Here is a 72,089-nt window from a genome sequence, read left to right on the forward strand (position 1 = left end):
GCTGTTAATATGATTTTTTGTAGCCTATTATGCGGCACAATGCAACTCTCACTCCCCAAAACTTCCAATGACAATGTGATATTTGTAAGGGTACTGTAGCATGGCTATTTGGGAGCCTATGGTATGTTCCCCGGGTTCAATGTTCCCCACTTACCCCCGCAAAAATATCCAATCCACTTTATTTATAGAGCACATTTAAAACAACAGCGTTGAACTAAAGTGATGTACAGTACACTCAGTAAAACAAATAACAAAATAATACTGTGAGTAAAACGATAAACAGGGGAACATCAAATAAACCCTAAACCTAAGCCTAACCTTTTTGGGGGGGTAAGCGTTGAACCTAGAACCCGGGATGACTCTGGCTATTTGTGGTGGATGGATCCTCCACGTTCCACCTACAGGAATATAATTAAACTTTGTGGCAGTCAATGATAGCCTACAGTCCATTGCACATTATTATATTTTGCATGCAATCATCACTCATATGCCTAATGTCAATTTAATGACTTTTGTTTGTGGCCTGATCCACACCACTGAAATGACTGGTTTGTGTTATACATGCTATAACCCCTTAGCCTGTAACCCAAGAATATACACTTTTCAATGAACTGTCCATTAGTTTAACTAACTTTATTTGATCAAACATAAAAATATCTCTGTTAACATTTTCTGTTACTGTACATGAATGCTGATTCATGATGTGCTGTAAATGTTTATTTCGCCCTTGCGGTAATAGGCCTACATTGTATGGTTCCACAGATAAACTGTCTTTACTCTGATACATAGGACTGCTATGATATTTTGATCAATCAATGGGACAGTGACATTTTGTACTTTCATTCTTGTCTACAGTACAGCCATCGGAGCCTTTCATCAAAGCATCCAACCAAAAGCCCATCAGAGTTTGGGCGCTGACATAAGTCAGACCTAACCCCAGACCACAGCTCCATCATGGTGTATGGAGAGATCCTTTACAGGCACGGACGGGACGACTGCTCCATGAACCTCAACGTCGGAGGCTTCAAGCAGCGCGTGGAACTCGACGTTCTCAAACGCTTTCCACAGACACGTCTTGGACGCCTGGTCTGCTGCAGCTCCAAAGAGGCGATCCTGGAGCTCTGCGACGACTTCAGCTCCTCTGAAATGGAGTACTACTTCGACCGCAACCCCAGTTTCTTCTGTTACGTCCTGAACTTCTATCTCACTGGGAAAATGCACCTGATGGACGGGTTGTGTGTCGCCTCCTTTAGTCAAGAGATTGAGTATTGGGGCATCAAGGAACGGCACCTGGACTCGTGCTGCAGTGAAGTTTTTCAAGAACTGAACTTTGCTAACTCAGAGGAATGGGAACAACTCCAGGGCTCCTATTCTTCTATTGGGGAAACGTCAGAGTCGGAGAACGAGTTGGAGATGTTTGAGGGCACCTGGTGCGCAGGTGTTCGGAAGAATATATGGCTCAGGCTGGAGAACCCAGGTTACTCCCGTTCCGCCAAGATGATGGCCATAGCCTCAATGAGTGTGGTTGTTGTCTCCATTTTGGCCATGTGCATCCACAGTATGCCTGAATTCCATCAAGTGGATATCAATAACAAGGAGATTGAGAACCCAGGGCTAGCCTTAGTTGAAATAATCTGCGTCATCTTTTTCTCCGTGGAGTTTGTCGTTCGTTTGGCCGTGGCACCTTCGGCCAAGAAATTCCTATGCAGCCCCCTCAACATCATCGACTTTATCTCCGTCATGCCTTTCTTTATCACTTTGGCATTGGATTTAATGGACAAAGAGGAGACCGCAGATCTGGAGAATGTTGGCAAAGTGGTGCAGATCTTGCGATTGATGCGCATGTTCCGCATCTTAAAACTGGCCCGCCATTCAGCTGGGCTTCAGTCCCTCGGGGCCACTTTCAGAGACAGCTACCGAGAGGTAGGGCTGCTAGTACTCTTCCTGTCCGTGGGCACTTCCATCTTTGCCGTTCTCATCTACTTTGTGGAGCATGAGGATTTGGAGTCCCAGTTCCAGAACATTCCTATTGGCTGGTGGTGGGCCACCATTAGCATGACGACAGTGGGCTATGGGGACATGTGCCCTGTGACACCAGTTGGGAAGCTGACAGCAACCTTGTGCATCCTCAGCGGGATGCTTGTGGTGGCTCTGCCCATTACTCTCATCTTCAACAAGTTTGCCAAGTTCTACTCGAAACAAAAATAAGCAATTACGGACACATCCAAAATGAGATGTTTCTCTGTGGGACAAATCAGGGTTTGCCTTGTCTGAACATCGGGGTTCTGCATACGTAACAGAAGAACACGTTCATCAGTGATCAATCAGTGCAGCAGCTAAGCAACTGAATAGGCAGCTGTGAACATAGAGGCATGAATGTTTCCGTACACATTTCCAGGAACAAGCTATTTTCACCAGCTTCATATAATGTGCAAGTTGAAATGGCCTTGTCACAAAGTGGTCAAATGGTGATTTGGAAAGATGAAGATGTTTAGGTAGCAGTAACATTAGTACTTTTGTGGCTTAAAGCAAAATGGTACTTTGGTAGAGGTTTGGGTTGCCATAATGTAACTCCAAATATTGGTGAGATGTGGTTGCTCTGTTGATTTAAAAAAAAATCATATTCCATTGACACAGTGAAACCGGCCTCAAAGTCACTTTTAGCACACAAATGAATGCAAACAAAATGCATGAATTAATTATTAATACATTAAATTAATATAATATATTTATTTTACTATTTGAAATCAGAAGAAGTCCCTGACTGGATCCGCAGATCTGGGTCCGGATTTTTAAATAGCAAAATCAATAGAAAGTTGGCATTTTTATTTAAAACAAAAATGCTGTATTGTGTGTTTTGTGTTGTTACATATTGGCTGAATTGGCTTTGTTTGCATTCATTTATGTACTAAAATTGTGACTTTGAGAACTGTTACTGTGCAATGTAAGTTAGTGATCAATGGAGCGACTATTGAAGATATGTCACCAATATGTGGAGTTACATCATGGTATTGGTAAGGTAATTACACAACCCAATCCTCTACCAAAGTGTCATATTGCTTTGAACTCCACTTGACTCCACTGAGAGATTCCCCATGAGATGATAGGCTACCTTGTTTACTGAATTATCACCTGTTGGACCACATCACTTTCCCCTAATGTCCACATTGCCCACGATACAGCCACCATAGGACACATAACGCTGTCAAGACAATGTCATTGTCCATTCACAGCTTTGGCCATAATATGGCTTAAGCTATGAATAGACATATTATATCCTACATAAATGCAGATCATTTACTGTTATTTTTAGATATCGCGCTTGTTTAAAAGTTTTCCATAGTCATTAAAAACATGACAAATATTTGAGCCTAAATGAATGACTAAACATCATTATGTGCGCTTAATAATTTACAGACATTTGAATTTAATTTGTAAACCAATCTTTTCTCCAGGGACTATTATTTCTGGGTAGGTTTTTCAAAGTAATCTGAATTTCCAAATGCAACAATATGACTTTGACAAAAGATAAAGGCAAAATGAAGTTCACTGTTTTGGATTACCTAGCTCAAGCAAGTTGATTGTCATACCCTACTGAAAAGAATGAAATCCAATTGCTTCCTCAAAAATCATTGGCAGTGCTCAGGGCTCTTTGTTAGTATATTTTCTGATGCTGGGGTTTAAGTGGTTAAAATCAATCCTTAAAAATCAATCAGTGGTGCCATGGGGAATTTTTTTTGGGTCACCAACTAACAATAACTTTTTATCGTTAGGCCGGAATGTCCGGGTGCGGGGATCATGTTTTTCCCCGCATGAGTCTGTCAGTCAAGCTGGCTGGCTGGCTGTGAGAAGTTAATATCGGACACCACTGGACTGATCTGCATGTCATTTTGCACGCACACTCCAGAACAAGGAAGAACCTCCGCCCCAAATCTTTCAAATCGGCCTCATGCTGATGTTATAGGCTAACAGGCTGCTTCACGTTTTGGCCTTTGACTCTTAAAGGGATAGTTCACCCCCAAAACGACTTTTTCTCTATCGTTTACCTGAAGCCTTGAATTCATGGAGATTGTTTTGTTTTCATCGCCAATAATTTGATGACTGGCGGCGGCTCCGGTAGGAGGCTCAAAGTGTCAACTTTGAGTCTCCTACCGGAGACATTAGCATCTTTCCGGCGGTCATCAAATTATTGGCTCAGAAATGCGACAAAAACAAAAAAATCTCCATGAATTCAATGCTTCATGGGGTGTGTAATTGATAGAAAATAAGGCATTTTTTGGGTGAACTATTCCAAACCAGGCCTGGCGGAGATCTGTGCTCTGAGCAGCACACTTCTAGTTGCTTGTGCTGTTGAGGCTTATCATGTTTGGTGGTGAATAATGTATATGGTGCAAGTTTAAATATACATGTGTCTGTATAGGTTGTACAGTAGGTCTTATTTACCCCACAGCCAGTGAAAAAAGTTGTACTGTAACTGCAAGTGAAAATTATCCTGCCATTTAGCTACTTTTAAAGACGAGTGTAGGCTATTTGAAGTCACCATATAGATAGCTTAAGAAACTGAAGGTCATAGCTCAACAAGTTCAACATTTCACAAACTTCCCTGCTGAAGTGACATAATTATTATGTCTGTAGTTTCCTATTACCTGTTGTGTAATGTCGCAAGACTTTTTTTTGCAGATGGGCTCCCAGATTGCCTGTAATGTACTCCTCACATGCTATTGATCTGCATGTCCTGTTATCACATCTCTTTGTTGGTCTCTGCCAGGTCTTCTGCCATTAGAAATGTAAAAAAAATATATAATACTGTATGCCACGCAATGATGTACCTGGATAAGCAAAGTTTACTGTAAATAAAAATATGTTTTTAAAAATCCTCATGGCCTGCTTGCTGGTTCACACAAGCTGATGTCACGACTCGTAAGTATTGAAAGGTGCAGGACTCATTCGGCAAATAATGGTTATTGCATATTCAATGTAAGTATAATTACATTAGTTTTAGATGATTAGCATTACAAAGATTGGTAATCCTTTAACAAAACACAGCCTGAATTTTACATAACTGCTAACACCCTACCTCTGAGCTTCAATACTCTCCTGCTTGCTAACATATTGTGCCACACAATCACTTGGATGCAGTCACTGTCTGCTATCTCTCTTCCTCAGATAAGAATGTGCCGACCAACAAGAAAAGGTCATCTGGGCTGTCCTCCAACAAATATATATATAGCTCAGATAAAAGTGTTTTCTAAAAGTCAGCACGATTATCCAATTGATTTTTACATCAACTGGACACTTTATATAGCCTATCTATAAGAGAGCAACATCTCAGGGAAAGGGAACAGAGGCTATTTTTCGGTCAAATGAATATTGCTTACTGTCGATGTAAAAGTATTTGAAGTGAAATGAATCCGTTTTCACTATCAGGGAAATAGCCTGTGACTTGAGACACGTTTCAGTCTTTCCTGCTAGTTGAGGGTCACACAATATCGCACAGTGGATTTAGTTCTCCCCTTTTGTCTTCATCACGGAAAGCCACAATATCTCTGGTCATCTAAAAAATATAGGACGTCTACTGTCTGTGTTCCTCTCCTTCACCTCTCTATAGAGGATAGATGTGATTCTGCCAGTAATTCTGGGTGGGCTCTGATCTCCAAACTAATCAGATAACTGAATCTGATTACAGTTTAGACTCGAGGATAATGTGCATCCAGTCTGAGAACTGCTGACGGTCGCTTTGAAAAACAGAATGAGCACAGTATTGCATGAAGAACAATGATGTACTGTATGTATGTAGCCTACTGTATGTATGTATGTATGTAAATGTATATACTGTGTGTGTGTGTACAGTATGTATATGTATATATATATATATTTCTATATGTGTATATGCATATATATATATGCATAGACATTCAGTATATATATATATATATATATACTGAATACACTATGCCTGAGCCATAGTGACATGCTTACATACGGGAATATTGGGTTTGTTTATGGTTATGTCAGAGTGACGTGGCCGTGATCCACCCGTCGCCCGGCCAGTCGGCACTCCTATTAACCAATTCTAATAATATAGGATGGCTGAGGCGATAGTCTCAACTCGCAACAGGTTATCTTGAATTAATGACAGGTCTCCCTGCTCTATACGCGCCACGGACGGAGCCTGTAATTTAATTTCAACACCTGAGGTGTTGAGGCCTGTTAAGGCAGAAATTCCTTCCACCCTGTGGAAGAGAATTTCCTTCCCATCAAAAACATCAGTTGCTGATGCTCAGTTACTGTCTATATCACTAAGGCAATGAGAGCGCAACAAGTTTTTTCGTCCCCAAAAGTTAGTTGAATAAGGAGGTGACGTCATTATCACACTATAATGCATTTTAACAGGGATTTCTGTTTGTATTATTGGTTTTATGTACCTTTATGTATTGATTTAAATACATAAAGGTGCAGCTATTACAGCTATTATAATGTATTAGGAAATTATTATAATGTATTACAGCTATGAGAATTATAATACACTATGAACCTGGCCAAAAGAAAGTCATTGAGTTGACAATGATACTTTACCTTATGAGTCATGCTTTGTAGTGTGTTATGATTATTGGTATACGGTATTATGAGTATAGGCTGAGGTAGCATAGGCAGAGACTTGGAATAATAATAATGAAGTTGGTTCAGTCAGTGTAAAGAATATATAAAAATAAAACTTTGGTGTAGTGTTGCTGTAGTCGCTTAGCTTATTACATTTAGTAGTTTGCCCAACACTGTCCATTAGGGATAAGTTTGGGGGTACATATCAGTTTGGGGGTCCTTGAGAACCACTGTCCTATGAGATGTAGTATAGTGATTCTATTTGTCAGAAAACTTGCTATGAGATTGAGTTTGAGTATTAAGCCCTTGTTCAATAAAACTAGATTATTGTACTACATATTTTAGTCCACACAATGCTGGATCTATATGAATGTTGTTGCAAGCGAAGCAAAACTATTTAATACTATTAAATTACAATATCTCCTTTGACAAGCCTCCTGACTCCTGGCATCTGAGCAGGATATTTCTTACAATGTTACAATGATCCCAGTGTCAAATGTCTTGAAAAATGCACATGCTCGGATTTACGGTATCGATCTATGAGGCACACAAGCTGATGGAATAATTATATTACACTAGTGCAGTGCGCATTATATGGACAAGGCAGCATTTTGTGTCTGCCAAATTCACACAGTTTCAAGTTTCGTCCCTTCACTCATTGGATGGAAGTTGGTATGGACCTCTAGGGGAAAAGAAATTACCTCTGGGGAAAGAAAATGCTTGCTATAGAGCGTCCCTTCTAAAGTTCTTTTGGAGATGCACTTCTGCACCTCCACAAATGTGAAACGCTGCACTGTATGTCGTAGACACATCCAGGCTACATTAGAGCCTAAGTGCCCGGACCGCTATTAGAGCCTAAGTGCCCGGACCGCTAGGCCAGCGGTCCGCGCCCCCCTGATGCACATTTAACCACAATCTATTCTATACAAAGGCTGCCTTACAGGGGTAGGTGACATACCTATAGGGTTGACACAGGAGAGCCATTTTCACGAACGTGCAGTTTGTTTTAGAGGCTATCTGCTCGACCTGTGGGTCCGTTGCCGCCTTCCAGAGGGCATACATGTCCTGGCCGTGATGACCATGCGAGTTCATCATCTGCCTGTAAATGCATGGGTGGTAGGGCGCCTTGTTCTCCCCTCCAAAGAAGGCATGATCCTGTGGCGTGACGGCCACGACGTTGGCACAGATACCCACAAACACGTCGTCCGTATGGATGGAGGCATTGAGGGTTAGAGTGGCTTGGTAGATCTTCTCCACTACGTCCCACTTGGTGCCCAGTTATCCGTAGTGCCCAGATGGTTTTGGTGCCCACCTGACTGGTTACCGGCCAGGATGACGGCTTGCGTTGGTAACCGGAATACTCGCCCCCAAAACACGCTCGCTCCCATTTTTGTTTCGCAGACCAGCGGTTCTTGTATTCTTGTATTTGTTTTACTGAGGATAAGGTTAGAAATAAGTTTAGGATTAGCCATAGTTTTACTGAGGTTAAGTTTAGGAATAAGGTTAGGTTTTGGCACCATTTTACTTAGGTTACGTCTAGGAATAAGGTTAGGTTAGTACCAGATGAATACCGCCGGATTTGCCCCGGGGCGACTGCCGTGTTTTGGGGCGAGCGTTTTGGTATTCCATGCGCGCCGCCTACAGGCAACAATGTAGGGAAAATTGGCAAACATTTTGTGATTATTAGAAGTGGAGACACATGTGAAGGTGGAAAAGTAGATGATTGCCTAGCCAGAGCCATGAGCGATTTTTGTAGCAAGTTGGGAGAGAATTGGACAACAGACTGGCCGGACCGGGCTTCAATTAGGTAGCAAGATGTGTATGTGTAGATAATTGGAATCAGATGTTTTGTAGGCCTATCAAAGGTGTATGCACGTCACATTACATATAAGGCATAAAAGACAAAGACACAAAAGGCATTTAAAAGCATAAAATACAGAAATTAACTAGAAAGGGGCCTTCCATCGTGGAGAGCATATATCCACCAGGCCAGGTGGCCTTCCCAGGGCTGTGTTAAAGTCATGGGTTGCAGTCTCCAGAACCTGAGGAAGCTGCGGGGGGAATAGTTGTTCTACGACATAGGGTAGTTAGTTAGTTACTTTATTGACACAATTGTATAAAACATTGGGTCCAAACAATAATCGAAAACCCATAAATACAAAACTTTTAAAGGGTACAATACATTAAAATATACAATACACAACACAAAATCCCTTTACTCATACACCAGGAGATTTCTGTTGCTCCAAAATTGACAGGCAGGCATGTAGCGTACGCAAAGTTCCTCTGTTAGTGCCCACAAAGAGTGAGCTCAGATCAGTAAACTCATCGCTCTGATGTCTTGTGTGAGGGGACACACCAGTATGTGCTGTTCGTTTGGTATACCAGTCTCACATTGACAAATACGCTGCTCAGGTGGTACTGCATGCGACTCCACCTCCCCATTTCCACACGCAGCCCTTGAGAGGGCAATCTAAACCATGTAAAGGTTATCCTCAAATAGTCCTCAATGTATGGTGTACTGCTGGTATAGAGTGGATGAACAGATACATCTGGGTTGATGGCTTGGTAAGTCTTATATCTTGTTCCCTCTTTGGATTGCAGTTTATGAATCATGTCCCTTCGGTCACTCTCAATATGATCTTGTTTCTCCATTATCTCAGATAAATGAGAATACATGACTTGGTTGTCCTTCTTTAGCAATTGAAGAACATACCACAAGGGGTCATCAAGCATGCCATTTCGCTGCTGTACTTTGATGAAGGACCTGGCTTGCTTTTCTCTCACTAAAGCTTGCAATGAAGGCAGTCCTGCTTCCAACAGGCAGGTTAAGTTAGGATTTCTTTTAATTTACCACAGCAGCAGTCCCCGACAAACGGACGCGCCCCGGCCACTCAGGCCCCCACCAACGCTGTTGAAGGCCTGAGTAGCCGAAACTTCTCCATCCGCCAGAAACCGCTGCGACGGCAAACCAAAAAAATCCTGGGCTGTGTGGACTGTTTCTATAGACTGTTTTCTGAGTCAGTCTACACACGTCTGTCCTTCTGACAGTAGAGCACAAGAGCACACTCAGCTCTGGATTTCTGTCCCATAGTGTAGTAGTGGTCAGAAAAGAAAAGAGGAAAAAAAGTTAGAAAACAATAATTAAAGTGCTGCCTGAGAAATTGTGTCAAGCCTAATTTATGATTTGTAGTTTCTATTGCGAGGACAGGCGAAAACCAGGCACAACACTTTGTGATGTTTTATCACTGTTGGTGCTCGGAAAGCTCCTCCAGCCTATGCCAACGCATTTAAAGTATTACTTAGGCTTGTGAGGACTTTCCAGTGCAAGAATAAAGTGGGTCCGATTTTCACATCATCCTCACAACTTGAATTATGGTAAATAAGTTCCCCTTTAAGATCTAAACACGTGAATTATGGTTGTGCACTGTGCAGCAAGCAAAAAGAGTATGTCACTTAAGTAAAAAAGGAAAGAAAGAAATTAAGGAAACCTCAAGCATGGCCTGAGAGACACGCATGTCTCTCACGCCGAATGTATGAATACAACCAAGTTGGTCTTCAAAAATTGCTGTTTTGTAGCAAGAGACAGTCAAGCAGTATGACAATTAGGGTAGACAACTAGACATCCATTCAATTAAAAAAAAAGATGAATTGCCATCACAGGGCTGTCGCAGGTAAATGAAAGACAGCTTCAATTCAAGCATAATGGAAGTGAAAGCCATAACATTTACAGGGTGATATTAAAACGAAAGCATATCCATAAATCGTTTTCTTACTGCTCTCCTCAGGCTCATACACTACAATGTACAGTATTTCGTTGTACAAAAACATACATGTATCTGAACATACTAACCACCTTTGTACAGATTGACAGCTCAACAAATTGGAGAGGCTGAGCTGGTATCCAAGCTGTCAAACAGAATATTATGTCAAATCGAGAACATACTCCCATCTTCGTATTTTGTTTTACTTAAGTTGGGAGCACACCATTATCAATATTCATTAGGACAGAATTTCATGCAAAGTGGGCTTCAAAGACTGACAGTTCTAAATGACCAATCCTTGTTGGATTGAGCCGTTTTGTTATGACTATATATAATGAATAGTATTCTCATCTCATATCCAACAACACAAGAGATGCAGTGGCCATCTAGTTGTCGTGAACTTGTGTTACTGAGGGAACACAAGGTGCTGAAATACCTCCTGACAGGTGTTTGGAATCAAGTGCATAGCTTCCCATCTAGCACAAAACAATGACATTAGTTGCAATAACAATGCCTTCCCTTCATCTCAGGTTGATAAAGGGACAACAAAGCACTGTTGTGATTTCAAGGTAGGTAAAACCCTCCTTTCCTTTGAGCGAGCAATATCCTGGTTTTACATCTCGTCCAGACCAAAATCCTCCTCAGGGAAGTCTCCCACAGTCACAGTCACGGGCTTCACAAATGCACCATATTTGTTCTGACATTCAAAGTACTGCTTCCCACTGACACTTCCATCATGTTTTCCAAGGGGCTCATCATACTTCACACCCACCCAATAGCCTGGCTTGAAATCTGTTGTACCAACATACATAACTGTGCCAATCTTGGTGGGCTGCCCTGAGACCTGCACTTGGCAGCGGTTGCCAACATCGATGTTATCTGCAGCGGTCTTCTCCTCAGCTTCTCTAGCAGCAAGCGCTGCTTCCTTCTTTGCCGTCTCTTCATCGTTGAAGCGTCCAATCTTGTGTTTCTTTAAGAATGACCTTGCAGAATCTTGTCTCATCCCATAAGCATCGTCTGATATTTCAAATTTCTCCACTTGGGACAGGTCACTGAACTCCCCTGTCTGAGCTCCACTGCGGTCAGTAACATGTATTCTGCAGTCATTGTCGACATGGTAGGAACCTAGCAAGGCTTCATTGTCATCAAGTTTCTGCAGGAACGTGTCGCTGATGCTGAACAGCTCAAGGTCCATATAGGAGGCAGGTGTACCCACAATCATTTCCAACTTACCCTTTAATTCTGCTATGCTGATACCTCTGTTAAATTTGCGATTCTGCTCGAACCTGGAGAGGGTAGATGTCAGGCGCACAGCCACCGTGGGGTTGGAAATTACTGTCACGCCACCGTCCATTATTAAATGCGTATGCAGATATCCAATAAGTCTGCAAAAGAAAACTGTGTATGTCTTCCTGTCTTCCTTTGAAAGAAGAACTTTGTCAAAAAGCAGTAATGGACAGATGTTGAAAATAATCAGTGATCAGACCATGGATGTTGGTCTCGATAAAATTGTAGAACAAGTGGGGAATGGTGAGGGGTTGTATGGTTACAGTGGAAAGGAAAAAAGGGGGCCTCCCTCCCTTTAATTTTGGGAGCAAATTACAGGCAAACAGCCTGTTCCCTCTTCAAATTAAACCTCTTCCCTCCTTTGTCCCTTTTGCATTCGCTGTTACCCTTGTTGACCCGTCACTCGAAGCCCGACACAAACGTCTTACAAAGCCCTACCTATCACGCAAGGAGTCTGACAGACCTTACAAGAGAAGCCTAGAAACGATGCTTCCACCCCTGACCACAGGTTTCAAAATTCCCTAGGCCCGCTTTTGATTTTTTCAAATTCTCTGGATCCGTAAGCCCCTCCTCGCAGTTGCCGTTTGCCAAGTACTATCAAGGGGTCATCTGAAGCTCACACCCCAAATCTGGGATCATTTGGTCTATCGCTCCCCAAGTTATTCCCGGGTAACTTTTTTGCGGACAGAGATCTCGTGACTTATAGTATCATCCAGAGTCATATAAGGAGAGTTGCGTCACCCCTCTTCACTTCATCGGGCCAGTCTTCTACAGAGTCTTCTATTGGCAAACAGTGACAAAGCCCTGAACCAGAAGTTTACGGAATGCACTGGAGTCTTGATAATATTATCTCGTGACCAGTGACGACGCTGTGATGTCATATTGCAGTGACATCATATTGACTTAAATGTAGTTCTCAACGTTGGGTCCGTGGACCACCAGGGGTCCAAATGGACCCTTACTGGTCTGCAAGTCTAGAGTGTACAGATGGAACCATACACAGGAGTTTACTATGTAAAGATTGGGGTTCCAGTATAGTTCATTTCAGTGATTCAACCTTTGTTCATTTAGGGACCCCCAGTTTGATATGCACTGGACCCCCAATTGATACCAGTCTTTATCTCTCGCACACCTGGTGGTCCCGGGACCCGACGTTGAGAACCAGTGATGTATATCATGTATCTATGACATATCTATGACGTATCTATGACTCCAACTGTGGGCAAGCTTTCAGCCTGATCTAACCCTTTTGACCTCCATAATAAAATGAAAGTCACAGGTCGTGTGTAAGTCCATGGCCAGAGGCAGACAATGTCACCTTGAAACACAACAGTGTGTCATTTCACTAATGACCCTTGAGAAACTACAATACTGAACAGAAAACAAGATCCGATCACAACAACTGCTGCCCCATGTTCTACTGAGCTTGAACCTTTAATATTCTCAAATTGGATATATTGTGGATCGCTGTCAACCCTCAGCGTAACTGAGAAATGAGGTTGAAAATACTTAAGGGGTCACAGAAACAAAACCCTAGCCCGGCAGCACGCCCATCCTGGACCAAGCGGAGACATTCAGAGGTAGAAGAGGACAGTCTTAGTAGTGGTGGCCTCAGCTTACTGTCCTCCATCAAGAAGTTCATCGGAGGAAATACTGTCACGGTGGAACTGGAGAACCCAGCCAAGAGGAAGCGCCTCCACTCTGACGTGGAAAACTTGATCACCTCTACACCCCGGAGCACCGAGGTTCACAGGATGGGCTCCGTCAATGGACAGGAAACAAAACATGACAGGAGTATGGAGAAGCCCAACGGACAGGCTGTTGAGGTGCCCACCAGCCCTCCCAGAACCACCCTTCTGAGAATGCATAAGACCCCCCAGCAACCAAACCCTAACCTGGCAGCCCGCCCATCCCGGACCAAGCGGAGGCATTCAGAGGTAGAAGAGGACAGCCCTATTCGTGGTGGCCTCATCGGCTTATGGTCCACCATCAAGAAGGTCATCAGCGGAAATGCTGTCAAGGTGCAACAGGAGAACCCAGCCAGGAGTACCCACCTCCACCCTGACGAGGACAGGGTGGTTGATAACAACTTGATCACCTCTACACCCCGTAGCTCCGGGGTTAGCATGAGGGGCTCCGTCGATGGACAGGAAATAAACCATGACAGGAGTAAGAACACGAAGAACGGGCGCCAGAAGGAGACAAAGGCTGTCGGGGGGCCCGCCAGCCCTCCCAGGAAGACCCCTCTGAGGACCATCTTCTCCCCCGTCTGTAACTTTTCCTCGCCAGTTAAAAAAATCTATTCTGGCTCAGATTCAGCAGACACCACTACCACCACCGACAACAACCTCTACTCTAGCATGCCCCAGGTTCCACTGCTGCGAGCTCACCACATCCCAGAGGCGCCCCCTGAGGCAGAGGAAGGCTCCAGTCCTGAGATGGCCTATTTGGATGCTCCTCCAAACAAGGTGCCAGCAGAGGCCACCTATGAGGAGGACTGGGATGTCTTTGACCCATATTTTTTCATCAAGCACATCCCTCCACTGACAGAGGAGCAGCTTACTCGTAAGTCAGCCTTGCCACCGAAGGCACGCACCGCGCCTGAATTCTCCCTGGTCCTAGACCTGGACGAGACATTGGTGCATTGCAGTTTAAACGAGCTGGAGGACGCAGCACTTACATTTCCCGTCCTTTTTCAGGATGTCATTTATCAGGTTTATGTGCGCTTGAGGCCGTTCTTCAGAGAGTTCTTGGAGCGTATGTCTCAAATCTACGAGATCATCCTCTTCACAGCCTCAAAAAGGGTGTATGCAGACAAACTCCTCACCATCTTAGACCCTAAGAAGAAGCTAGTAAAACATAGGTTATTCCGTGAGCATTGTGTCTGCGTCCAAGGAAATTACATCAAGGACCTCAACATCTTAGGCAGAGACCTTTCCAAGACCATCATCATTGACAATTCACCACAAGCCTTCGCATATCAGCTTTCCAATGGAATCCCAATAAAGAGCTGGTTCATGGACAAGAACGACAATGAACTTCTGAAGCTTGTTCCTTTCTTGGAGAAGTTGGTTGAGATGAATGAGGATGTGCGTCCACACGTTCAAGAGCAATTCCACCTGCAAGACCTGTTGCCCCCTGATTGAGCGCTGACATGAAATAGACTGAGAACAATTAGGACAGATTTAGGACAGATTTAGGAAAAACAACAACTTGGATTATAAACTATAATACCGAATTGTCATTTGGCAACGCACACCTCTGGGCTTTCTGAGTTACGCCGGGGACAAATCTCTGTGTGACAGACACACGCACGCACACGCACACACACACGCACGCACACACACACACACACACACACACACACACACACACACACACACACACACACACACACACACACACACACACACACACACACACACACACACACACACACGCACAGATTCTGTAAATTATAATTTAGATAGATAACACTACATTACTGTTAGCCTTTTTTCAAAGCTTTTTTTTTTCCACCTTGCTCTAAAGTAAAACATCAAAAGAAAGATCTTTAAAGCCAGATCTGGGTGGAATTCTTGGAAATATCCAAGTGTAGATAAACTTGCCATTTACAAACAGGTAACAGGTAAATTCCTGTTTTTGACTGACTCTGGGGCTGGCTTATGTCTCCATGCTAGTAGAGGTCACGATGCTTTCTGAATGTATTGAACATAGAACAGAGCCAACCGTACCCAGTCCCAAATTGTATCCAACCCCTGGTGCTCACTTTGTTTTTGTCTGATAATGACACTCTTTGGCTACAGTACGGAACACTTTCAATGGGAATGACAGGCCTGTTGGAGGAAATGTGTGTCTGTGTATATGTATGTTTAAAAAACATGGATTTCCCATCCCAGCCGTTTTGTCATACTTTTAGCCTGTAGCCTTAGAAATGTATAATTATGCATTCCTCTGTAGCAGAATTGAGTTTGTTGATTTCTATTTATAACATTGTTCGTTTCATTTAGTTTTTGAACCCGTTTGTTCTGTTAAGAATATGTAATGTTAATGGTTCAACTCATATAGGCCTTTGGCTCAGGAAGATTTTATGGGGATATTCCACTATACATCGAAACTATGTTTGTTCTTTTTCATATGAATTGGTGGCTTCACTCTGGATTATACTGTATATGGCCTCTGTAGCATGGTTATGTGTCAAAGTTTTATTAGGAGTAAAGACGTCAGTTCTAAATATTCTGGCTGAACTCTTTCCTTTAGCCTACATGTGTTGCGTCATTTAATGGCTATGTCGGTAGTATTGAACTATTGTAACACATCTCTGCCAGTGTGTCACAATGCCATGTGAGAGTGCGGACTAGCCAACGTCAACTCGGGACTCCTGAGTCGCTGCCCTCTACACCCTCCTGCGTCAGGGTCTTGAGCTCTGCAGTATTGTTAGCGCCACTGTCATGCCACAGTGTATCTATGCAGGTATCCCACACAGTGTTGCCAGATTCTGTGAGAGAAAGCAACCAGGTCTAGGAAAACCAGCCCAAAAGAAGCGACTATGGGCCACGACTATGGATGCCCTTTAACATATACATCAGCTATTTGAAAATAGCAGATCTACAAGCTCACAACACGTCGCGATGCGACGCGTTGTGAGCTTGTAGATCGGCTATTTTCAAATAAAACCTTGCAGGGAAATTATAATAAGCAGATCTGGCAACCCTGATCCCACAGTGTCAGTTTGCTTGCCACCAGTTCCAGGTCCCTGATGCAGTGCCCAGCCAGTCTCATTCTCTAGTGTCTCACAAAGTCTACCCAGGGTACAAATCTATGGCCAGACTTTTTTTCAGCCATATCTAGCACAAGCAACACACATATTGTTGAAAAACAATTAGCCTCACTCGCCTGACAGGTCCACTACTTACTTGTCAAGTGGTTTTTGTGTTTTATCAACATTTTATCGAATTTTTATTTTTACATTTATTTTATTTGCCTTTTTTATTGCAGTTGAAGGTGTTGCATTTGAGAATGCTATAGGTTGACAGATATTCATATATACGTGTTTGTCCTATTTCCGCATGGAGACCAGGGGCATAACCAGGACTTGACAAGATCAGGAGCTTAGCCCAGAGTACTTCTTGGGGGTGGCCATAGCTGAATGGATAGAGGCCACCTAGGCAACAGAAGGTCCCAGGTTCCGGCCCCGGCATTGTGTCGAGATGTCCCTGAGTAAGCTCCTAGATGCTCCCCCCTTGTGCTCAGGTCTGACCACTTAGGCAGCAATCAACTGGGTGAAGATGAAAACTGAATTTCCCCTGCTGGATCAAATAGGTCTAATAAAAAAATATTTTGATAATAATGATTTATAGGCCTATAGTAATTCAGATGATAGATTCAATAGGCTACATAAATAAATAAATAAAAAAATGTTTAACTGATAGTATTAATCGACTACAACTCATATCGATTACTGGTTAAACGGTTCATTAATATCCCTAGATGGAATGCACTGAAGTCAATGAGATTTGTCAATTAGTGTCAGCCTAATTGACTCGTGAAGCAGGGGAACCTAATTTCGAACAGTTAATTTAAATGGGACATTCTAGCAGAAACGTACATTATCTGTCCTGGAACTGTTACAGTGAATAAAACTTGTATAATCCCAAAACGTATAAAATGTATTAGATGGTTGATTTCAGTGATTTTTTCTGTAAAGGAATGAACCATTCGTTAGGTTTTCAGATATTTGTATCTTCATTAAAAACAGTTTTGAAAATTACATAATACAAATCCTGAAAAATGGACCTACCTATCTCTCAGTCATTCTAAATACTGTTATTTAGGGAATAAATATGATTATTGACAAGTTTAAGTTGTTATCATTCACATCAATTGATTAAAAACATGAAATTATACGTATCTATTGGAGGAGCAGATTTGTTTTTCTCGCCTCTGTCTTTCAGCAGCTAGCCTGGGCAAGAGCCCCATTGGCTGGGCCAAGGCCCGAGCAAAAACGTTCTAAGGGAGGCGAGATCGCATAGGTGGCGGCGGCCACCCTAAAGGCCCTACGGTGAATGCGCCTCTGATTGAAATGTTCTTGAGTCGAGTTTAATGAATTAAAATGATGTTTGTCAGTCATATTCTAATGAATTAGCTCCTTTTTATATGTCCTTGGCTGAACCATATGAATCTAATATTACATTAACATTGATTAAACTTATACATTTAAATATTAATGCTTGCCAAAATTACTTGTCCTACATCAATGAAATCCATAAAGTCAATCCTGTCACAACACTGTCAGCCCTGTCACAACACTGTCAGTCCTGTCACAACACTGTCAGTCCTGTCAAAACACTGTCTTGTCCTGTCACACAGGATATTACATGGAGCATTTGAGAAACTATTGGTGAATTAATCTGTTGAACTGTGTAGATAAAGGTGGGTTTATATATGTTAATATATAATTTTGTAAAAATATCTTATGTAATGGTAGTTTTTTCACAACTATGTGAGTGCTTGGTGTTTATTTTGTGCTTACCATCCACTACATGATTGAAAAGTTGATTATATTTCTTATAGGAATTATAAAACCATGTTAGATACATGATGAACTAGAAAATGTGCTCCTCGGAGCACAGGTCTCCGCCAGGTCAGGCAGGTATGATATGAGTGATGTCATCATGTCATCATGTGTCTCGCTAGCCAATCACAGCTGGTGACAGATGGACACACACACACACACACACACACACACACACACACACACACACACACGGACGGACGGAGGGTAAAACATACTCTCCTCCATGCCTTCGGCCTGGCGGAGACAATAAGAACATTAGGCTATATTTGTTTCAGAGAAATTTATTAGCAAACGATTCTAACACATACACATTTGTTTGTGACAGGGCTTGAAATTTAAGGGGGTGAATGTGCATAAAAATTAGTTTTATTCAACTGTAAAAAAAACATGCTGAGATATGGCATGATAATGTATTTCTCATAGATCAACATGTTCTCCATATGACTTCATTTTCAGATTCAAGAATATGTTTTAGAAGTGGAAAGTACGTTTCTGGTAGAATGTCTGCATGAATTAAGTCAACATCCATACTGAGGTACAGACAGCATGTTTTATAACCGCAGCGGCTTCACATGATCCACCATGTGGAGCCACAGCGACATTTAGTGGCCAACGGTCAGTATTGCATTTACATGCTGAGTTTTTCAAACAAACCCTGAGGAAAATTAAGAACATTTAAATTAAGGCTAACGCTAACCTGACACGCAGCTCGAACCAAAGTGGACTAGAACAGGGGGTCAACGTCTTTCAGACCAAGGACCCCCTAGCCCTAGCTGAGAGAGAGATGGAGCAGGGAGGGACCCCCTCTATATTGTATAAAATTGTGTTTCAGATTGTTTTTACTTAATTGGTCTGCTCTTTTTTCCCTCTACACCACCTATACCTCTTTGCTAAAAATAGCCGATCTACAAGCTCACAATGCCTGTAGCTGAGCTTGTAGATCTGTTACTTTTGGCTAAAGTTAATTCTCCTCAGAAAGGGGATGCTAGGGTTCAAGTGGTTAATATGAAAAAATAAAAAATCATATCACACAAAGATTTGGCGGCCCCCCTGTAGTAACTCTGAGGAGCCCCTAGGGGTCCCGGACCCCCTGTTGAAGACCCCTGGACTAGAAGAAAGGCCAATCAGGAGAGAGTAGGCCTACCCATTTATCATCTTCTTTTTTTAAATAAAATGTACCAGTTCCAAATCTGTCTGTTCATTTAATTTGTGTCATCACTTCCAATTCCACAAAAGAGAAATTTGATGTCTCCCCGGAATCATACGAGGAAGTAAAATGTATAATAAGCAAGAAAGGAAACACGGCCGCAATAAATGGATCCAGGGAGAAAGCCTGGCAAAGTATTGCCGACAAATTAAATGCACAAGTCGTCCAAAAATATATACAATTTATATACAAGTCCATAAATACATAATTCAGTAAGGCTTAAACATAAGGAATGTATAGTGAATATTGGAATTATCGCCTACTAATCTACAATGCCATAGCCTATTACTGTATATGCGCCATGCATCCAACCAATATGTCTGAGTCTGTGCTCAGGAATGTGTCATAAACAAAAGAAATCTCCATGAATTCAAGGCTTCATGGAGTGTGTAATTGATAGAAAATAAGTATTTTTGGGGTGAACTATTCTTTTAAGTGTCTTGTTCAGGGACACTTTGACACATTGCTAAGGCCTGGGATCGAACCTGGGATTTGTGGCTTGACAGGCAGGCTCTCTAACCATTCAGCTATGGCCACATCATCAACAGTGATTCTAAGGCAGTTGAACTCTGTAACAGTAAAGGGGTTTCAGGGTAAACCAGCAAAATGAGGAATAATATAATAAAAGACTGTCTTGCTAATAAAGCGTCATGTCTCTCATTTTCTACAATGTATTTGATATTACCTTTATATTATTTAATGAAGTATGCATTTCATCCTCTATATTGTCCAGCAACCTTTATGATAAAGGTGAAAAAAGATAGTAGACCTGTAGGAGCCAGATTGCTCAGATGCCAAGGAACCTGTGCTGAGATTCGATCCCATGACCTTGTGGTCTGAAGTCAAGAGCTCTTCCAACAGAGTTAACCAAGCACACTGACCTTTGTACATTGACATTACATGAACGTGATGGGTCATTCCACCAAATTAATTAAAGGCATTTGGCTCATGCACTTTACAAGTGGGCTTATTGTCAGCAACAGCCAAGAACACAGGAGTCTATCCCTATTACAGCACTAGACCCCAGGGAGACAGACACATGCTGATTTGCCATTTCCAGGATTTGATTTCCAGGATTTGAGTCTTGAGACCCAAGACTCAAGACCCAAAAGAGTCTTGAGTCGAACCAATTACTCCTGCGGAGACATCAAATTTCTCTTTTGGGCCTTGAGTCTTGGGACTCAAGGCCCAAAAGAGAAATTTGATGTCTCCGCGGGAGTAATTGGTTCGACTCAAGACCTTGAGTCTTGGGACTCAAGGCCCAAAAGAGAAATGTGATGTCTCCGCGGGAGCCTCTGTCTTGACTCAAGACCCAAAAGAGAAATTTGATGTCTCCCTGGAATCATACGAGGAAGTAAAATGTATAATAAGCAAGAAAGGAAACATGGCCGCAATAAATGGATCCAGGGAGAAAGCGTGGCAAAGTATTGTCGACAAATTAAATGCACAAGTCGTCCAAAAATATATACAATTTATATGCAAGTTCATAAATATATAAATCAGTTAGGCTTAAACATGAGGAATCTATAGTGAATATTGGAATTATCGCCTACTAATCTACAATGCGATAGCCTATTATATGTGCCATGCATCCAACCAATATGTCTGAGTCTGTGCTCTTTTTTGGCTGAACAATTCTTTTAAGTGTCTTGTTCAGGGACACTTTGACACATTGCTGAGGCCTGGGATTGAACCTGGGATTTATTGCTTGACAGGCTCACCATTCAGCTATGGCCACATCATCAACAGTGATTCTAAGGCAGTTGAACTCTGTAACAGTAAAGGGGTTTCAGGGGAAACCAGCAAAACGAGGAATATTATAATAAAAGACTGTCTTGCTAATAAAGCGTCATGTCTCTCATTTTTTACAATGTATTTGATATTACCTTTATATTATTTAATAAATTATGCATTTCATCCTCTATATATTGTCCAGCAACCTTTATGATAAAGGCGAAAAAAGATAGTAAACCCGTGGGAGCCAGATTGCTCTGGACGTTGTATGGACGTCATACGAACTTTTTTGATAGTGTTTTTGTGCAACGCAGCTGACTTTAATCAAAAACAGCTGATTCAGCAGAAATAGTGCAAAAAACCAAGACTCTCCCCGTCCCCACCAAAATCGGCAAGACACACTACCTCCCGTTTACTTCCCGTATCTGCACAGTCTCGCGTCTCGCGTAGCTTTCTGCGTGAAGTGGGCGGACGCCAACCTGCTTCCGGTCTCCTAAAAAGGCATTCGCCCACTTCACGCAGATAGCTACGCTAGACGCGAGACTATGCAGATACGGGAAGTAAACGGGAGATGGTGTGTCTGGCCAATTTTGGTGGGGAGAGTCTTGTTTTTTTGCACTATTTCTGCTGAATCAGCTGTTTTTGATTAAAGTCAGCTGCGTTGCAAAAACACCATCAAAAAAGTCCGTATGACGTCCATACAACGTCCAAGAAGAGGTAGACCTCGTTGCTTTAGAATGTTTATGCTGAAAAGTAACAGTTTTGGCCATAATGAGGTTTCCGCCCGACAGACAATATATTTATATTGTACATGCAAAATTGCTGCTATACGAAAACGTATTGTTACTGCACTGTTTCTTATTTTTATTTTCATTTGTAATAAAATGTCACTGACATCACAAGGTATTCTTCATTTTACGTATGGTCCAGTATATTATTAATTCATATCAGTCACTGTATTCCAGTGGGGCAAGGCAGCTATAGGAAGGGGGGAAACAATAATTGACAATAATGAATTATGAATTCCACTTAATAAACTTACAATATCACTGGTGTTCACCGTTCACTTAGGCTACAGGGTCGGGAAAAGCCATCTAAAACTTAAAATGCAATCAAAAATCCATAATTCAAGTTGCACAAAGACGTCTTTTCAACAGTCTCTACCCACTGGGCACACAATACAACAACGCCCAAACGCCGTGCATACGCTGTCCATACGACGTCCGAGTCAGATGTGTGTCGACGTCGTTTCAACGTATTTTTTGCAAAACAGCTGCTGACTGAGGTCTGACTCGGACGGCGTATTGGCGGCGTATGCACGGCGTATGGGCGTTGTATTGTGTGTGCCCAGTGAGTACAGAGATATCTTTTACAACGTCGAAACGACGTCGTCGCAAAACGCTGATAGGACTCCACCATGATTCATGCTTTCTCTGGTCTCTTGCACGCTCTTCAGTAAAAGATTATATAAAGGTGCAAGAGTCAGGTAAAACTTAGAAAAATGTCATGCTTAAATTTTAACCGGGAACCTTCTGTTTACAAGTCCTGTAACTAAACCACTGTACCACAGAGGTTCTTACCTACCATGTTATCTTGCGTGGTATTCACTAAAAGATTAGATAAAGGTAAAAGCCCCAGGTAAAATTTGGAAAAATTACTGTATTGTATGATTTGTATCTGTTGTGCACCACTTCTTTTGCACTCAAACCTACTCTTTCTGGCCTATATAGCTGTTACTCACCAGCAGTCACCAGCCAAGTGCTGATATTAGCAGTGACTTGCAGTCTGTCAATTCCACTTGCTACTATGAAAGGTGATTGACTGTTTGTTTATTAATCAAATTAAATAATGATATTGCAATAAATATTATGGACTTGAAAACCTTGAAAAGTTGAAATACATCTACCTATATCATCTAATATTTCACATACTGTGCATGTGCTGTGCAGTAGAATTAAGAATTAGCATGAGCAAAACAGATAGAATTTTTGAAAATTTTCGTTTTATTATCATTATTGATTTAAATTAACAAACACTACTATACATATTGCTGTTTTTATTCATTTTGAATCATTTTAGACAATTAAAGCATTTGGAAAAAGAAATAATTGATGAAAACAGGCGACAGACAGTAGATGACATGTACAGTAGAAGATCTACAGTCAATGGCTTTCCTATGTGTTTCTAGGGGTCCAGAAATTTTAAACAGACAGACATATATCACACTCTCCCACAACAACGTCTTTTTGGTATCACATTATGTCTTTTTATGTAGACAATGCAGGATAAGAGATTCCCTGTTGCATCTGCATGATACCGTAACCAGTGAAGTTGATCATCAAAAGATAAATAGGTGACACACGTTCCTTCGAAACAAGTTAACAAAGACTACAGCAGCGTTTTCATGCATTGCAAGTCCATTTGCTGCATCCAGCACAACAAAAGTCTTTCGGGCCCATTCTTCTACTCCATGGATAAAAAAAAAAAGTTATAGCAAAGATTTTGACACCCCTTGACCCCTGACCTTATATTGATAAGGAATGTTTGAAGTTAACAAAGTCTGAAATATCATAGTTCTAGCCTTCTCAGTGCTTGGTATTCAAAACCCACATCCCTTTAAGATAACCACAACAAAATGCTATATAAAAAAAAAGAAGTGCTTCATAGAACTTCTTCAGAAATATTGAGTCTTCTCCTCGAGGTGTTACCTCTTAAAATCTCAGGCCAGCTGTAGATACGGTACTCCTTTAATCCCTACCTATTGGTCAAACATGTATTAGTTGGTGCGTGTACTTTGTGAAACCAATAAGGCTTTGCACTAGTGACAAGGTTTCCACCCAGTACCTAGGAGGCTGGCATATGCTCATGCACCTATAAAACAGCACGTTTTGTCGGAACCTTCCTCTAAAATTGACAGATCTACAAACAAAAGTGTAATCAGGGTTGACATCATTGTCTGCTGACATTACTCTCTAGACCACAGTGGCTTTTTTCAAAGATTGAACAAAACAGCTCATTCACATCAAAATGTGTGTAAACCAAAACAACCTTTTTGACTTTTGAAATTTAGGGTTAGGGACCCTATTTGGAAAATATGGAGTTCGCAAAAACAAAGAATGGTATTAGTAGAGAATCCAGCAGGAGTGTTTGGTTCAAATTACACATTTGAACACATCATAATTCCATTGAAATGTTGCAGCAAAAAGATCGCTCTTTCTGGCGAGACAAGGTGAAGCTATGACTTTTCTCTCCTCCATACACAAAGACTTTGGCAAGGCCATACCACACCCTCCATTCCTGCAACGCGCTTCAGGATTGGGGTTTCACTACACATGAGAGAAATCACATACACTTTTTCATAAACACGTCGTAAAGTTTAGGTACAAGATCACTGAGGAAAAGCACATCAATACTACTGTAAAGTCAAGCTGCCAACACTGTGGCAAAAAAGTCGCTGTAGAGTATTGAGGGACTACATGTTTAATCAAAATTGGCTCGTATCCTTTGCAACATGATTTGAGGGGAAGCCATGTTGCTTTTCTACAGGCAGATAAGGAGAGGACAATGTATCAACAAAACACTTCGTAAAATTCATCAGCACAGGCCATACACAATTAAAGAGGTGGAAATAACGTCGAAAAATGTTTACGAGCACATCCTATACTCTTTGTAGCAACTCCAAGAATCAACGTCCAGGTTTCTGGGATTTGACGGAGAAACACAGAGAAAACGATGTGAAAAAACTCTTGATTTATTGTCTCTACATATACATATCTCCCCCCAAAGAAAACAGGAAAATGCTGACCTCGCTTAGTGATTGACTGACTGATTGATCTTGGCGGAGTGCAAATATTTTCCACATGGCTTTAGAACATTGTTGTCAAAAAATAGATTGAACTCGCTTTCCGAGTTGTCTGGTCACCTCACAGTTGCCTTGTGGGGGCGTCTCTCACTTCAAAGTCAGTAAACAACTTGACACTCTATAGAGTTGAAATGGAGACGGGACAACACCCGTCGGGGTAGGTGCACGCACATATACATATTTAGAAAAAGAACACAAAAGGAAATCACACAGAAGCATAACGAGAAGTAACAAGCGACGTAGCCCTTGTTGGGGAAAACAAATCACACGCTCGGCTTGGTCCAGACTGTCTGATGCACTCTCGGGTCCTTCGAGAAGTTGCGGGGCGACTCAGTTGCTTTGCCACGGGCCCTCAGTGTTTTGTTTGCCACCCGCGCACGTCCTCCAGCCTCCAACGGCACTGCTCAGAGGGCCAGCAGAGTGGGTGAATTGAGGGAGTCCGAGGACTGGTCGCCACTGCTGCTGCTGCGCCGGTGAGCCTTGGAGCAGGACTCCGAGGAGGGCGAGGGGCTCTCTGGCTCCAGAATGCTGGGGTAGGTGAAGATGAGGCTGGGGACGCTGGGCGTGGAGGCCGGCGTGGAGGCTCCCACCACCGGCGTGTTGAGGCTGTCTCCGTCCAGGCAGTACATCCCGATTCCGCCGCCGCCCAGGCAGATGGGCTTGATGACGGAGCGCTGGGTTTTGCCCACATCCCGCCTGTCGTCCTCGTCGGGCTCTTGTTTCACCACTACGTGGTTTAAATGGGCCCGTGGGCCGCTGTTGGAGCGCATGGTGAGGGGGAGTGGAGCACACTGCTGCTGCTGCTGGTGGTGCGGGTGATGCTGGTGGTGGTGGTGGCTCCCCTGGTGGCGATCCTCCGTAGGCAGCTTGCACACCGGATTGTGGGCCACCAGCATGAACTCCAGCTTGTCCTTTTCCTTCTGCAGGGTCTCAATCTCCTTCTGGAGGTCTGCCTTCTCCTCTTCCAGCTTCTCCGTCTCCTGCTCACAGAACAACATGGGACAGAAGATGTGGATGAGCAATCCGCGTCGAATATCACCCTAACATGATGCTACTACAAATGCTGTTACAAATATGTGTGTGTGTGTGTGTGTGTGTGTGTGTGTGTGTGTGTGTGTGTGTGTGTGTGTGTGTGTGTGTGTGTGTGTGTGTGTGTGTGTGTGTGTGTGTGTGTGTGTGTGTGTGTATATATATATATATATATATATATATATATATAATATATACATGCATACATACATACATGCATGCATACATACATACATACATACATACATACATACATACATACATACATACATACATACATACATACATACATACATACATGCATGCATGCATGCATACATACATATATATATATACATATATATGTACATGTCATATATATATGTATATATATATATATATATATATATATATATATATATATATATATATATATATATATATATATATATATATGTGTGTGTGTGTGTGTGTGTGTGTGTTCTTTTCATATATGTATATATATATATATATATATATATATATATATAAACATTATATAACATAACATTTCTTGCTTAACATGTACAAGCTCCAGTAACTAGATGGTCAGGGAGAACAACTATGCATTACTTCATTACACCAAAAGAGGGCACTGTTTGTCTGCCACAGTTTGCTAGGGGAGGCACGGCAGATAAAATATTGAACTTTAAGAACAGTGAGGAGTAATCAGCACAAACAATCTAAATAATGTGTTGTTCGCTATGGACTATATTACAGTTTGCCAATCTCAAAATCTTCAGAATAAATTGGATTAAAGGTCTCACGTGTGGTTTCACCTGTCGGCTAACACACTGTGTTGTTCTTATGGAGATATGGGATCTAACATTAAAAGGAACACGGCTGGACTGTAATGATGTGTCATTAATGTGTCACAGGCCCCAGGAGACAAAAACAGACCCTGTTTAAGAAGTCGTTCCCGGTCCAGACAGGGACAGGGCTGACAAACAAAGATAAACTCACACGCTGTCTGAGAACTTTGACTCATGGGGGCGAAGGTATGAGGAAGTAGGAAACAAAGAGCGCCAGTCATTCAAAAAAGGAGCGTGGGGTAAAACACTAAGGGATGATATTAGTCCATTGAAGAGCAGAGAAGTTACCCTTTGCACTGTTGGAATGTGACACTTCCTTATTTGGAATTTTAACAGAGAGTGGTGTGAGGACGGAAGGGCGGTTTTCCTTGGAGCGATGGCTGTGGTAGTGTGGGAGAGTGTGTGTGTGTGTGTGTGTGTGCGTGCGTGCACATGCGCCTGTGTACTGTATGCCTACACTATGTATGCGCGGGACATGTCTGTATGTGGGATAGTGAGACGAGCAATTTGCCCCTTTAGAAAAATGTCCTGCATTCATAGGGACAGCTGCCTACAGCACATTCCATTCTTGGGGTTTTCGGCCTGACAAGCTCACCCTCACTGTAATTGAGCTAATTAGTCCATTTAGATGCCGTTACTGTCTGCCAGGCAAGGCTGCCAGACAGGCCCACCTCTGTCTACAGCTGTACCAGACAAAAAGCTTTTCAGCGACATGTCATCTGTTACTAAAACGTAATGCTATGGAACACACAGCTCGAGACGAACCAGTAGCACAAGGTTGTAAATTTCGAGGTGTTGGGATCAAACAGTCGTTAGCAACTTGGAATAAAACCAGACATGAGCACCCGCCATCAGGGTTGCCAGATCTGCTTATTATAATTTGCCCGCAAGATTTTATTTGAACATAGCCGATCTACAAGCTCACAACGCGTCGCATCGCGACACGTTGTGAGCTTGTAGATCTCTTTTGGGCTGGTTTTCCTAGACCTGGTTGCTTGTTTCTCTCACAGAATCTGGCAACACTGCCCGCCATCACCCCCTGTACACTGGGTTCTGTGTGCAATCGCTACTTTATTGACAGTTTGGTTTGTTTGGCGGACAGCCGTTTGTCTGTTCTGTTTGAGTATCTCCCTATATGTAGCTACATGTTTTCAACAAAACGACACCGTGCACAACCAGATCTGCCGGATGCTCAGCTAAATTGGTGTTACTTTGTGTCTCAGTGTGGTAGCTGTGTTATAAGAACACTGGAGGATTTCCCTGTGTAGACAAAACCACAGAGTATGGGCCTTCAAGGGTGATCGAGGCGCAGAGGCATCTGAGAACACTGCTTTTTGTGGTTCATCTCTACAGATCCATGTTGCATCGTGTGACAATGCAAAGTAACAGACATTCAACTGATTGCGGTTGGTATTTTTTTCCCTTTAACTCACCCCTTGGAGCATATCGGTGAGCTCTCGTCTGCGGTTGCGGCATTTGGCCGCGGCTAACTTGTTCCTCTCTCGTCTCACTCTCCTCTTCTCGTCTTCCTCTGGGGTGAGCTGTGAAATGGAAGGAGCAAACCAGGTGAGTTGCCAGCCTCTCTCTCTCTCTCTCTCTCTCTCTCTCTCTCTCTCTCTCTCTCTCTCTCTCTCACACACACACATGCTTACAGACAGACAGACGCACACACAGCTCAATCAATATCAAGCAGAGGAAATGTAACAAGAACTGGTTACAGCCGGCTGGCCGCGAGCGGCATAACAAGTATTCAAATGCAATGAAAAGTCAGCCGAGGACACCAGCCTTGGCGTGATAAGATAAAAAATAAATTATGCCGCGTTACTCCCAGCTACTTTGCCTTTGAGAAGAAATCAATGGCACGGTGAGGTATGGATTATACACAATGTCTGCTATGTTTGCAGCTGAGCCATTTTAACCCATTAAGACCAGGAACGCATCTGTGTCATTTTTAGATTTGAGCTACAAAGCATTATTTTACACTTTGGCTATTCAAAAATAGCAGATATACAAGCTCATAGCGCGGCACCGAGTGCCGCGCTATGAGCTTGTAGATCTGCTATTTTTGAGAAATCGTATTTTTTTTTGCAAATCTTTGAATACGGTATATATTTTTGCAAGCGAACATTTGTAACTCAAATCTTTGCTTCTGGGACCCCTGGAACAAAATATTTTGAGATGGGGGTCCCCGGCCAAATACATATAATTTTGGGAGTCCTTGACATGAAAAAGATTGAGCACCACTGATATAGAAACATACGTTTTTCAGAATACTGTTGGGATTTAGGAGACTCGGCTTCAGGTCTTAATGGGTTAAGAACAACATCAATAAAGGCTGTCTGTAGCAATGAAGTGAGAATAAAAGTCCATACTTCATAATACGTCCAGACAAACATACAGCATGTCCTCTCTCTCACCTGCTCATCCCTCTTGCGTCGTCCACGGGTGTCCCCGATGGAGCGGATGACCCCGGGCCGGGCCAGCGTGTTGTGGCCCAGCAGTCCCGGGCCATTGGTCAGATGATGGCTGTAGGGGTGGGCGCGCGAGTACGGGTTGGACATGGACGTGATGACGGTGGGCTGCACCATCCACTGGAGGTCTTGGCTGGTAGTGATGGCATTGATGGTGGGTATGAAGGCACTGTTGGAGCCGGGCATGTCGACTCTGTACTTCTGGAAGGGAGAGCGGAAAAGAAAGGAGGGAGATGGGAGATTGACAGAGAGAGAGAGAGAGAGAATTAGCCATGATGGATCAAGACATTGAATAATAGTGTCACGCAAATTCTGGAAAAACATGGAGCGTTGCGCTATGATGCTGTGTAAAAGCATGCATTGTAATCCCAGGCATAGACATCTTAATTCCTATTTCTTATTTTCATTTTGCAGCTTCAGTTCAAATGCATAGACGACCCTTGCCAAATTCATATATTTTCCGCATAATTTCAGGCTTGTAGTAATGATTCGAGCCACATATGCAAAAAAAAGAACACGGTCTCAATTCACCCGTTTAAGCCCTGAAGTGCAACAGTGACACATGCTGTGAATCATGCGGGAAAGCCCATGGTGTCTCCTGCATGCTCCATGATAGTAAAACTCTATGAGTGTACAAATGGAACCAAATGGACCCATAAGAGTTAATTAACACTGATGGCTTTATGTGTCTGTATTAGCAAGTAAGCGAATAAAACCTGCCATGCACATCTTAACCCATTCAATGGGGGAACGCATCTGTGTCATTTTAGATTTGAGCTAACCATTATTTTATACTTTGGCTATTCAAAAATAGCAGATATACAAGCTCATAGCACAGCTACAAGCTTGTAGATCTGCTATTTTTGAAAAATCTTAAACATTTTTGCAAATCTTTGAATATTTATATAATATTTTTTCATGCGAACATCTTTCACTCAAATCTTTTCTTCTGGGGGTCCCTGGAACTAAATATTTTGAGATGGGGGTCTGCGGCAAAATACACATGATTTTGGGGGACGGGGGTCCTTGACATGAAAAAGTTTGAGCACCACTGCTATAATAGAAACATAGATTTTTTTTTTCAACTGTAAGGATTTAGAAGACATTTGTAGAATCGGAATCAAACCTCAGGTCTTAATAAGCATCATGGAATATCTCTCTCTATCAGGAAATGAAGCTATAGTAACCTTGTTTAAATGTGTTGATTGCAGGAAGTGTTTGTGTGACATAATAATAAGGCTTAATTACATTTGACACAGCATCTGATTGCGATCACTTTTGATGGTGAAAGCTATACAGCCCCCATTACACCAATAGTACCTACAGTATAGAAGAGACGATGGACGCTGATATATTGATCGAAGCAACAAAAGACATGACGCAAGCGAGAGATTGTTGATCATATATGACGCCATGTCAGCGTGTGTCAACAGGTTCGCGCTACCTCACGTAGCCGAGGCAACACACACACACACACACACACACACACACACACACACACACGCAGCCTTTACGTGCGTTAATACACGGTCGGTGACAGACTTCACCAATAGCCTACTCATGGTTCCTGATTTCCCGATGGATATCCTATTCTTTGTTTTTTTAGCCCTATGTATGAATCATTAGGAGAGATATGCTAAACCACGTGAATACAACGGTCAGTTCCAGTAAATCGGTAAACAGTCTCGAGGGGAGGGGGGGGGGGTTGGCTTGCCCCCCCGAGGCAAAAATATTTCCACAAGTTAGACAAGTTAAAAATTCCAATCTCTTCATATCATATCCCGAGTGGGAATTAAAACAAATAACGAGGCGATCGCTGTTACTACAGTAATCGACGGCAGTAAAAGTCTATGGCTATGTGATGGTAAGAGAAGCCACTTCAGTGCCAGCTAAAATAAAGTCATTTACCGTAAGGTTGTGTGTATGATTAGGCTTTTCCAGAGAAGTCACTACGCAATAGCATGAAGCGAGTGGGTGTAGGTAAACATGTCTCTGCTCTCTGCTCTTCCCGGATTCAGATCCTACTAGTTGCGTATGGGCAGTGGTGGAAAAAGTACTCGCATGTTGTTACTTAAGTAAAAGTATCAATTCCTTCCACACTGTAGAAATACTCCGTTACTAGACCAAGTCTCATGTTAAGAATGTACTCGAGTAAAAGTACAAAGGTATTAGTATCAAAATGTACTTAGAGTAAAGTAGAAAGTACTCATTATGCAGAATGTCCCATTTCACAAGTTTTCAATTGGATAAAATGGATACAAAACTTTTGAAAATAGCAGATCTACAAGCTCACAATGCCATGCATTGTGAGATTGTAGATCGGCTGTTTTCAAATGGCCGAAATATATAGGGTTGAAGTGGGTATGTGTTTCGTAATAATAATCAAAATCTACAAAGTAACTAGTGACTAAAGTTTTCAAATAAATGTAGTGGATTAAAAGTAGCCTACAATATTTGGATCCGAGATGTAGTGGAGTAGAAGTAAAAGTATTGAAAAATTGGAAGTACTCCAGTAAAGTAAAAATACCTCAAAATTGTACTTGAGTACATGTACTTAGTTACTTTCCACCACTGGTTAAGCTGTGGCTGTTAAACTTGGCTCTAACTGTCCTCTTTCTTTTTTAAGGCATGAGGATATAGCTATCCAGGAATTGTTGCTTAAAATAAAATAAAACAAAACATATCCTTAATGTAGCCCTATACCCGATCAGCTGCCATGTGTAAGCTACTTCAGAGAATTCTATATACGTCCGTGTTTGGCATTGAAATGTGACATATAGCCTACTTATTTAATTTCACTTTTGCAGCACACATGGATTCCTCGGTGATACAAATAGACAACTGTGGAGTGTAGCCTAATCAATCAGGGCAAATTAGAGAAATAGTCAAGAGATAAAGACAATTTCAATAATAATGTCATTCCCCTGCGTTTTTGTGCGTAAAATCTGTAACCAACAGTTTGGCGACGGTATTGGGATCCGCTCTCAAATCTTCCTCATTTGGAAAGGTATTGTAATGAATGTTTACGAGTCACGACAATCGATCGAAAGGGATGTAGGCTATTATACAATCAGGATCGGAAAGTGAAAAGCCCCTGAAATATACGCCATACTATAAATCAATGTAGAGTTGTATATAGGATGCGGATATGTTGGCATGCCATGCACTGACAAGTGCATGCCAACATATTCCTGCACCCAGGCTATACACTAACCCTGCTGGATCTACCCTAACCCTACTGGATCATCTACCCTAACCCTACTGGATCTAACCCTACTGGATCATCTAACCTAACCCTACTGGATCTCTGGATAAGCGAGCCAACACCGAATGCTTAACTCGACATAACTGATGATGCAATAGAGCACTGTTTCCCGGGACCCATGTGTGGTAGGAACATTAAAAATAAAATAAAAATAAAAATAAAAAAAAGGAAGATGTTTCATGACTTAAAAACAAATTTAAAAACAATTTCATGAATAAATCAAAGAAATGTCATAAACTGGAAAAAAAAAACAAATGTGTGAGAAGTCGTGAAAATAGCAGATCGTGATCTTGTAGATCTGCTATTTTCCACTATTGGGTCCCGGGTAAACGTCTGATTTCATTTCTCTTTTGGGTCTTGAGTTAAAAAGTTTGGGGAACCAGCGCATTCGAGACGTTGGATCAGATCAAGTGCACCACCACACACACACTCGGCGTCGACGTGCACAGACAGGAACTACAGGAACATGCGCCTTTGCCAGAATAGCCTACATTTCAGACGATCTGACATTTAGAATTACATTAAGCTCTGGGTAAATTACCATCTAGCTCAGTGGTTCTCAAACTTTGTCATGTCAAGGACCCCCAAATTGACACTTATTAGCCCGCGGACCCCCATTCGAAAAGATAAGCCAGGGACCCCCATAAGAGAAGATTTTTACGACTCTAGCAGTGATTCTCAATCATTGTAATTTAAGGACCCCCCCCAGTTTGACATGCATTAGGGCTACGGACCCCCATTGAGTGGCATTTCTATCTCTGGGACCCCAATTCATATTGTAAAATCAATGTTGATTTAACTCTCAGAGTTACAGACCCATAAGGGTCCATTTGGTTCCTATCCATCATTTAGCTGGGGACCCCCTGGAACCCCCCCAAGGACCCCTGGGGGTCCCCGGACCCCACTTTGAGAACCAATTCTAGCTGACTTCTTCCATAGCGACAAGATCTTTCTCTCTCTCTCTTGAACATAAAAAGCTTGTCTTCGCCGTTTTGCCTCGCACATTGCGCGTGCGTAAATGTGCAGGACAGGACCCAGGAGGACACACTATATCATTTTCATAGTTAATGACAATGATGTGCCTTCTTTTAATAGTGTGTAGTCCAAAAACACTCCCGTGTGTGTGTGTGTGCCAATCCGAGGCGAGGTGTCATTGGGTTCAGGCTTTCTCCCCAAGCGAGGTGCGTAATTACTAGGCTATACGCCTCACTAAAATAGCATCGAATTGTAATTAGCTACTCTGGCAAAGTCCAAAAAGTACTATGTAATGACGAATCAACAATTCTAGCTGAGCGGGGTTGTCACGGTAGAAAATAATCGGATTCAAGTTGAATCATTCAACATCATCATGGACATTACGCATCGTGTATGTAGGCTAAATGCCCCCGATGCGTTGCAACAACCATAAGCTCCATCTAGTTGTATACCTGGTAGCTTGAGGTAGAGATCGGACTGCCGATCGTGCTGCTGCCGCTCGTGAAAGACTCTGGCTGCGCCGGAGAGGTGCTGCTCCCGCGGGACGAGGTGTCGTAGTTCCCGGAGTAGTCCTGGTACATGATCATCCGGGAGGCGAGGAGGAGGAGAGATCCAAAGGAAGGAAGAAGAGTTCGGCTATTAGAACGACTTGTTGGAGCTGTATAGGGTGAAGCCTTTTTCGATATCCGATCGCAGTGAAAAAAGCACCAAAGCGAAATCCTTGGGACTCGAGATCGACGCTGTTGATGTTCGGTTATCCAGAAAAAAATGTGACAAAATAGCGTTAATGTCAGCCTAAAAACACCTGATCAACCTTTGGCCAGCATAGGATATATTCCCCTGGCAATCACACGGCCCCTGTATACTTATATATTGATTTATTATAGGCTACTTAAATGATTCTTGAGTCACCCGGGTTAGATCCAGGTGCGCGAACTTCAAGTTAAAGTGAGGAGCGCACCTTTTTAGCAAGTCAATCCAAGTGATCTTGTAGTTCTAGTGACTCACGCAACGGCTTATACATTCGATCTAAACTCTCTAAGACGGCAGAATAGTTTCCGATCGTCGTCTCTTGCCTGCTAAACACTTGATGATCGCAGCTAGTATCTACTGATCACTTCTTTTTTTTCTTTTTCTTCTTCTTCTTTCTTTCACCACTACTTCCTAAAGATGACTCACTTCAATGGCACTATGATGAAGAACTGCAACCGCTTTTCAACGCCAACACGGCGCACGTCACTGTCTGGGCGTCAACACTCCATGTGGAGGGAGGTGGTTTGGTCCAGTGTTGCCATGTCGGCTTGTTATAAGCGACTTTGGGCTTGTTCGTCTGTGAAGTTGCCTGTAAATATTTTTTGGGGCTTGTGTATTTGCTTGTGTAGTTGCTTATTCGGTCTTGTTTCAAAACATTTTTTTAATTGTTTATATTTTTATTATGGTTGAAACCAGTGGTTCTCAAACATTGTTATGTCAAGGACCTCCACATTATTATGCATTTGTCCTGGAGGAACCCCATCTGAAATGTGTTTGTTGTTCCAGGGACCCTCATACAAGATTTGTGTTGTTAGAATCATGTATCAAAAATATTCCATATTTTGCACTTTTGTTGTTGTTAGAATCATGTTTCAAAATGTTGTTTTCTTGTTGAAAATAGCAGATATACAAGCTCACAACGCATAGCATCGCCACCCCACGCAATAGCTTGCTTCTTCAGGTCTTGTTTTTCATAGACCCTGGTTGCTTATTTCTCTCCCAAAATCTGGCAACACTGGGTTTGGGTCAGTTAGAACTACAGTGAAACGCAGCATCCGAACCACCAAGTCCAACGGGCTTGGTGGTTCGGTGGTGGCGGAGAGTATAGGAATTAAAAGCCACCCCCGATTACGATCAGAAGTGGAATTGATTAACGAGTGTGTGATCGCGTGGATTTCGAATGCATTTGGTACCGTCCATTGACGCATGTTTCCTAAAATGGGCAGTTGCGTCAGAGAACGACGTGTGGGTTTCCTTGGTATAAAGAGCGTCAGACACACGGGAGGGACACGGGAGGGATTCCCTCCCATCGTCGCCCCGATCATGCACTTTGGACGTTCGAACTACACAGCGATCGGTTGTTGGACAGTGGTGTAAAGTAACTAAGTACATCTACTCAAGTACAATTTTGAGGTATTTTTTTTTAAACTTTAGGTTACTGGAGTATTTCCTTTTTTCAGTTCTTTTACCTCTCCACTACATCTCAGAGACAAATGTTGTACTTTTTACTCCACTACACAATTATTTGAAAACTTTAGTTACACTTACTACTAGTTACTTGTAGTAAGAGTACTTTTTCCACCACCTGGAATAGCAGGACAATGCTGCGTTATTATCTTTTAAAGGCATTTCCATGGTCTCTGAGAGAGGTGGTAGGCTAGGCTACGGCTACAGAAAGCGTATAAAGCAAGTTTTTATAAATCTGAATAAATCGTCTATCGGAAATGAGTGTCTTTAAGACTGGACTCACTGGAGGAATAGCTCCGACTCGAGGGGTTTAGAGACAATGATGCTTCTATAAGGGTGCAGGGGGGGGGAATCAACGGAATATTCGCATTATATTAGATCATGTTATAGCCTATACTATCCCTTAAGCATGAGTACAGACAAGCAAGCAAACTAAAGATCATCTCATGTGTCCAACAACATGCTCCCACATTATTCCGATTGGAAAGAAAAAAGTACCCCCATCTCAAAATAGTTTTGTTCCAGGGACTCCCCCCAGAAGCAAAGATTTGAGTTACAAATGTTAGCTTTAAAAAATATTATATTCAAAGATTTACACAAAATGTTCACGATTTTTCAAAAATAATATAAAATAATAAAAAAAATTGAATAGCCAAAGTATAAAATATGGATAAAGTGGTGAAAATGATTGTGACGCTTTATTAACTGTAATTTTGCTGGGGACCCCCTGGTACCCCCCCCCCCCCCCCCAAAGGCCCTCCTATCTTCTTTGTTGCACCTGTCCAAAAAGGTTGTCTAGTTATTGTAGTGACAGAGGGAAGTAAGTACAGCCCTATGTCACCGTTTCCTCAGTCTAAGGTGCATTTTACACTTAGTCCCATTTACCATGAGTGTGATTTCTGTGATCTAACACTTCTTAATTGTTTACACACAACGCAGCGCCCCCAGGGGGGGGGGGGGGAGATTCCGGGCAGAGCTGTTTTGCGAGAGGATGCGACAGAATTCGGCTGAAGTTCCGCGTAACTTCCTCTGGAGCACAAAAGGGATCTGATTGAAACAACGCAAAAAACTGCATGGAATGAAAAGAATGCAAGAACTGAACTGAATAGTGTGTGTGTGTGTGTACGGAGAGAGAGAGAGCGAGAGAGAGAGAGAGAGAGAGAGAGAGAGAGAGAGAGAGAGAGAGAGAGAGAGAGAGAGAGAGGGGGGCGGGGGGGGGCAAAAGCTCTAAGGGACAAACCTTACAGCTTTTTTTCTTTTTTTCCATTTGACAGATAGGCTATCCAGTGGTGGAAAGTAACTAAGTACATTTACTTTACTGGAGTATTTCCAATTTTCAATACTTTTACTTCGACTCCACTACACAAATATTATACTTTTACTCCACTATAAATTATTTGAAAATGTTAGTTACTTTGTAGATTGGGATTATTATTACAAAACATATACATTAACCCTATTTAAACTTTGGCTTTGGCCCATCTCAAAATATTTTAGTTCCAGGGACCCCCAGAAGCAAAGATTTGAGTTACAAATGTTCGCTGAAAAAAAAACTTTTCAAGCTAAAAAAAAAAGCAGATCTACAAGCTCATAGCGCGGCACTCGGTGCCGCGCTATGAGCTTGTAGAGCTTGTAGATGCTTGAAGATGCTTGAAGATGCTATTTTTGTAGATGCTATTTTTGAATAGCCAAACTATAAAATATGCTGTGGAGTGACCCCCTGGTACCCCTCCAAAGACCCCTGGGGGTCCCCGAACCCCACTTTGAGAACCAATGCTGTAAAGTGTTCATTATCCCTCGATCTGTCTCTCCAGCCCTTCTAGTAAACAGAAAATGCAATTTCAGGTTGGGTTAACATTTTTTATTCAATCAGGAGAGAGAACTCTTACAGGATACAGGATAAACCAGTGAAATTGGAAGTGATGACAAAGAAATGAGCAGACAAAATGTAAACTGGTACACTATAAAATTGAAGCTGATAGGTACTCTTTGATTGGCTGAAATTGGCAACCCACCAGAAAATGTATTTTCTGTTTATTAAAGAGCTAGAGAGATGGGGAGACTCCTGTTACTGAACAAACACCCAATAGCAATGACTACTATCAGAATTGTATAGAGCTTTAACCTTTTAACTGAAATACTTTTTGTTTTAACAAAGAAAATGACTCACTCTGCCTTTAAGGCCGATTATTAGTGTCGATTAGTGACACTGCTTCACAACTGAAACTGCTCTAAAGTATATTCAGTATTCAGACATTAGTAAAAGTCCTGTATTCATAAATGTACTATATATATATATTGGCATCAAAATACAGTAGCAAACTTAGAAGTACTGATGCAGAAATGGACCATTTCACATGTAATGCATTAATGTAGTCATCACTTTTATGTTACAGCTGGTAAAGGTGTGGATGATCTCAATGAGTTAATATGTGCATCTGGGTATAGCTTAAAGGGATAGTTCACGCAAAAAATATTTTTTTTTCCTATCGATTAGTCACCCCATGGAGCATTCCTAAGGCAATAATTTGATGACCAGCGGACCGGTAGGCAGCGGTTCCGGTAGGAGACACAAAGGAGACTCTTTGTGTCTCCTACCGGAACCGCTGCCGGTCATCAAATTATTGGCTTAGGAATGCGACAAAAACAAAAAAATATCCATGAATTCAAGTCTCCATGGGGTGACTAATCGATAGAAAAAAAGTCATTTTGGGGTGAACCACCCCTTTAATCTATAATAGCCTACATAATTTTAATTGATCAAGTTTGTATTAATAATCCTATAAATCTGCAATGTAACTAGTAACTCAAGCTGTCACATAATTGTAGCAGAGTAAAAAGTACCATATGAGCCTCCGAGATGTATAGCGGAGTAGAAGTAAGTATCAAAAAACTGAAATGCTCCTGTAAAGTAAAAGTACCTGCATGAAAATTGTACTTAAGTACAGTTCTTGATTAAAGGTACTTTTCACCCATTAACCCCTGTAGTCTCAGAGAACTGGACTTGAGTTACGACTCCACGTTGACCACTTTTTCCGTCGACACCAAATCTCTCCGGCAAAAATAGCGGATCTACAAGCTCACAATGCATCGCAACGCGACGCATTGTGAGCTTGTAGATCCGCTATTTTTGGCCAACGCTCCCCCCAGGAATACGGATCCAAGTAAGTGGTCAAGTGGCCATCTTAATTTGTTTTTAAAACGGCTCCACACAGCACAGGTAGTCTACCTGTGACTTAACTCATTGAGTGCCATAATTATTCATATCTATTTCTGGCCATTACAATTTTTATAAAAATGTAAAATTTAGTAAAACAAAAGTGCTTAGGAAGCGAGATACAGCCTTTTTAAGTTATAAGTTAAACAAGGAGTGGATGGAGCTGCAAATCTTCAGATAATGATCTTGGGTTCAGGAAGATTTATTTATTTATTTATTTTTCTATTTTTTTCAAAAACACGTGAAACACATTAATGGCACGTTGCACCATAGCGCTAAAACACGTGAAACACGTTAATGGCACTCAATGAGTTAAAAAGAGGATGGACTCTGATCTCTAGATTCACATTGAGAGTTTTTTCCAATTGTTTTGTGGTAATGCGTTGATTTTATGACATAATCTCACTTCACGTTATACTGCATGTGTTGTTTTTTTTCACTATGGCTACTGTATAAATACTGTAGTTGTAATCGCCGATGCACAGTTCATGTTGGAAAATACAATTGTATTTCCAGATAATGGTGGCGAGCATGAGGCTCAGTAAACTAGTCGAGGCTGTTTCCTCTTCAGTGTCCAAGGCATGTGGCATTCTATTAAAGGGTCTGTATCCTTTTCACATGTTTGGTGGCATTGTTATTATTTACGGTATTTAACCACTTAAACCCTATAATTGGTTGACCGGAGTCCCCCAGGGCCCTATACTAGGGTCCCTCCCGTTTTCGCCCTACACTAAATATCTTCGCGAGAAAATAGTTGATCTACAAGTAAAGTAAAAGGATCAATACTGCAATGTAGAAGTACTCTGTTACAAGTAAAAGTCCGGAATTCAAAATTTACTTGAGTAAAAGTACAAAAGTATTGGTATCAAAATGTACTTAAAAGTAGGCTACCAAAAGTAAAAGTACTAAAATGCAAAATAGCAGATCTACAAGCTCAGAACGTGTCGCGATGCGACGCGTTGTGAGCTTGTAGATCGGCTATTTTCAAATAGCCTAGGTATGAAATAGGGCGAAAGTTTTAAAATAATAATAATAATAATTTATTAACTAGTAACTATAACTAATAATTGTAGTGGAGTAAAAGTACAAGATTTGCCTCTGAGATGCAGTGGAGTAGAAGTAAAAGTATAGACATTTGGAAATACTCCAGTAAAGTAAAAGTATACCTCAAAATTGTACTTAAGTACAGTTACTTGAGTTAAATGTACTTAGTTACTTTTACACCACTGCATTTCAGTACAGCCGTGTTCAGGGCTGGCGTCCTTGCATTCCCTTTGCTCCCTTCCCTTATACCGTCACGCACATGTTAATACCTGTAACCGGCATATGGATAATAGCTCACATGATCTGCACGGCTAATCTGACAGCTCAACACCTAATAGAGTTGTCTAGGACATGCAAGTGCTGACTGGGAGGGCAGTGAGCGGGTTAAAGACTCACCAGGTCGACTGACAAGGTGAGTCAGTACTAGTGACTCTGTCCGTTTTTGGACCAAGTATACTCCGGTGATTCTCAACGCAGTGGGCCGGGCCCCCACTTGGTGGGCGGTGGTGATATTGCAAGCGGGCCCCCAAATAATAGGCTCTCTATGCACAGCTGCCATATTGTGAAGACATTCACAGGTGTTACCAATGATACTGATGAAGGCTCTGTTCCATTCTGGTCAAACAGAGTCAGGGTGCTGATGTTGTGCACGTTGGCTCACTGGAGACACTCTGCTCCACCAGTGGGTCTCAAATTTGGGTCCAGGGACCCTCATGGTTCCTTAAAGGGTTTCCAAATGGCCCCTTATGGGTGTGTAACTCTCAGAGTTATGGGGGTCGTGGAAATTGAAAAATCTGAGAACCGCTGTGCTACACTAAACGGAACAGAGCCTTCATTAGTATCATTGGTAACGCCTGTGAAGGAAGTGATAATATGGCTGCTGTGCATAGAGCCTATTGGCCAAAATAGGCTACTAAGATTTGAATGTAACATTAATTTACAAAATGCAATGGAGTCAAAAGTACAATGTTTGTTTTTGAAATGTAGTGGAGTGAAAGTAATAAGTATCCCAAAATACAAATACTCAAGTAAAGACGGTGTCTGTAGAGCGCACCAATGCGTTGTCGCCAGGGGGGGGGGGGGGGGGGGGGGCGCGGCATAGTAGCGCAGACATGTTTGTTTTGGGCAATGTTAAGTCAACCTGGTTTATACCCCTCAACGATGTCCGCTGCTACCAAAAGACACTTGTTGACGCCCCCTTCAGGATTTTTGGCACGCTCTATACACAGTACTCAAAAGAATCTGTACTCAAATAAATGCGCTTCATTACTGTCCAACACTGATAACTACTGACTGAGTTTTAGCCAGTTTCAACCTGGTGTGCCTATTTTGGGCATGCCATTATATACCAAAATATTGATCATGTCATTAGAGGAAAAAAACCAGATAAGCACTTATTTAATTGTGAAAATAGGTAGCAGATAAGCTCACAGCACGCCACGATGCGGTGCTTTGTGAGCTCGTATAGTTTGCTTATGTTCGCTATACATTGTATGACTAAGTATATAGAGATTAAATGGTTAAAGGACAACTTCACCCATTTTCAACCTATCTTAAGGGGGGGGGGGGGGGGTGCTACATGCAGCAAAAGGCCTCAGGTCACATTCAAACCGGGGCCAATTAAAGGCCAGGCTAAAGGACGTGGCCTTTATAGCAGTGGTTCTCACGTCAAGGACCCCCAAATTGATATTTATTTGACCCGTGGACCCCGGAACTGAAAATGTCTTGTGCCATGCAGGAATATTTTTTCGAGATTTTTCAAAACATTTCAAAAACAGCAGATGTACAAGCTCGCAGAAGATCTCGTATATCGTCTATTTTTGAATAGCCAACGTATAAATGGATGAAGTGGTTAGAATGACCGTGATGCTGTATTAACACATTTTGCTGGGGACCCCCTGGAACCCCCCCCCCCCTCGCCATCCCCAAGGACCCCTGACCCCACTTTGAGAATCACTGCTTTATAATACGTGCTCTACAAGCGAGTAGAGAGAGACAGTAAAGGCAGGACTCAGGAGAGAGAGATAGAGAGAGAGCGAAAGAGAGAGAGAGAGCGAAAGAGAGAGAGAGAGAGCGAAAGAGAGAGAGAGAGAGCGAAAGAGAGAGAGAGGGGATGACATGCAGCAAAAGGGCCTCAGTCAGGCCACATTCAAACCAGGGGCCAGTTGAGGCTAAAGGACTTAGCCTTTATAGAACGTGCTTAACAAGGTGCGCTCTACACCGGGGCACCACAGTTAATAAATTCTGTTTCCAACAAGGTTGTCCTCAACAGCTGCATGCAATGAAGCTGAAACGGGAGAGACTGTGAGAATGTGCCTGCCCACGGACAATCTCCTGTTGCGTGCTACACGTGCGAAAGGGCAAATCCGGACAATGTCCCGACCCCACTGTATATGGAAGCTTCCCCTTTTTTCCCCCCACTGTCAAGGACAAACACCTGCTACTTTCGGCGTTAAAACACACATTAGACCTTTTTCTTTTTACGTGACAGATGGACCCATTCGATCTGGGGTCGCGTCTCTGTCGTTTTAAGATTTCTTTGGGCTATTCAAAAATAGCAGATCTACAAGCTCATAGCGCGGCACCGAGTGCCGCGCTATGAGCTTGTGGATCTGCTATTTCTGAAAAATCGTCAACACTTGTGCAAATCTTTGAATATATATATTTTTAAAGCGAACATTTGTAACTCAAATCTTTGCTTCTGGGGGGGTCCCTGGAACAACATATTTTACGAATGTTCGCTTAAAAAAATATTTGAGTGCCACGCTATGAGCTTGTAGATCTGCAATTTCCCCCCCCCCGGTCTAAATGGGTTAAAGGGGTATTTCACTTTAAAGCACTCCTGGGTTGCTTCATTCATTTGAACTCTGGTTCACATTTTGTTTTAAAATACAAAATAGATTTTTTTTGGGTCATGGCTGGTATGGTAGACTTTAATGGTTTAAAGGATATCAAATATCTAAATATTGAATCAAGCAACATAAAAAAAAAACCTGTCTAGAGTGCACACAAAAGCCCAAATAGACGTTAAAATGACCCCAGAAGTGTGTTTTATGGTGAAATACCCCTTGAAAATGTCACAGTGTCTGCAACACTGTTTACGTAGCAACAGCATTATAAGTCTTATACCCGCTGAACTGCTGTATATAATCAATGTAATATTCTGCATCCACCAGCAGCGAAGGACACCTCCATAAAAGCTGCAGTCCACCACCACCAGCACACGTATACATTTCCTCGCTGTCGGGTGGAAAGCTTGTATGTCCGAAAACCGTTACTTTCAGGAAATGGAAACAAACAAACCTGTGTTCCCAATGGATCCAATCAATGTAGTTATTATTTAGTCACAAGCTCTTGGTAATACTTTTCATTCGTTCAATATTTATATTTAAAACCACAGACACACTAAACCACTTTCACTTATCTTACTAAATTTTTCAAAAATACAAAAGTAGCCGATCTACAAGCTAGCAACGCGTTGTGAGCTTGTAAATCGGCTATTTTTTGCTACTTTTGTGCGAGACTGTAGACAAATTAGGGCCAAAGTTGACATTACGGAGATACAAGGTTTCCGCCCGACAGGGACATCATGCAAATTAAGAAACCAATCCAATTTCAGCAATTTCCTCCGCTGGTTACCTTGGCGACTCATGTGACACAGTCAAACAAAAGAGCACAGAGTATAACGCTGCTGTCTGGCAGAAACCTTGTATCTCCATGTTTCAACTTTTTAACGTTTTTCCGTAAATTAATGCCCTGCTTCATCATACAAGAGTGTGGCACAAAAGTAGGGGAAATAGCCGATCTACAAGCTCACAACGCAACGCGTTGTGAGCTTGTAGATCGGCTATTTTCACTACTTTAAAAGGTTTTTAAAAAATAAATAAAAAAGGAAACGGTTTTGGACATACAAGTTTTCCACCTGCCAGCAAAGATAATTTGAGCATTCTTCACCATGAAGAGAGTGTGGGATTGTGGGGAGGAAGAATATGAATTTGATTGGCTCCATGTCCTCCAATAAGGCCAATCATGTTCAAGTAGCCTATACTGTATGCGGAAAACAGTGTGGTAATAGAAATACCTTCTCCTGGTTCATACTGTCTGTCTGTCTAGCTGTAGACACATTTATATAACCACGTTTCTTCATGTTTGAGATCTTTTGTTTTTCAGCTTCAGATGCAATTTAGGCTTAACAGTTTGAAACATTTTGGTAGTATGGCATAATAGTATAGATCATCTATCAAAATGGACAGATATTACATATCTACGCCTATTTCAGTCACTGAAATAGGCCTATTTATTGAGGGTTCCAAAAAGGGATCGACAAGAAAAAAGAAAAGAAAATACGGTATTGGGGACTTTCATCAAATAAAACATTTTTCAACATATAAAATTAATACCTCAATGGTTTTTGTTGAGTGGCCTCGATCTAATAATTCAATATGCTTTTCAATACAAGTAATTGATCATACTGGTGCTTAGACTTAGCGACTCTTCTTTCCTTTAGACGTGTCCAGATTAATGCAAAGAGTACAATCGGTTCAAACGATACCAGTGCAATCCTCAGTGTTAAGGAAGCACTCTTCTAGCCCGGAGTTGAACCCGGTTTCCTACGCAAGTGCTGACATTTTTACCATTGAGCTAATAGAGCCTGCCTGCTTGCTCAGGGGATCAATTGAATCTTGTCCATCAGGTCAAAATTTGTGTCAGATCCTGTGGCCTAGGGGAGACATGACCTTTGACATGATCTAAATGTCTCAATAGAAGAGCAGGGAGACAAAATACAACCACCCCAATTGTGTAAGTTATGTTGTATTAACATTCAAACATTCTACCATACAGATCCGACAAAATTACATTTTATTCATAAACAAGTGAGGCTTTAATTGAGCTCTGAGGGTGTACAAAATAAACATAAGGAAGCATTAAGTCAATTAAGGTAAACTAAGAATTATCTTGCAGATGGACTCTTTGGTTAGGTTCGTAGCTCACACACAGGAGAATCCAGTGTATAACTCAACTTGCACACCCAAGTGTGTTAAATTGATGTTGTGAATTTATACCCGTAAGAATGTCGAAGCCAAATGCAAGTGCCAGCAGAGATAATTGTTCTTATCCTCACATAGTTGACTTCTAGGGTGTTTACTCCTACAGCACATCCGGAGACCAGCCTACACATAAACACTGCAGCAAACGGAGCAGAACCCGTTCGCGATACAACAAACGTTATCTTGCCCACTGGATTTGATTATTTTATAATAACAAACTATTTCCCAAGTTGCGTGCAGGGCCACTGATACGGCAACGGGAGCAGAGGCATTGATCCAGCCGGAGGGTGGGAGCGAGGGAATAAGACCATCTTACTAAATGCCATCATGTAGCAACCAAATGTTTCCTCGCTTGTTTGCTGCAGCGGGGAAATAAACCTGGTGACCTCAAGGATGACTCAATTTATCAAGAGGCTCAGCTACGACTTGTTTTCATGTTGCCATTGTGTAGCCCGCAACATCGCAAACATATGGTGCCATTCACTCACTGCAGTTCGCTGCACAATACTAAACTTAATTCTGTTATTTAGCCACGCTGAGATACATAAATTACAAGCCACAATGAAACAGTCACGAGGGAAACCGACAACCACGCACAAAATTACCTGTACACAACACCCCCCCCCCACACACACACACACCCATCAGTTCACACATAATCTTGACAGTAACTTCACAACCATTAGAGTATCAGTTCCTGATACAATGGAAGGAAGTGCGTCACCAACGCGCCGTACCTCGACACAAAGAAGAATGGAACACCGCTCGGGCGAGAAACAGAAGAGAGAGACGGGGGGGGGAAACGTTGGAGCGCGCGGTGGAAGAAGTGAACAAATAGCAGAGTCCGGGAGAAGAAAAGAACTGGAGTGGTCAGGGGACTTCTGGGCAGGCACGCAGCAGTCAGCTCAGCCACCTGCAGCCCATGAATAAACAGGTCCCCCCCCTCCCGACATTCCCTTCCACTTTTACTGCGAAGCTTGTTTTGTCTTTTGGGAGGGGAAAAAAACACAGGCCTACTGAAAACAAAGGTGTCCCACTACTAGAAACCAGCGGAGGAAAGCATTGGCCGGCTGACAAAGTGGGGCTTTATGTCTGCGTGTTATTTTGTTTTTGGCATCTCTGCGTGTTGTTTTCCTCGTCGTTGGCTGCAAACAGTCAAATCAAATAGCGCTGTCACTGGCGCTTTTCAGCGCAGCCACAGCACACACACACAATGGGGAAGTTGATCTCACTCCGTCAACAAGGCTTGTCCACACAATTTACGAGAATGCTGGTCTGAGAGCATACTGACGGCCGTGTAGTTTGGAATGTTAATGGGTTCTGGGTCGGGGAACCCAGCTGCACTCATGTTTGACTTTGTCTGCCAGAGAGTGCACCTAAAAAAAAGTATGACTCTCATTCCTGCCCTTAATGATTGAGGGGTGAATGTCCTGATGTTTTAAAATGTCAAAAAAGAAGAAAAAGAAATAAGAACGCCATTACAGTGTACTATAGTGATCTTCTATTACAGTGGGTTCTACTGTGTGGATCTTAAAGACCCACTCCCCCCAACATTGTGTTTTTTGTTTGGTTAATGTGTTTCTGAAGCTTTCCCATGAACATTCTGGTAGCTTCTTGCGCTCTGCACGTCTCCATTAATACAGTTTTCTACAACTAAATCTGGACTTTTGCCATAGCACTCGCTGGATCCAGGTTTGACAAAGGCTACACGACCCGGTCAGGGTGTGATGTCACAGGCCGAGCGCCAATCAGAGACTCATCAAGACACGCATTGGTCAAGGTGACTGGCTCCTTTGTTTTTTTTTCAGTGGTGTTTGGCTTAGTTTCTGTCTGGATGTTCTCAAATTCTCTAGGCTGAAATGTGTCGGGCTGATTATTATTAATGATTATTATGTTAAAGAGATCGTCACATTAAGATATGGTTAGATCCTGGCATACTAAATGAGGAAAAGGTCTTATAGAGATGATTTTGGGGGAGAAGAATACTTGTACATGTACATTTATCGAACAGAAATTATGTTGGGATAAATGTGTTTCCAAATGGATAAATAAGATCAAAATGCTTCCAAAGGAAAGCATTTTGGACCACACATCAGTACTGCGACAAACATTCTTAACTATGCACTGTGCACGGTGACAACAGAATAAAACAAAACAGGAATTAATGTGTCCCTGAACTCCCCAGGAATCCCTTACTGCAGATTAGCACCACTGTCATGTTTTTAGATGTAAGCTCATGTTTCTCATTGTGAACATACAGTATAGAAATCCTCGTGCTCTCACTGTACAATATACCGTATGTGTGCCAATATCCGCCTCGAGCATCCTCACGCGCCACTCGTCGGCTTATCTTTGTTGTGGGATAAATCCCCATTGTTTTATCTTGATTCTTTTTTAAATCCGAGTCTTTGATCGCACGTCTGTCGTGGAATAGAATTACTGGAGTGCATTTCACACTATGGGCCCGCTGCAGTCTCTGTGATGTGATCAGCTATTTTGTGACATATGTGACATTAATTTAATGTTTCCACGTGTCTCTTTGAAAAGAGACAAATGACAGTGTAAAAGCTCCGCTATACTTAGCTGTGTGGCAGATCTATAAGCTCACAGTGCGTCACAGCACAACACAATGTGAGCTTGCAGATCGTCTATCTTCGATCGAACCGTATAGGCCCTTTTATCTGTCTTTCTTTAAAAAAAAAAGAATAGTACAATTTTTGTATTACTTATTAATTTTGTGAGTGTTTGAGGTTATCGTTCTTTCGTTTTATTTTTGACTTTATTCTGGTTTTATTATTATTATTACTACTACTGCTACTATTGTTATTGATCCCTGAGTGTAGTTTCATGTGTGCTTGTGATCTACACGTTTCTGCATCAATACAAAGACAAACATTTGTATCAACTGAGTATTAATCACCCTTAACAGGCAGCGGGAGGGGACCTTCTAGAGGAGGTGGGTCAAAGCAGTATAGGAACAGAGGGGAGAGGAGGAGGAGGAGGAGGAGGAGGAGGAGGAGGCGTCTTCTTCCTGAGGTCTACTCCTCCGGTGCGTCCATTCCTTCCGGCTGGATGGAGGCTTAATGCGAGTGTGGAAAAGTGGAAAATTTAATTAGGCTGCCAGGGGTGGTTTGTGTCACTTTGGCACGAGCCGTCCCTCTCCCCTGCCCCCCCCCCACCCCGACCCCACCCCCACCTACAACCTCCATCGCTCACCCTTTCGCTCTTTACCTCATTTGCTGCAACAACTCAACCCAGCATGCTTTCTCTCTCTCTCTCTCTCTCTCTCTCTCTCCACACAAACACAACACACACACACACACACACACACACACACACACACACACACACACACACACACACACACACACACACACACACACACACAGGCCTCGGGGGCGTGACCCACGGGGCTGAGGGAGCAGATAGAGGTCAACAGTTTACAGCTGTCTGTGTTGGCTTTCATAAAAAAGCATCCCAGGGAGGCAGCCTTGTGGTAGTAATGCAATTCCAAAAGTGTTCCCTGTTTAAGTTTATGCTGTATGGATACATTGAATTGTTTGGCTGCTGCAACGTGAGGAGGTGCAACGGGGCTTAGGGGGCATTTTAGCTTGCTGCTTGAGTGCATTTATTGCACTATTGTGTATGTGTAAAAAATAAAAATAAATAAAATAATAAATAAATGCTGACTGTATATTTATTTATTTATTTTCAGGTCACTCAATTACCAATAACCTAGTCTATATGTCAAAAATGCTCAGATATGCTGTACATAATAGCTCTACAAATAAGATATGGCTTACTATCACACAAACATTTTTTTAAATCATTCAGAACACTCAGTTAAGCTTGCTTTCTTTGATTCTTTTTGGTTGATTTGCTGCATATGGCAATTGTTTTATTCTGTTTTTGATTCTTTTATTGATATGCTTGTGAAGCACTTTGTGACTATCAATGTCTGTGAAAGGTGCTCAACTAGTACATTTTGCTTACTTGCTTACTTACTTAAAGGAGTAGTTCACCCAAATAAATACTTATTTTCTATCAATTGCACACCCCATGAAGCCTTATATTCATTGGTTTGGTTTGATTCCCGTCTCTTACCGGCTAATGTACCCAGTAGGAGACACAAAGTACAGTAGATTCTTTTCTGTCTCCTACTGGAAATACACCCAAATTATTGACTCAGGAATGCCACAAAAACAAAAATAAATCCATTAATTCAAGGCTTCATGGGGTGAGCAATTGATAGAAAATAAGTCATTCTTTGCGTGAACTCCTCCTTTAAGATGTAAGCTGGAAGTGCATGCTACTTTATTCCTGAGCTATACACTCCCATCGCGTGACCCACATCACATCCACTCATGCTCAAAGGGAAAAAAGTTTCATTCAAGTCGCCAGGAATCATGCCTGCTGCCCCTTGTTTGTGCCCTCGCTCCCCAACTCTCTCCAACACATTGGATACTCATATTCCGTCTCTGTCGGGTGGAAACCTCATAGGCCTAGGTCCAAAACTGTTACTTTTCAGGATTCAAATAGAAAAATAGCAGAAGTAGCAGATCCACAAGCTCAAAGCGCTTTGCGCCGCGTTTCGAGCTTGTGGATTCTGCTACTTTTGATGCTTTTGTGACGGTGTAGGGTGTTCAAGTAAGGCAGTGGTTTTCAACCTTTTTCATATCAAGGTCCATTATTTATTGGGCATTTGAGCCACAGACCACCGTTTGATGAGATTTAGCCTTTCAGACACAAAACTTAGTATATTTTGTTGTCGTTGGATAAGATTTTGTCCACAATTCTATGCTGTATTGATGTTGGTTAGCCTGGTAAACCCTCCCTCCGGAAATCTCAATTCCATTTCATTTCAGGAGTGAGTCTGGCATGAACCGCCTCTCTGCAATATTGGCTGTGTATGCCAAACGGCCGCGCCTATCAGCGTCGTCGCTCATTGTTCTGTGATTGACAGCTTACGTTGGCCAATCAGGTGGCGAGTTCGAGTGAGCCCAAAACACGAACGGCAGCCATCTTTTTCTTGTGCGGCCAATTCTCCGCTATTTTTTTACTTCAAAAAGCTCTCTAACTTCTATTTTGAGGCACGGAATTTACTTATAAGATATCGTTTGGATAGAATTTAGTTGTTTAACTTCATATATGTGGTCAATTAATCATGACAAAGCCTATTTAAAAATAAAAATGTAGAGAACCGGTAGGGGCGGGCAGTGACACCATTGTACCCGAAAAAGGCAACCCATTTTGGGTATGGCTGTCTCAAAAGTCCCGTCGCGTCACATTAAGACTGGTGAACTGCTGATTGGCTGAAGGGGAAAAATTATCATTGGCTGAAGGGGTTGTCAGTCAACGGTATTACTCCCGCCCAACTCCAGCACAGCCAATATTGCAGACAGGCGGATCAGGCCAGACTCACTCCTGAAATGAAATGGAATTGAGATTTCCGGAGGGAGGGTTTACCAGGCTAGATGTTGGTACCATAAGAGAGATAACAGGCAAACGTTGATCAAAATAACAATTCTTCTACATTCTCTAATTGTGTTACTTGTTTAACAATAATAATGTAACTCTTGAGAGTGTAAAATGAAACCAAATGGACCTGTAAGGGTCCATTTGGTTTCATTTTACGCTCTCAAGAGTTAAAGATCTATAAGGGTCCATTTGATTACCAACTCTCCATCATTTAGCTGGGGAGCGCCTGGAATCCCTTCAAGGACCACTGGTTGAGAACCACTGAAGTATAGGGTATTAATTTCCAACAAAAAACAAACAAAAAATGGAGATAAGAGGTTTCTGCCCCCCGACGGCGACGATATTTACTGTTTTCGGGGAGGCGAGGTGAAGGATGCTGATGGTGTGGGGGAGTCTTGTCACATTACATGTACCTGTCTGCGCGCGTCTCCCGCCGCGGCCTGTCATCTCGCCCGACAGGTCTATCAGTGTCCACAGACCATCAGGACGCATCCCTCAGCCTGACAGGCTGAAGCGACAGCGCTGGCAATCCAGAGCGACAGCTCAGGTATAGCTATAGTGGAGGGAAGGACAGAGAGAGAGAGAGAGAGAGAGAGAGAGAGAGCAATCTAGGGCAGTGGTTCTCAAACTTTTTCATGTCAAGGACCCCCAAAATGATATTTGGCTGCGGACCCCCATTCTGAAAAGGATTTGTGCCAGGGGACCCCCCAGAAGCAAAATAAAATTGTGTTAAAAATGTTCACAATAATCTCCTATTTTTGAATAGCCAAAGTACCACATTTTGTCACCCCCCCCAACCCCAGGGACCCCTGGGGGTCCCCAGACCCCACTTGAACCACTGATCTAGGGGCAGAAAAAAAGGCGAGGGCCTTTTGAGTTAAACGAAAAGACAAGAGGCATCAAGTTAATAAGCAGAATGAAGAGGTGCAGGCATGAAGGGGGAATTTACTCATGCACGTAGACCTTTATAGGCTATTGCTCAAATCGAACAATAAAGATAACGTGATTCCGATGTGATTCCAACGAGACAAGAGACCGAGAATCCATTCGACTCACTGAGATCATTGTCAATCACCTTTAAACCCCCAATTAAAGCCCCCCAAATCAGTTTTATTTTTGCCAAGTAAACCCACGTGTGCCAATGTGATCTTGAGTATATTTAAGCAAATTGGGTCTCGTCTTTTTACTTGGACTGAGCGCACAAATGGCATGCTAAATCGCAAAGAAAAAAAAGAAACGGCTCTCTTCCGGAGACTAAATACCTGCAGGGCTGTGCTTTAGTTAACTTGGCAGGTTTAAATCAAGTGCCTATGATGATCGCACCCCTGGGAATAAGATGGAGAGAGAAAAAAAAAAGTCCTCGCCCCCCCCCCCCAACCACTGCCCCTCCTCCCCCCAAAAGATCTGTCTTTATCTTGTCAAAAGCCATCGAAAGACGAGCCCCATCCAAAACGCCTAAACAACATGAGGGGGAGACAAAACAGGAAAAACCTATACGAGCCTATGCGGAGCTGGGAGTCGTTTGATCGGCTTAGCCACGCTCTCCTGGCTTCCCGTGTACGAGGAGTAATTAGCAATTAACAATCAGGGTTTAACGCAATCCAGTTATTATCTGTGCGCAAGAGGGGGAAAAAATATCTACTGCTTTGACAGGGACTGCATTAGAAATTCCCTGCCACTTCAGCTTGATGGAGAGAAAAAAAAAAAAACATCGAAGGAGAGAGGGACCCAAGCGGTAATTCTCTCATTTTAACGACATCTCTGGGCCATTTTTTCCCTCCTAAATTCCCAGATCAAACAGGCAGTAACAAAAGGCCCCAAATCCCCCCCCCCTCCACTCTCCTCCCCCTGCTCTCTCTTTCCAAAATTAGTTAAGCCTCTCAGCTCCATCATCCCCAACATGGCTCGCATCAACAACCCTATTCCACGCACAGCAAATGCTGCCTAGCCTCTGAAATCCAACTCCCCCACCACACACACACACACACACACACACACACACACACACACACACACACACACACACACACACACACACACACACACACACACACACACACACACACACACACACACACACACACACACACACACACACACACACACACACGCTCCTTTCCAACCATCCTCTTCCCCCATGCACACATACATAGGCCTACTGATGAGGTAAAAAAATAAAAAATAATGTCACTCCGAATCTGCATTTGTTTTTAAGTACCCCACAGTCACTGCGAGTTAGAATAGACCCCCCCCCACTCCCTTATTTCAAGTTGCCTAACTCCTTTTGTCTTTTAAAGGGGGGAGAGGGGACTATTTTTAAGTCAAAAGGCTGTTCTAGAAAATAAAATAGAAATCACCCAAAAGCTGACAGATTGGGCGACTTGAACGCGGTGACGGGGGAGCAAAGTAAACAATCTGGAAGGCAGCCGTCCGCCGTCGCCGCTCCCTGACACATTCAGGCCTTCCGGATGTTACCGCACACAATTGCAACTGGCCCGTCTGTTGGGTGTACGTACGGTGAATGATTTGGGATGGCACTCTTATTTTTGCTCTTCTTTTTTTGTAGAACATTTGCACTGTATGTATGTTACAACCTTCCTGCATTGCATAACCCACGTCCCTGAACTTTACCAAAGCCGAAATGAAAGAGGCAGTCGACGAGACTTTCCTGCGCCGAGAAAGTTTTCTGTAGCGTGTGGAACCAACTTCAGAGGTGAAGCCGGGGTTATGTGATGAGAGCAGACTATATACTCCGGGTTATTGCCCAGGAGTTACCGCTGCAGAGCTTTAACCAATTAAGACCTGCAGAGGCCGATTCTACAAATGTCTTCTTAATTCTGAAGAACGTATGTTGCTATGTTAGTGCTGCTCAAACTTTTTCATGTCAAGGACCCCCAAAATGTATTTGGCTGTGGATCCCCCTCTCAAAATATATTGTTCCAGGGACCCCCAGAAGCAAAGATTTGAGTTAAAAATGTTTGCTTTAAAATATCTCTGCTGTCCTGCAGAAACCAAACTCCAAAATGTTAATTTTTCAGGAAATGAAAGTTAGGAGGTTTTGTTCATCATTGATAAGAACAGCTGAATGGACATCCAAGCTCACAATGAGGATGGAGGTGAAAAGGGGGTGGAGCCTGGAGTCAAAACCAGCAACTCCACCCCCCTTTGGGTGGAGTTAACTGGTTTAGCAGAAAGTTTGAGGATCCAATGGAGTTAGCTGGTTTCGTTAGAAGCACTTTTTAACGCGTTTCATTCGTTCAATATTTTTTTTACCAACACACAGACGTAAAGGGTGTTCAATAGCCCTGATTTATGGAAAAAAATGCAAAAGCGTCAAAATGGAGTTAGCTGGTTTCTGCAGGACAGCAACGATTTTCACAAATGTTCACAAACTTTCAAAAATAGCAGATCTACAAGTTCATATAGTGAAGTGTATATCTGCTATTTTTGAAGAGCCAAAGAAATCTAAAATGACACAGATGCCTTCCCGGATTGAATGGGCTAAGTGATCCCGTTTCACACATGTGTCAGTTCAACAGCGCGGGCAGGTCCTTGCTGCCTCCAAGCTAGCCGCTTATAGGGTCGCCACTGGAGAAATTAACGTTAATCTAATTCGATCATTTCCCCTACGCTGGGGACACCTGCGGAACTGAGGTACTCGGAAATGGCGAGGCCTTCGTCAATGCCATTGACTGGTCGGTTTGCTAATTGGTTAGCAGCACAAAACACGAACAAGAATAAACGTAGCGTTGCTGTCGGGCAGAAACCTCTTATCTCTGAATTCTATCTTTTTGTGTTTTTTCCATAGACTGTATAAAAAGAATGGACTAAGGTTTCTACAGACCGTGAATGAAGCCGATTGTTCAGGAATTTCAAGTCCGCCATCTTTCAATATCGCGTCATATCCTGCAGAATGCAACCAGACCAGTATTGGTTGGGTAGCTTGTCAATCAAGAGCGGGTGCGGGAATGAATGCTATTGGTTGTGTAGCTTGTCAATCAAATCATTCCGCCCCTCCTAGAGCATAACCTACTTTATCGTCAATTTTAAAATAAATGGGACCATAGTTTACCAAAACTCATATCATGAGGATTGAAAGGAGACTTTAAACTAGCGACTGGAAGCATATAGTATTTATGACAATGTTTATTAAGGTAGGAAAATCAAGTCTAAAGTTCGTCAAAAACCCATCCGCTTGCACGGAGATAAATTCTTTCTGACACCAGCAGGGGTAAAACAGGAGAAACTACAGGCCATTCATATGAACTGTCACTTGAACTCTCTTCCTTATTCGATTCAATCTCAAAGCAGGAAGCTGGGCCCATGGTTTTTTCGCAAATTAACGGCCTACTTGATCATACTACAGCGTCACACAAACGTAGCAAAAGTAGCAGATGGAAACGCGGCGCTATAAGCGATGCGTTTTGAGCTTGTAGATCTGCTACTTTTAAATTTGAACCCTGAAAAGTCACAGTTTTGGACATTTCCGGTTTCCACCCGACAGAGACGATATAGTACACTTTTGCATCAAACTGCACAATGTAAGGCGTAGAGAGTACTGCTTGTATAAGACAGACCAAAATAAAAGCTACGTTGAAAGCCCACTGACCCAGAGTCAACCGCTTAGCGATAATTAGTCCATGAGCCAGAGCCCCAAAATTGAGCAATGATTATCGAAAGAGTGGGCAAAACCATACCTATATTAAATTGTTTATAGGGTCAATATAAGTAAATAAATATATGATAACCTTTCCACAGGAGCAGCTTTTTCATATTTATCACACATTTTGTTATTTTCCCCATACGTACATGACAGGTGAAAAAATGACAACATTAAAAAAATAGTTATCATAATGAAACTTCCCCAGTTGATTACTTACATGAAGACAATGATTTATCGTATTACAAGTTTTCCGAAATTGTATATCTAAATATGCAAATTAGGCATTTAGTCCATGAGCCAGAGAACCAAAATTGAGCCAGATATTGAATATTCCCTCCTTAACTCATTCACTGCCTAGAACGACTAAAACGACTTTTGTCCTTTAAGCCCCCACTGCCAAGAACGACTAAAACGACTTTTAATTTTTTCTTTTTTTTTTTTTTCTTATTTATTTATTTAATTTTAACCTAAAGACCAAGGAGATATGATTTGTTGAAGATCTAGACTCCAATCCACTTCCTTGTTAACTTAAAACTTAAACATTTTGTATCTTGGCTCCTGAGTACTTTTTTTTTAAATTGAAACATTTCTGGCAGTGGGCAAACGCAAAAAAAAAAAGTTCTGGCAGTGAATGAGTTAAAAACCTTTGACTCCAACATCTTAACAAAATGAAATAAGAATGTTGACTCTGGCTTTGTCCAATGTTCCAATGTTGATTCTGGAAAGTTATGCAAATTCGGGCATATTTTCCTAATGCCTAATTTGCATATTTAAATATACAATTTCAGAAAACTTGTAATACAATAAATCATTGTCTTCATGTAAGTAATCAACTGGGGAAGTTTCATGTGATAACTATTTTTTAAATGTAAATTCACCTGTCATGTACGTATGGGGAAAATAACAAAATGTGTGATAAATATGAAAAAGCTGCTCCTGTGGAAAGGTTATCATACATTTATTTACTTATATTGACCCTATAAACAATTTAATATAGGTATGGTTTTGCCCACTCTTTCGATAATGAAATCTTGTCTGGCTCATGGACTAAATGGCCAACCCCGTGTCCTCGATCAACACTGAAGCAAAAAGAGTGAACTCAGCCTGACCACCAAAAAAAAAAACATGTCTCTCATCATTTTAATCAGCCCCCTTCAAGAGATCCCCGGCTAATTATTCCAGCCTTCTTAATTATTCTGTCCGGCTGCCATTGAGATCAGCTAAAGACGGCTGGATTAGCGGATTTCGGAGCATTAACATGGAGGGCTGGCAGACCTCTGCAGCGTGATTTCGGGAGCCGTCACAAACTCATCTTCAAAAAGCTACCTTGAATAGCACCTTCCCCGGGATCATTACCTCCCGCTAAACCCATGCTAAGTTGCTTAAAAGTGTGTCGAGGTGAGACGTGTTTGTGCGCCAGCACTTTTTGAAGGAGGAGGCCCTTACCGTGTGACATAATCAGTTAAATCCCATAATACTTCGGCCCCCCAGGGGTCTGTACTTGGCAGAGGTGGAAAAAAAGTATGCTCACACGTTTTACTTCAGTAAAAGTATCAATACTGCAATGTAGAAATACTCTGTTACAAGTAAAAGTCCGGAATTCAAAATTTACTTGAGTAAAAGTACAAAAGTATTGGTATCAAAATGTACTTAAAGTACCAAAAGTAGAAAGTACTCATTATGCAGAAGGTCCCGTTTCACAAGTTTTCAAATGTATAAAACTCTTTTGAAAATAGCAAAAGACCAAAATGGCCAAAATGTGTCCGAAATGGCTGAAGTGGTTAATGTATGTTTTGTAATAATAATCAAAATCTAGAAAGTAACTAGTAACTAAAGTTTTCAAATAATTGTAGTGGAGTAAAAGCACAATATTTGCCATTGAGATGTAGTGGAGTAGAAGTAAAGGTACTGAAAATTGGAAATACTCCAGTAGAGTAAAAAAATACCACAATATTGTACTTAAGTACAGTACTTGAGTACATGTTACTTTACACCACTGGTACTTGGTCCCCTGCTCCCCCCCCCCCACACCAAATCTCTTCACTGAAAATGGGTAATCTACAAGCTTGTAGATCTGCTGTTTTCACCGAATGTTCGCCTATTATGTTTGGATGTGATAAGTTAGCAGATCCCCTGGGCTAGTCCACACGTGGTAAACATGGTGAAAATATATTACTAAGGTGTAATATTACTAAGTCGATAGCTTTAAAGCACAGCTCAGGACCTATTACTTCACTCTTGCTTTTAGCAGATTCTTTGGTTGATTTTTAATTCCTCACTGTATTCCCTATTTTAATGTTGTTTTATGCCTTTGCTTTTGTTTTGTGTGAGTGGAAGAGAGAGTCACGGTAGTTAAAAGACAAGAGTCTGATAACTCCATCCGGAGGATTTAGTGAATTATCCTCTGGGGCACGTCGACACGTGGTGGACCCTCCAGGGCAGATCCTTTTGTCTATGTTTAGTCTATATATCTTGTATAACCCTGATATCATTCTCAGGGGTGTACGGTGTGTGGTTTGGATGTGATAAGTTAGCAGATCCCCTGGACTAGTCCACACGTGGTAAACATGGTGAAAATATATTACTAAGGTGTAATATTAATAAGTGAAAATATATTACTAAGGTGTAATATTACTAAGTGAAAATATATTACTAAGGTGTAATATTGACAATTGTGTGAAGATATATTACTAAGGTACACAAGGTACACATGTAATATTGGCAATTGTGTGAAGTGTGGATATTTCTTTAGCTGTGTTGTAGAGGACAGTGGTCACTACATTTAAGTTATATCCATTTGTGTTGTAGTTGTGTAGTGGCGAGGGCCACTGCATTTTACTGCATTTTACTGCTTTTATTTTATTTTATTTTATTTTTGTTTGCTTTATTGTTGAATTGGTTCTAACTGTAATTGTATTCTTGCTCTGTAAAGCACTTTGAGCTGCATTTCATGTCATGAAAGGTGCTATACAAATAAAGTTTATTATTATTATTATTATTATTATTATGACATGGCCAGGATTGGGGCACTTGGGATCAAGTGGTTAAGTGCGGCAAAAAGTGACACGAGTTCAGATACATGGAGGGAATTGTTCACCACTGATTTAAAGGGCGTACGTCAACCCGGGTCAACGTCAACGTCTGTGCGTAGGTATGTACTGTATGTAGTCCTACTTTAAATGACAATGATGTCACTCCAATGTCTTGATCACTATTGAAGTGGCGGATTAAAATGGAATTGATTTATAGTGCTTTATGACATAACTCTTTTGAGTTTCGAGTAGTCTATTGTTTTTTTTGTAAAAAAAATCATTCAGGCATTCATTAACCTATGAAGACCTGCGGCCGATTCTACTAAATGTTGTCTAAATCCTAACAGTTTTCTGAAACACGTTATGTTGCTGTAATATGGTGGTTCTCAAACCTTTTTCATGTCAAGGACCCCCAAAATTGTGTATTTGGCCGCGGACCCCCATCTCAAAATATTTAGTTCCAGGGACCCCCCAGGATTTGAGTTAAAGATAAAAATTCTAAGATTTGCACAAATGTTCACGATAAAAAAATAAAATAGCAGATCTACAATCTAAAAATGACACAGATGCGTTCCAGGTCTTAATGGGTTAAAGATGCTACCCGTCATCCCCATCCCCATCCTTTGACACCCTAAAAAAGAAGAGAGAGAAAAAAAGAGCATCCCCTGGCCGACAATATTTTTGAAAGCAGGTCGGTGAAGGTTAGCGCACAGAACATGGAGAGGGGCGGTGGGAAAGACAAAAAAGAATCTTGCCCTTTTTTAATTATTTTATTAAGAGCCTTGATGCTATTAAATGCCCCAGATACATTCACCCTATAGTTCCCAATTAGACTTGACAGGCCGCTGCATTACCCACAATAAATATAGCAAAGGGCTGTCCCTCAGGCCAGGAGAGACCCCTAACTATGACCCTCATGTTTAATGATGAAAACAAGGAAGCACTGCACTCTCCTCTCCTTCTCTCCCTCACTCATGCACACACACATAAGCATGCATGCATGCATGTGCACTGGCACACACACACACACACACACACACACACACACACACACACACACACACACACACACACACACACACACACACACACACACACACACACACACACACACACACACACACACACACACACACACACACACACACACACACACACACACACACACACACACACACACACGTTTGTACAAGACGCGCAAACGCTAGAAGCGAACGCAGCTCGAAAATATTGTGTATTTACGGACTTGTGTGTGTGTGTGTGTGTGTTTTGATTGTATCACTATACTTGTGAGGACATCAACATTTTTGGACAGTGATTTTATGAACGCCATAAAAGAAAATGTTGGGGGCCATTTTTATACAATAAAGCCGAAAACAGCTCACATGTATAAGCTCACAACGTGTCGCGCTGCGCTGCGCCGTGCTGTGAGTGCGAACAACCGCTGTTTTCGGTGCGCTACACCGCTGTGCAACTTTAACCCTAAAACCTACCCTCTAAATGCCTAACCCTAACCTGAATATTTCAATTAATTGTAATCCTAACTCTATTTTATTTTCTTGTGTGGACCAGAAATAAATGTCCTCACAATTTCTCTAATTGTACTATGCTAGTGGCCCTCACAAATATAGTAATACAATACACACACACAAACACACAGCCCCTTCCCCCGCTGTGGCTCCTTAGGACTGCCTTAAAAAAATATATATATATATATATATATATATATATATATATATATATATATATATACACAAACACACAAACACAGCCACATTAGGAGGCATAAATGCTGGCTTCTCTGAAGGCATGGAATATCAAACTGACGCTGATGCCCCGAAACAGAGCGATGAGACATCTCAAGATGGGGAAAGGAAAAGAGAACACCTGGTCATCGACAGAATATCACTTCAAGGTTTATTATCTGGACAGAGATGAAACAAAAATATGACTGAAGGCAATCCCCCCCCCCCTCCAGTAACGTACAGTACACTCAATATGTCAACCCAATGACATCACAGCTTATTTATTTTTTAAAGAGAACGATATTACACCTAAGGTACTGTGTTTCCAACATGGAGTGGCCTCTTCCTTGTATGTGTGGTTGGCCGGTATTTTCACATGAATGAGAAGCAAAGCAATAGTAGACAGACAGCTTTCTTGCACTGACCCCGCAGGAAATCACTGCGATTTACATGTAGTTTAGGCTTTACATATATTTTACATAACAACAAATAACCATGCATGCGTCTCTGAAGTTGAGTGCCGTGAGCCTGGCTCTGTCATTTGAATGCTTGTAGGACAACCGTCATTGGCAAAAGACAAAGCTGGTGACAGGCTCTATGCACAGCCGCCATATTGGAAAGAAATAGGGCCTCTTCATACTTCCTTCACAGGTGTTACCAATGATACTAATGAAGGCTCTGTTCCATTCTGCTCAAACAGAGTCAGGGTGCTGATGTTGTCCATGTTGGCTCACTGGAAACACTCTGCTACACCAGTGGGTCTCAAAGTGTGGTCCAGGGACCCTCATGGTTCCTTGAGGGAGTTCCAAATGGACCCTTACGGGTGTGTAACTGAGTACACTTTCAGAGTTATGGGGGTACTTTAAATCGAAAGGTTTGAGAACCACTGTGCTAAATGGAACAGAGCCACTAAATGGAACAGAGCCTTCATTAGTATCATTGGTAACACCTGTTAAGTTTGGGTGGGAACCCCTATTTGTAACTATACCTTTCAAGACGGGAACCCCTTTTGGGGTTCCTGTTGCTATGTACATTATATAGCAACATATATTGTTTTTAATGTTTTAATACATATTTGAAGTTTTTCAGAAAACTTAGGTCAGGATTTAGAAGGCGTTTTTAGAATCGGCCTCAGGTCTAAACGGGGCCCAATTTCTTTCCATTATGGCTGCCGTGCATAGAGCCTTTGGTCAGCGAGAGAGAGAGAGACACTGTAGTACAGGTTATCGCACACCATATAACATGTATTCTAAGAGACTAGCCGAAGCATTTGGAGTTTCCTGCCCAACCAAAACGAGGGCCCCGTTCCTGGTTGCTGGCAGCCAGTGAGAAACCATACATTATTACATGTCTGAGGTTTGGCCATTGAGGTTCACTGTGTGCGAGTGGGATTTGTAGGCTACACTTTTTAGACGTTTCAGAACGCACACGAAGCAGCTCGCTCTCTGCAAGCCATTGTTAAACAAAATTGAGGTGTAATTTAAGCAAAATAGAAAATGGAGTTCACAGAGAGTCCGTGTGCGATAAGCACACCTTCATCCTCCTCTCTGTACCGTTACAGTACAGTAAAAATCACAAACATACATACACACACACCCACACACACCCCCCCCCACACACCCCCCCCCCCCACACACACACACACACACACACACACACACACACACACACACACACACACACACACACACACACACACACACACACACACACACACACACACACACACACACACACACACACACACACACACACACACACACACACACACACCTCTCCAAGCATGACATTATGCTAGTGAGCACTACAGTTTCCCATTGGCAAAGGCTCCCTCTTGAAATTGAGGGATGAAGGTCTTGAAGTATGCCCTGGGAGAGAGACAGAGAAACAGAGAGAGAGAAAAAAAGAGAGAGGGAGAGACACTGAATAATAATTAAAATATAACTCAACTGTTTCTAAGCATATATTAAAGGTTCTATGACATTCATTTTCACTTTTCATGTTTTTTTGGGTGGGTTTTATGACCTCAATTAGACCAACAAAAAAAACTGAACTTTGAACATTCAGTGAATTTTCTGTGGTCTGGGGTTTTCTGAATAATTGGGCTGAAAAGTAATCTGTGATTGGCCCCTGGACTTTGGGGGGGGGGGGGGGGGAGCAGAGGCGATGGTTGACAGTCAAAATCCCTCAACAGCGACACTCGCAGGCAAATATTTATTTTTTCATTGCAGTTGAAAAGGCTTTAGAAATCAGAGAGAAAAAATCCTGCCATGGATCACTGGAGTGGATTTTTCAGTTAAAATTTTAATTCACGTTTGAAGGACCATGATAAATACTTTTAATGTGTTGCAATAACTGAATGTCATGAAACCTTTAACCACTTAAACACTACACTTCATTGACTGGTATCCCTCAGGGGTCTATACTTGGCCATCTCCTTTTCCCCCTCGACACGGTCACAAGGTGTCTAAACGCAACTAATGCCACGTTGTGTGCTCCCCCCCCCCCACAGAACGTTCATTTAGCCATGCCCATGGATTAGCATGGACAGTAAAAGTGCAGATAGAGCCACAATGCAGATGAACCACGTTCACACAAACATCTCCTGTTCTACATCTCTCTCTCTCTCTCTCTCTCTCTCTCTCTCTCTCTATCCCTGAGATATGATGTTGATGTATGATGTTTTTTGACCCAAATGTTAATGGTCTCTTCGCGGGCAGACTACTGATCATTCCCACCAAGTTTCATGACAATCCGAACATCTGTTCAGGTTAATTGAAAGCACCACAGATGTTCTTTGCAACTTCCGCAGGACAACCGCTGAAATAGAGCTATCTTTACAAAACCGTAACCCTGAATGTTAATGGTGACACGACGTTTTAGAGCAGTGTTTCTCAACCTTTTCTGGACCAGGGGCCCACTTCAAAATCTTGCAAAGTGTTCGCGGCCCACCCATCTTGACCACTTGTGTTAAGTGGTCAGATGGGTGGGGGGCACGCTCCGGTGCTAAACGTCCACTTACTTGGCCCTCTTGGCCATTTCGTTGCCGTCCCAGCGCGGGCTGTAGGGGTACGACTTCTGCACCTGCGAGTACAGCTGACCGCTGCTGGTGAAGTGGTACACCGACTGAAAGGTCAGCGTGGGCTGGTCCCTGGGGAAGTACAGTGGGAGGTCCACTGACGGAAGGGAGAGATTGTTTCAGTGTTAGTTATTCACTTGTTTTCAGCGTTAGTTATTCACTTGTTTTCAGTGTTAGTTATTCACTTGTTTTCAGTGTTAGTTATTCACTTGTTTTCAGTGTTAGTGATGTAATGTAATGTAATGTTGCTGTTCTGCGACTTGTTATGTGCTATATGTTATACTTTGGCATTGGAATTGAGAGAGAGAGAGAGAGAGAGAGAGAGAGAGAGAGAGAGAGAGAGAGAGAGAGAGAGCAACATAATAATGAAAATGAAAGCAAGGCAGCAGATATAATCTGGGCAGATCAATGAAACTGAAAGTTTGTGCAAATGTTTTGAATGTGCGGAAGAGAAAGAGAGAAAGTTCGAGTGTGTGTGTGTGTGTTATTCTGAGACTAATACGTACCATGGACTAGAAAGCAAAAGTCTTTCCACATGAGTAGAAGGGTGAGCTTTGTGAATCCCTCTGCATCATACTCCACCACCCCCCTGAAAACAGCACACGCACGCGCGCACGCACACACACACACACACACACACACACACACACACACACACACACACACACACACACACACACACACACACACACACACACACACACACACACACACACACACACACACACACACACACACACACACACACACACACACACACACAGCTAGGTGTCATTTCACATCAACATAGACACATACAAGGGATAGAGAAATTGTGTCCTGTCCACTTTGGCGTATACACACAGTGATAGTCAAACTGTATGGCAGGATAACATTTATGTATTTTTGTGTTCCCTCAGTGGAGAACAAAGTCCTTGCTGGTCGACTCACATTCCAAAGTGGCTGAGGAAGGCTGCAATGTACTCTCTCCTCTTGTGATAGCCCTGGATGACGTACTGCACCTGGACAGAACCAAACCAAACAGAGAGGTGGTGTGGTTTAAGACTTTTAAGGGTCCGATACCGATCACCGATTTTGGAGAGTCCTAGGCAAGGCTAACGCAAGGCAAGTTTATTTGTATAGCAAATTTCAACGATAAGGCCATTCAATGTGCTTTACATAAACATTAAGCAAAGGAAACACATTATAAAAGCACATTTGAATTCAGTAAAAAGTAAGGAAAAACTAAACAAAGTTAAACACCGAGCAAAAAACACAATATAATAAAAAGGGCTTTTGAATACACTGAAAACAAAAGAAGTAAACATAACACACACACACACACACACACTCTTATGTACTCTCATGTACAAACATCCAACACGGGTTAGTGCGTGTTGCCAGGTATGATTATCCATTATCTTTAAGTCCTAAAAAAAGAGAAGCTGGAGGCCCGCTCGACCACTGAGCGTCCTGGGCAGGTGAGAAGGCCTCTGGTCATCTCTCTAGACAGCCAGCCGGCCAGCCAGCCAGCCAGCCTTCACCGTGAAGGTGACCGGCTACATTCACCTAGCCTAGAACACACTATAGCAGGATGCTGATACGGCATGGCAGCAGGGCCGTGCCAGGGAAACCCAGAAATATCCAAACCACCGACTAAAGTATACAGTAGTTGCACCTCGACATTCAGAATACCAGCGATCTATTGAAACCATTTAAACGAGTGGGCATGGTGAGCAATGTGCAGCCATGTGGAAATCCTACCCCCAATCATGCACAATTGTGGGAATTTCCCGTGGGTTGTGTGAAATCAGGCCTCCACTAGGTTCAATTGCAAATTAAGACCGAAACGACATGGAATGGTGTGTTTGGGAAAGCATGCAGGTCTCATACCCTTGTCGAGAGTTTTTGTACCACAGCGTTGCGCTTCAATCATGCAAGCTTTCACAAGTCTGAATTCCTGGGGGAGTGGCTATTAAGGAACGTCTCGACACACACACTGACATGCACTGCAGTGTTGTTTGTTGGTAAACTTGCTTCCAGGGATTGACTCCATGTAATTTGTATAACAGGCAGAGCCAAGACACATCGCTGTCAACCGCGCAATGTTTAGCGATGCTTAGAAAGCGGCATTAACTGCCATTTTCGCCGCGCACCGGCGTCGCGCGACAAAGTATAAATCGGGCTTCAGGGGGACAACGCGAACTCCTATCACCGACAGAGCAGGCAATTCTCTTTCTTTACCTACTCAACCTACGGTTGGGATTGCTCATTCCAACCACCTAGATTTATGAATGACGGCACTTTATGAAAGGAGAAAGTGGTAATCTCTGTTACACATATTTTGTGACTGGTCTCGTCTCCGCAAGGGCACTTAAACGTAGTGACACACACACACACACAGACACACACACACACACACACACACACACACACACACAGTGACTCAGTCTCCTTGTTTACATAGTACAGTAGGGGGGGGGACAATTTAGCTACCTGTAAGCAGCAGGTCCATATACTAAAGAGGCACTTGGGAGGTTTGTTTAGTCACTGTGACACAGTGTGTGTGTGTGTGTGTGTGTGTGTGTGTGTGTGTGTGTGTGTGTGTGTGTGTGTTTGCATGTAGTAAGGGAACTGTGGACCACTGAACTAATTTAACCACACCAAGTAAGGAAGTCGCATGCCCTTTTCATATCCTTTCTTCTTTTTTTTTTTTTTTGGGTGCTGTTTCTGAGCAGTTATTTCATATATTACTGTATACAGTGGAGAGAGAGACAGGAAACAAGGAGAGAGTGCAGGGGGAGTGACATGCAGCAAACGGTCCAGCCGGCCTGGGGAATTGAACCAGAGACTCGCTTGTCAGGCACGTGCCCAAAACACTCAGCTATTGGGTTTCCCCTATACTGTCCTATCCTATCCTATCCTATCCCCTCACTGTCAGTTACAGGGAACGGAGTCACTCTAATGGCTGCCTGGAAGTTTGAGCGATGAAAGATAGGAGAGCTTGTTCCACAGGTATTCAACCACCCGCACCTCCATTCCTTGTGTGTGTGTGTGTGTGTGCGCGTGCGTGCGCGCGCGTGTGTCCTCAGCAGTGTTGCCAGATTCTGTGAGAGAAACAAGCAACCAGGTCTAGGAAAACCAGCCCAAAAGAAGCGACTATGGGCCACATGAGCACTTTTAACATAATACATCAGCTATTTGAAAATAGCAGATCTACAAGCTCACAACACGTCGCGATGCGACGCGTTGTGAGCTTGTAGATCGGCTATTTTCAAATAAAATATTTGCGGGGAAATTATAATAAGCAGATCTGGCAACCTTGGCCCTCAGGGAGAGTGATGCAACACGGCCGGAAGTGCTTCCTGCTGTGCTAGTGAAGAAATCTCTTCTTTGTCACACTCGCCCACACCCTCTCCAAGGCTTCACAATTTCATCATGAGCGACTGCTAAATCAATGATGAAATGGTTTCTGACATATTTTCACATAAACTGTAAAACCTGTATTGGAAAAACATATCAAATATAAACTTAAAAGTTAATGATTCATTTGAGAGGACCTCGAGACCCTAAGCACGTTTGTTTTTGCATATAAATCTCCCAGCTGTTTGTGACAACCCCGGTGCTCACTGCACTGTTATGAGAATGCCAATGTCCTGGAGGAAACATCATAATCAGCCACTCTCTGCAAATAGTCACAGTACCGTGCTCCCAACAAACAAATATGTCTGGTATGTCAAATACTGGTGCATGTCCACTTCCTTCCCTCTTGTCGGACACTTAACTCTTCTCACCAATCAGCTAAAGTGGCTGTCAAAAAACAAACCAAGTATGTTACAGTATTGGTACTTTAAAAAAAAAACGTAAGTAAAGAAATGGGAGTACTTTTTCCCACCGCTGACAAAATGCCACTATAAGCAAAGCCCTCCTTCTCCTTTTGTCTGTGCGTGTGTGTGTGTGTGTGTGTGTGTGTGTGTGTGTGTGTGTGTGTGTGTGTGTGTGTGTGTGTGTGTGTGTGTTCCCAGGGCCAGGGCGCGGCCGCCGTTCTGACCGCGGCGCAGGTGAGCAGCCTTTGGCAGGAGATCTGGAGGAGTGGCACGTTCGGCTGCCAAAGGAGATTGTACACCACTGGTGTAAAGTAACTAAGTTACTCAAGCACTGCACTTAAGTACAATTTTTAGGCACTTTTTACTTTACCGGAGTATTGTCCAATTGTCTATACTTTTACTTACTACTCCACTACAACTCAGAGGCAAACGTTGAACTTTTACTCCACTACAATTATTTGAAGACTTTAATTACTAGTTACTTTGCAGATATAAATTATGATATTATGAAACATACATTAATCACTTTAGCCCTATTTTATACCTAGGCTATTTGAAAATAGCAGATCTACAAGCTCACAACGCGTCGCGATCTGCTATTTTCAAACATATTCACTTTTGGTACTTAACACATTGAATGCCAAAAACGGTCCGGACCGTTTTTGAGGGTCCAAACGAGAAGTGCCGAAAACGGTCCGGACCGTTTTTGACCCAATTCTATTTTTATACATGTGGGCCACGTGGGGCGCTAAAACGAAACTTTGACATCACCCAAGGAGTTTCTGAGAAGAAGAGGCTGGATCTGGCTCCATGTAAAAAATCCTTCCGGTCGGCTTTTTCAATGTTATCTCCTTGATTAAAAGCTTAATATCTCCATTTCTTTTTAATGTGGTGGAAACGAGCCGTTTTCGATCGGCGATCACGCTGCAATGGAGGGTCGCGTTGGAAATATTATTGTTCCAGGCGTTAGTCGGGACCCTCCGCCGTCTCGCACGCACGCTTTGTTTACATGCACTTCCTCGTCGGGGCTTCTCACAGCACGAAATGTATAACGCAAGTGGATGGAAGAAATGCTGGCACTCAACGTATAATATTTTAATAAACCTCTGGCACCCAATGTGTTAAAGTACATTTTGATACCAATACTTTTGTACTTTTACGCAAGTCTGTTTTGAATTCCGGACTTCCTCTGTTAACAGAGCACTTCTACATTGCAGTATCGATACTTTTACTTAAGTAAAACATTTGAGTACTTTTTTTCCCACCCCTGCCTCCTGCCTGCGTTCAGACGCTCATGAGGCTTTGGCGGGGGGTCAGGCAGGGACACCAGAGTGCCAACAGCAGGAGCCACAGCCAGCTGTGGCACAAATGCTCCAGCAAGGGGGAGGGGCAAGACGGAGGGGATGTGTGTGGCTCATGTGTTGCATGTGTGCAGGTACTGTATGGGTGAGGGGGATGGGGTGTGGGGGGGGATGGGCGACTCAAATCCACCGCCTGCATGCGTTCCCTCTCTCTCTACCTGTCAAAACTGCAGCAGTCCAATGCGGTGCTCATAGACGGCCCCGCGGAGGAGGTTATAGCCCGGTACGCCCACGTCTTGCGGATATGCTGGCGAACAGGGGGCACGTTTGTGAATGCGTGCGTGCGTGCGCGCGCGCACACACACAGCGCGCAATGGCTCGACAACAAAATGTTCTTGAGGGAATTCGAGCGTTGCCGTTATCAAGGCCAAGCTAAACTTGAGCACAACGTGAAACTTGAATTGTGCGACAACAGATGCGCACACCCCCACACACGGGGAGAGAGAGAGAGAGAGAGAGAGAGAGAGAGAGAGAGAGAGAGAAACACTGTGAGAATTGTTCTTACACAGTGTTACTTGCGGTAATAAAGAGCAGCTAGATATGAAAAAGAAGAAAACTAATAAATGGAGGAATGAACTGAAAGACCCTGACACGGAGGCAAACATCAACTCATCTGCAGAAAGAAATACACAACACAACACGCACGCACGCACGCACGCACGCACGCACGCACGCACGCACGCACACACACACACACACACACACACACACACACACACACACACACACACACACACACAGACACACAGACACACACACACACACACACACACACACACACACACACACACACACAATCAATGCAGCACAGAAAAGAATACAGGCTGTGGCTGGCGAGGAGTTTTCTTTTACCTTGTTGGTGAGCAGCGAGCACACTTGAGGGACGTAGTCAATGAGGCAGCCGCCACCGGGGAACGCTGGGATATGGAGTGCAGAGGAGCCTCCCAGTGCGCTGATGGAGCAAATAGGACGACCATGACATAAACAAACTAAAACATATACTCGATATATATTCATATATTCATGTGTCCTCTAAATCAGTTTTTAAACACCTATATTGCTACATGATTAGATTAGATTAGATGTCTTTATTATCCACAAGGGAAAATTGTTTTGCTCAGGTCAATGCATACATTCAAACAAGACATAAATATACAGCACAATTACAACAGCAAAGTACTTAAATTCTATAATAGATAAAATTCTAAATTTAAAAGAGATGTTCTCTCCACACTTGTGGAGCACCCAGCATGTGTTTGTATATGATTTCATGTGGGTGTGTGTATGTAAGTCCATGGAGCGATTAGCACAGAGTCCAGCTCATCCAGGTGCCTGCGTATTAGCAAGCAAGTCCAGTTCGAACAGGTGAGGTGGATCAGGACAGTGGTTCTCAAACGTTTTCATGTCAATGACGCCCAAAATGATATGTAATTGGCCGTGGACCCCATCTCAAAATATTTTGTTCCAAGGACCCCCCAGAAGCAAAGATTTGGGTTACAAATGTCGCTTTGAAAATATATATATTCAAAGATTTGCACACATTTTCAAGATTTTTCTAAAATAGCAGATCTACAAGCTTGTAGATCTGCTATTTTTTTAATAGCCAAAGAAATCTAGAAATGACACAGATGCGTTCCCGGTTAATGAAGGAACACTAAATAGGAAGTCATTCTGCACTGTGTGTGGGACACTGCTCTCTGGCCCTGTGTGAGTCGCAGGTCTTGTGGGGAACGACTGTGGGCTGTAGAGCGGACACAGGAAGCCAATACCCAACCTGCACATTAATCCCGGTTTATACATTGTTTGCGAGCCGGTGTCGCACACCAAAAATAGCTAATCTTCAAGCTCACGACGCGCCTGTGAGCTTGTAGATCACCTATTTTCGCCACGTGGCGCCGTTGCGCGACAAAAGTATAATAAATCTGACACAGGCAGCACACTTTGAAGGCCTTTAACAGGTGCAGGGGATATTGGTAATCAGCACAGGTGCAAATAATGTTCCTAATCAGTAGCTGCTCTTTCACCTAAAGACACTATTACACTTTTAGTTTGTCACTGTCCGTATACTAAGTTGCTTGGTAAAAAAACAAAAAAAAAACAGAGAGAAACTTGTGCCCTTGGCTTGTTCGTCTTTCCCTTCCATTCGCTCATTTATTCCTTTGACATCCTTTCCACTCCTGCAGCGTACAGTTAGCTGCGTTCGGTTGTCATTAGCGCGATGCCGGCTTAATCAGGAAAACGGCTGCTTCTCCGGCTCTTCAATGACTAACCGACCGAAGCAGTCGTTCCCTTGTATTTCCTCTGCTCTGGGGCAAAGAATGAATGAGGGATGAGGGGAAACCCAGGGGGGGAGGGCATATTAGAGGTATTTAGAACCTCTCCTCGGGCATTTTAATGCTCATTTTAAGGACCCTTTTTTATATGCTTCCCCACTCTATTTTTATCTCGCTCCTGGTCGCGGTGCTTACGCACGACGGTGACGCCGTGTTTAGGAGTGCTTTTTGTGTCATTTTAAATCGCAGCGTTGGAAGTGACTGCCGTTTACGAAGGCTAAGCAAGCAAGCATGCCTCGTGTAAATAGTGTGAATCATCGCAACATTATGTCGTAAGGTCAAAGGTCATACATATATGTTGTGGTGCGGCCCCTGGGGGCGGCCGTTTCTTACGCAGATGACACAGTGCATGATGTTGAAATAAACGGGGTCATTTGGTTGGGTGGATATGTACCGTACACATTTAAAGGTGAAACACAGCATTGAGTCAGAGCCATGATTCCTGCCGTATCCCTCAGCCAACCGGATTTAGAACGTCTTTCCACACCGCCACAGGAGGAAGTATTTGCTACTTCTTGTTTTCAAAAAGGCAGTCGGGTATTAACGCAGATGTTCCTGTTCGAAGGATTTACAGGATAACACAGGCGGTGCAGGGGAGTTGCTGACCACGATGAAAATGGAAAGGAAGGCCGCCGCACACTCGTAGCCATGATGCAAGAATCATTTAAGTAGTGCTAGCAACGTTTATCATGTTTAACCCATTAAGACCTGAGGCGATTCTTTAAAAAAAATCTAAATCCTAACAGTTTTTTGAAAAAAATATTAAAAATATTTTTTCGCGATTTTTCAAAAATAGCAGATCTGCAAGCTCGTAGCGCGGCACTCGGTGCCGCGCTATGAGCTTGTAGATCTGCTATTTTTGAATAGCCAAAGAAATCTAAAGTGACACAGATGCGTTCCAGGTATTAATGGGTTAAACACTTTCAACCTGGCTTCCCTAGCCTGGCCATGTCATTATAGGTGAACATTTTCAAAGACTTATTGCCCCAAAAATAATCCATCTCCAAGCTCCCAACAAAGTTGGCTATTTTAGCAGTTTTTGAAAATAGGGCTTCAAGGTGATAATAAAGGGATTTATAAAGTGATAGTGCTATAGCACTAAAACTAAATATCATTATATTTCAATAGTAATCATTAGCGTGTTTGGAACTGATAAACACTATAACATTTAAGCTAGTAAATAAAATTGGCTAAAAGAGCACGCTCTATACACTCTATAGCAATGATTACTATCATAATATAGAGAGCTTTAACCTTTTAACAAAAAACATTTTCGTTTTAACCAAAACAATATCATTTAAGTTACAGCAAACACCTTTTAAGTGGTTAAATGACACAGGTGGTGGGAGGAGCAGGGGTGTGGGGTGTGGGGGGTGTGGTACAGGATTGCATCATCTGCGGCATGGCCTCAAACCACGAAGGCTTTTGGGAAATTATGATGACCCGTCAGGGGTCAGCAAAA

At 42.5% G+C, this 72,089-nt stretch overlaps 5 protein-coding genes across 6 annotated transcripts in view; 2 read left to right on the forward strand and 3 right to left on the reverse strand.

The window, feature by feature from the left end:
* Positions 1–954: 954 nt before the first annotated feature.
* kcns3a (potassium voltage-gated channel, delayed-rectifier, subfamily S, member 3a) lies at positions 955–2,208 on the forward strand (the record flags this gene model as incomplete). Its single annotated transcript, XM_080414937.1, has 1 exon — positions 955–2,208. The coding sequence occupies one exon, from the start codon at positions 955–957 to the stop codon at positions 2,206–2,208; it is 1,254 nt and encodes a 417-aa protein (XP_080271063.1).
* An 8,009-nt stretch (positions 2,209–10,217) lies between these two features.
* Positions 10,218–11,876, reverse strand: LOC308075230 (tubulin-folding cofactor B-like). Its single transcript, XM_080414942.1, has one exon. It carries the CDS (start codon positions 11,716–11,718, stop codon positions 10,978–10,980), a length of 741 nt encoding a protein of 246 aa, XP_080271068.1. The 5' UTR covers positions 11,719–11,876; the 3' UTR covers positions 10,218–10,977.
* Positions 11,877–13,144: 1,268 nt separating this feature from the next.
* Positions 13,145–14,797, forward strand: LOC308074806 (CTD small phosphatase-like protein 2; the record flags this gene model as incomplete). The annotated part of the gene is made up of 1 exon (XM_080414305.1): positions 13,145–14,797. One exon carries the CDS (start codon positions 13,145–13,147, stop codon positions 14,795–14,797), a length of 1,653 nt encoding a protein of 550 aa, XP_080270431.1.
* Positions 14,798–23,149: 8,352 nt separating this feature from the next.
* On the reverse strand, positions 23,150–34,775 carry fosl2 (FOS like 2, AP-1 transcription factor subunit). Of its 2 annotated transcripts, XM_080414940.1 has the most exons (5): positions 34,563–34,775; positions 34,054–34,173; positions 29,308–29,562; positions 28,324–28,431; positions 23,150–26,011 (listed from the first exon to the last, which is right to left on the reverse strand). In XM_080414940.1, the coding sequence occupies exons 3-5, from the start codon at positions 29,545–29,547 to the stop codon at positions 25,436–25,438; spliced, it is 924 nt and encodes a 307-aa protein (XP_080271066.1). In that variant the 5' UTR covers positions 29,548–29,562; positions 34,054–34,173; positions 34,563–34,775; the 3' UTR covers positions 23,150–25,435. The 2 variants fall into 2 exon arrangements, with proteins under 2 accessions (XP_080271066.1, XP_080271065.1); XM_080414939.1 differs by having other exon boundaries at positions 34,054–34,775.
* Positions 34,776–61,713: 26,938 nt separating this feature from the next.
* babam2 (BRISC and BRCA1 A complex member 2) overlaps positions 61,714–72,089 on the reverse strand; it is a 122,765-nt gene continuing 112,389 nt past the window's right edge. The window contains exons 8-12 of the mRNA XM_080414938.1: positions 69,147–69,246; positions 64,058–64,128; positions 63,634–63,716; positions 63,071–63,224; positions 61,714–61,916 (exon numbers count right to left, since the gene is read on the reverse strand). Of these exons, the coding sequence (XP_080271064.1) occupies positions 61,853–61,916; positions 63,071–63,224; positions 63,634–63,716; positions 64,058–64,128; positions 69,147–69,246 (472 nt within the window). The 3' untranslated portion in view covers positions 61,714–61,852. The remainder of the gene's footprint in view (positions 61,917–63,070; positions 63,225–63,633; positions 63,717–64,057; positions 64,129–69,146; positions 69,247–72,089) is intronic.

Source organism: Gymnoscopelus braueri (assembly GCF_963280865.1).
Source record: "Gymnoscopelus braueri genome assembly, chromosome: 19".
Classification (NCBI taxonomy): domain Eukaryota; kingdom Metazoa; phylum Chordata; class Actinopteri; order Myctophiformes; family Myctophidae; genus Gymnoscopelus; species Gymnoscopelus braueri.

Bases quoted from the DNA above. Each gene is read 5' to 3' on its own strand.
- LOC308075230 (XM_080414942.1), bottom strand. From the start codon at position 11,718: ATGGACGGTGGCGTGACAGTAATTTCCAACCCCACGGTGGCTGTGCGC.
- fosl2 (XM_080414939.1), bottom strand. From the start codon at position 34,188: ATGATCATGTACCAGGACTACTCCGGGAACTACGACACCTCGTCCCGC. The intron at 29,563-34,053 runs GTATACAACTAG...TCTCCCTTCCAG, and splicing joins TCTCTACCTCAAGCTACCAG to AAGTACAGAGTCGACATGCC. The intron at 28,432-29,307 runs GTGAGAGAGAGG...TCCATTTCACAG, and splicing joins GACGCAAGAGGGATGAGCAG to CTCACCCCAGAGGAAGACGA.